The 68902-nt window shown below is 40.8% G+C and overlaps 2 protein-coding genes across 3 annotated transcripts; one reads left to right on the top strand and one right to left on the bottom strand.

Annotated features, from left to right (window-relative positions):
* Positions 1-9213: 9213 nt before the first annotated feature.
* On the bottom strand, positions 9214-42926 carry pgs1 (phosphatidylglycerophosphate synthase 1). Of its 2 annotated transcripts, XM_018097672.2 has the most exons (11): positions 42820-42890; positions 41212-41432; positions 26242-26440; positions 25674-25751; positions 24066-24153; positions 23444-23633; positions 20984-21162; positions 18954-19448; positions 14002-14150; positions 11781-11911; positions 9214-9470 (listed from the first exon to the last, which is right to left on the bottom strand). In XM_018097672.2, the coding sequence occupies exons 3-10, from the start codon at positions 26245-26247 to the stop codon at positions 11792-11794; spliced, it is 1305 nt and encodes a 434-aa protein (XP_017953161.2). In that variant the 5' UTR covers positions 26248-26440; positions 41212-41432; positions 42820-42890; the 3' UTR covers positions 9214-9470; positions 11781-11791.
* An 11585-nt stretch (positions 42927-54511) lies between these two features.
* Positions 54512-57208, top strand: socs3 (suppressor of cytokine signaling 3). The gene is given in 2 exon segments (NM_001005696.1): positions 54512-54683; positions 55576-57208. A coding segment is annotated over 1 exon segment (600 nt). The 5' UTR covers positions 54512-54683; positions 55576-55665; the 3' UTR covers positions 56266-57208.
* Positions 57209-68902: the final 11694 nt, after the last annotated feature.

Raw genomic sequence — 68902 nt, 5'->3', positions numbered from 1 at the left:
ACAAGTGAGGGAATACAGGGGTATGGGAGATAGCTCTCAGTACAAGTGAGGGAATACAGGGGTAGGGGGGATAGCTTTCAGTACAAGTGAGGGAATACAGGGGTAGGGGAGATAGCTCTCAGTACAAGTGAGGGAATACAGGGTTATGGGAGATAGCTCTCAGTACAAGTGAGGGAATACAGGGGTAGGGGAGATAGCTCTCAGTACAAGTGAGGGAATACAGGGGTAGGGGGGATAGCTTTCAGTACAAGTGAGGGAATACAGGGGTAGGGGAGATAGCTCTCAGTACAAGTGAGGGAATACAGGGGTAGGGGGGATAGCTTTCAGTACAAGTGAGGGAATACAGGGGTAGGGGAGATAGCTCTCAGTACAAGTGAGGGAATACAGGGTTATGGGAGATAGCTCTCAGTACAAGTGAGGGAATACAGGGTTATGGGAGATAGCTCTCAGTACAAGTGAGGGAATACAGGGGTATGGGAGATAGCTCTCAGTACAAGTGAGGGAATACAGGGGTAGGGGGGGATAGCTCTCAGTACAAGTGAGGGAATACAGGGTTATGGGAGATAGCTCTCAGTACAAGTGAGGGAATACAGGGGTAGGGGAGATAGCTCTCAGTACAAGTGAGGGAATACAGGGTTATGGGAGATAGCTCTCAGTATAAGTTGATCCAGGGACTGGTCCGATTGCCATCTTGGGAGTCAGGAAGGAATTTTTTCCCCTCTACGGCAAATTAGAGAGGCTTCGGAAGGGGTTTTTTTGCCTTCCTCTGGATCAACTAGCAGTTAGGCAGGATATATATAGGCATTAAGGTTGAACTTTATGGAGGTATGTTTTTTTTTCAACCTAAATTACTATGTTACTATATAGAGTAGAGGCAACATTAGCAGGTGTGCCTAAGGCACAACACTTAGAAATTAACCGCATAGCATACACACGGACATGGAGGTTAATAACTAAAGGTGGCTTATTCAAAAAATTGTGTCCAAACCATTTATCTATTTCCATAGGTAGGGCCCATATATCATTCACAGGTGGATGATATAATTATATATTCTTTATCATTTGTGTATATAGACCAAATGATCCAAAGCATCCGCATGTAAAGTGGCCTGCACAAGTAGGATTCAAATCTGCGTCAAAAATGACCCCTGTACTGCTATCCATACAATAATCCTTCACTGCAATAGTTGTCAGAGAGGCAACAAGCTTCTAAAGTCTATTTTTGCTACTAAAAGATAAAATCTAATTAAGTTTCAAAAGTGCACCATTCCCTACACTCCTCTAATTATCATATCACGTTAGATTGTCTGGTTGTGAGATGTTTCATTGCTGATTCACTATGCCAATTCCCATAATATTGAGTAAGATTAGTGAGGTCAGGCAAAGTGGGTGCAACAGTTGGCACATTCAGATCGCGTGTTGCTTTCTCTGTATGGTTCACTTTCATGGGCGTGGGTAGAACAGACACGTTACACTCACTTTATTTCTAAATGCAGGAAATATGCAATTTCTGTTGTCAGGACTTTAGCAACAGTCTTTTTTCTGCTGTAGGCAAATTTGCTGAAGAAAAAAATGACTATCGAATGGGTGGTGCAGTCCATTAAAAGGGTAAAAGAGAATAATTTCCTCTCATGGGACTCGAAGCGCTTCATAGCAAGTGTGGCAGACATTATAGGTGCACTAAGTATGCTGGGACACCCGGAGATTAAATGACAAAGAGCTGCCACAGGAACTCAAACCAGAGTCTAACATAGGATCCCACATCAAAGGATGATCACGTGACCTTTAGGCCAACTAGCTTAAAGGTGTAATTCTCTATGCAGATAGTGATATTCTGAAAAAAATTGCAGTTGGTTTTTATTTTTTATTTGTTGTGGTTTTTTACATTATTTAGCTTTTTGTTCAGCAGTTTGGAATTTCAGCAGCTATCTGGTTGGTAGGGTCCATTTTACCCTAGCAACCAGGCAGGGGTTGAAATGACTGACTGGAATATAAATAGGAAAGGGTCTGAATAGAAAGTAGTAACAAGGTAACAATAAAATTATAGCTTTACAAAGCAATACTGATTTGGATGATGGGGTCAATGACCCACCATCTGAAAGCTTGAAAAAGGAAGAAGAGAAAGGAACATAATTCAAAAACTGTAAAAAAATAAGAACAGGTGATATCTTTTCCAGGTCTTTGATTGGCTTTGCGTCTTCTATGTTGTTTCAAGAGTCAGAGCCAGTAGTACAGACAGTCGGCTACTGCTTTTAATACAAAATACATTTACAAATAACTTTAAAACTACAGAATCTTTTTAATTAATGATTATCAGACAGTTACTAGGAATGATGGTTTCTTTTTTAATGCAAACAAAAACACAATTTGGGTGGAAGACACCTTTAATTATAGGTACTTTTGTTTAATGTTGCCTTTATATGTGACCCCACTCATCTTTCACCCCCTAAAATAATATCCTGAATGTACAATAGTACCAAAAAATGAGAGTGTATCAAAGTAATAAAAATATAATGTACTGTTTCCCTGCACTGGTAAAACTGGTGTGTTTGTTACAGAAATGCTACTGTAGTTTATATAAAGAAAGCTGCTGTGTAGCTATGGGGGCAGCTATTTAGACAGAAATAGGGCTAAATGGCATAGGTTACATAGCGGATAACAGATAAGCTATGTAAAGCACCACTGTATTCTTCAGAGCCTTAGCTATGTAACCTGTGCCTTTTCTCCTTTTTTAGCTGAAATGGCTGCTCCCCTATGGCTACATAGCAGCTTTGTTTATTATGGATGTAAGACTTTCATAATACCCAGTAAATGAAGAAGAGAATAAGAAACATATTGGTCTAAGGCTTGTGCCACATGGGGTTATATAATATATATAAATGCAGGCTGAGAATGAGCCAATCCGCTGCTCTCCACTCGCTCCAACATCTGCACTCGCAGGCACGCGGTGTGCATTTTTCTGTGAAAATAGCATACTTTCATGTTTTAGTGCTGAAATCCGCTCCGTGTGTCTGAGCCCAGGCCGACACAGTGCCTGTGAGTGCAGACACAAGAACTGAAAGAGGCCAACAGATTGGCTGAAAATCAGTCTCATGTGTCACTAGCCTAAATCCATAGCATAAAGCTTATACTAGGTTTAGATAAGTGGGGAAATAACTGATCGGAACCCTTGAGGATCCCCAGCATTGCCCAATCCAGTGTAAGGGAAGAGTAGTTCTTGGCATAAATGTAAGATGGAGTTGTTCCATCTTGTCGGGTTAGTATCATATTGCAGTAATCACCTGACCACAAATGGTTCATTACAATTTACATATTTTTGGTTAATGTTGCAGAAGAGCCTGAGGGGAAATCAAAAGTGATACAGCTTTTTGCTTTATTCTGCTGTCTGGCTTTTCCCATAAGTCAGCACAGTACTTCATCATTAGTTTGGCAATTCTGAGGAAGGCTGAGGAAAAGCTTATTCACATGGCGTGAAGCAACCAGCAAAAATGTCAGAGTCGGTGTGAAACTGTAAGAGAACAGGATCTAGATGGAATTAGTCAGTGGACATACACCGCATGGTATATATGTGGGTTATAAAAGGAACACCATTACATTCTTGATAAAATAAAATCCAACAAAAAATGCAGAACCCTTCATATTCTTAATAACAATGTCATGAATTTCATGTAATATAGAAATATCTCACGTATGAACTGTTGCCATGTGCAATATAAACATATCTAATATATCCTTATATCTTATATAATCTTAATATATCCTTATATCTAATATATACAGTATACCCTTCTCTCACCTTTGGATAAGCATTATAAGGAGGTCACTTTACTCTAATTATATTGCAATGGAAAGTAAAGGATTCATCCAGATTCACTATAACACACCCCAGATAGGGATACAAATCTATTAGGAATAGAAAGATAAATATTTAAAAATGTCAGTAACAATAAAACAGAAGCCTTTCAGAGCAACAGTTGTATGGGTTGCCGGGGTCAGTGACCCCCATCTGAAAGCTTGAAAAAGTCAGAAGAAGAAATAATTCAGTAACAATAAAAAATAAAAATAGATATTTTAAGTTACCCTGAAGGTAAAAAGGTAAACTACCGATTTGAAGAAAAATTGGTCCACCATGGGGGGGGGGGCAGCAAGGGGGCTGATTGTAAAGATCAAGGATGTGCCCAGACATATGTCGCCTTATGATTCCTGGCAGCAGGAACATTCTGGAAACAGACATTCTGCAAGGACTGCAAATTACTATAGATAGAACTAATAAGTCACATAGTATGCAGGAAAATGAGGTAAGTTACTGACCATAATGAACAAAACAAAATCATAGTTTTTTGAAACAGGAGATAAAACAACATTTGCTCCCTTATCTGTTTTTTCCCTACTTATTTCTAAAGCTTCTAATGGAAAGTCAATGTTTCATGCTACCATATATTCAATACATATCATCTAGTACACTAGTTTTTTTATTCCATTTCACCATTAAAAAAAATATTGATAAAATTATTTCTCCACATCAGTCCTGGAAAAGTCACATCATTTCCTAGGGAATGTTCTGAATGAGAGAGCTCAATGTTCACTATGCTCCTACATGATCATCATATTGTCCGTTATTTAAAGGCTACACCAATAATGGGAATATTTTTCTATCTTTCTTTTATTATTTTTCGAATTTTTAAAACACCAACAAGTACAACAAAGGGAGAAAGCAGTAAGAGAGGACAGGCACGAAACATGAAACAGAGAGCCATCCTTCCATTTAGGGCATTGATCCGATACACCAGGGATCCCCAGCCTTTTTACTCGTGAGCCACAGTCAAATGTAAAAAGACTTGGGGAGCAACACAAGCACCATAAAAGTTCATGGAGGTGCCAAATAAGGGCTGTGATTGGCTATTAGGCAGCCTCTATGCACACTATCAGCTTACAGGGGCTTTATTTGGTAGGAAATCTTGTTTTTATTCAGCCAAAACTTGCCCCCAAGTCAGGAATTCAAAAATAACTCCCTGGTTTGGGGGCACTGAGAGCAACATCCAAGGGATTGGTAAGCAACATGTTGCCCCTGAGCCACTGGTTGGGGATCACTGCAATACATTATCTTAGGATCTTGATGTTGGTAAGGATTTAAGCATGCGCTATTCAGAAATTGTATTTATAGCCCTTATGGGGGGGAAAATGTTACTACTTTGACAGTTCAAATTTGACAAACTCATAAAACTTGTCGGGTGGGATTTACTGAAAGTGTTATGCCAGAGTTTACTTTGTCTTTTTTTAAAAATAGATATGTAAATATTTTGGGGACTTAGTTAAATGCACACAAACAACTTTGTATAGCTGCACCATGGGCTGGCTGGCATGCTAATCTGCACTGTGAATCCTGGCCGAATGGCCTACATTCAAACCACAGGCCTACAACACACATCTCACCTGCCTGGGATCATAGGATTCACAGTGCACACAAACAAGCCAAGGAACACATACATGCTAGGCCCCATCAGCCAATGAATGGGCAGAGTTCCGTCCCATACTACTTCCTGTTACAGTCAGAGCTGCATTATTTCCTGCCAGCTGATCTCTAAGGGAGCACACAGCCCATCGCTAAATGGCGGCTCAAGGGAAAGGATGTAAAAGGGCAATATTTACTGATATATATATATTACAGTTTGGCAGGATTCTTTAATAGGCCACTTAACATAATATAAACTATCTGTTGGTTAAGTATTCATTCTGGGGGTATAGTTTTCCTTTAAAGAAGGTTACCAAACTGGAATATCAGTAAATATTGCCCTTTTACATTACCTACCACCTGACAGGAAATAATACAGCTCTGACTGTAACAGGAAGAAGTGTGGGAGCAAAAGACAGAACTCTGTCCATTCATTGGCTGATGGGGCCTAGCATGTATGTGTGCCTTGGATTGTTTGTGTGCACTGTGAATCATATGATTCCAGGGGGCGGTCCTTAGAAATGGACTTAAAATGGCAAATTTCTATGTAGGATTACTTAATGGCACATACTACTTAAAATAAAAAAAATATTAGTGCAATGCAGTAATTAAGACCTACATCGTTCGGGGGTCTGGATTTCCTAGAGGGAAAAATACCCTTAACTGGTTTCCGGTTAACTACCAATATTGATATACTGAACCATAAATCCTGCCATGTAATTGTTTTGTCACATTTCCAAAGAAAAGACTGAAATATTTTGTGAAACTATTCAGCACATACACTTTAATAAATAGTAAAGCTAGCCTGTACTGTTCATATGATGCCCAGTGCCATTTGTCTCTGGGATCTTTGCTGGGGCCGGGGCTACGTGCAGGCGCAGTAGAGCGAAAAGATCCCTTTAGCAAAATTGCCCCAGGTACTTTTTCTCTGCCTCACCCCAATATTTTTTCTGTAGTGTTCATGTGCTCACTGAGAGGAAGAATATCCCAGGCCGGCGCAGTGAAGGAGCACTGGCCCGGGGTCAAAAATAAGTAACTAAATTTACTGGGGGTTGCCAAAAACTTGGCACCCACCAGTGCAGGGCTGGCCCTATCGTCCAATCGGTCCCCACACCAAAGAAGAAACCAGGAGTTTACTCCCCCCTACCCATAGCCGTCAGAAGAAAGGTGGGGAGGCCATTGCCAGCAGCTAGCTGACTTTAATAGTTTTTTCTCCCAGCGGACCTAGTTCGTAAAAAAGCTGCCCACAGAATGATTTAAACCAGGTTCAATATATTTTATCTTATCTGAGAATAGTTCCTCTTACCCAGGGCTGGGTGGGTGCTGTGCGACTGGACAGTTTGAACCTCTGCACTTACCGTCCTAATGCACAGCCCGCACACACAGCCCTGGGTGAGAGGAACTATTCACAGATAAGATAAAATATACTTAAGCCTTATACAGTACTTACTACTTATGTAAGTAGTATTCTGTGGACGGCCTTTTTTAACTGGAATAGCAAGGAACATGACTGAAAGGGGTTAATGGGAGAAAAAGTAATATGGAGAGGGAAGGAGAGCAGAAGAAAAGCACAGATTCAGATTAGCACATAGAAAGGGACAGAAGATAAGAACCAACCAATCGCACTTAGGTACTAATAAGCTAAACAGGTCTCTTGAGACTCACAGTTTAAAAGTCAATTTCACTTTTTTAGCAAAACTGTAATAACACATAAAACAAGACCCACAAAACCCCCAGAAATGTGTTCCAACTTTAAATAACCTGACAATAACGGGAGTGGTATTTTGGGGGTGTGGTCACAAAAATAGGCGTGGTCAAAAACATTTTTTAATAAAAATGTCTTTTTCAAAAGTTGGAAGGTATGCCTTAAGTTTGCTCATAGGCTGTACACAAAGATACCATAAATCAATGGCAGCATAGGGATTCCCCTGTACTAAGCACAATTCAGCAGGAACAGCCCCCTAAGTTTGCTCATAGCCTGTACAGAGAGATACCATAAAACTACGGCACCATAGGGATTCCCCTGTACTAAGCACAATTCAGCAGGAACAGCCCCCTAAGTTTGCTCATAGCCTGTACAGAGAGATACCATAAAACTATGGCAGCATAGGGATTCCCCTGTACTAAGCACAAAAATGGTTCCAATTGGGCCCAGCAAGACTGTCCCTGCACCAGTGAGTCTACATTTCTTGTCCTTATATCTATATATATAATATATATTGTACAGAATAATAATGATTTGAAGAAGGGGGGCCTTTAGGGTATATTGGCAGTGGATAAGTACCTTCAGTAACAGAATAAATATGGGCAATGCTGAAAGCTAGGGGGGGTAAGATTTTTCAAGATGAGATTAGGATAAGTCAGGGTAGACAGCGGGCAATCCCTGTTACAGAAGATCTGGGTAGGCATCAAACAATAAATGTTTAGTTAAAGGGGTTGTGCACCTTTAAATTAACTTTTAGTATATTGTAGAGAATGATATTTTAAAACAATTTGCAATTGGTCTTCATTTTTTATTATTTGTGGTTTTTGAAGTTTTGAATTTTTTATTCAGAAACTCTTCAGTTTGGAATTTTAGCAGCTCAATGGTTGCTAAGTTCCAAATGACCCTAGTAACCAGCTAGTGGTTTGAATGAGAATATGAGACTGCAATATGAATAGGAGAGAGTCTGAATAAAAAGATAAGTAATAAATAAAAAAAACACCCCCTGGATAGAGTAAGAAGAGGAAAGCAAATAATATGATAAAAAATAAAAAATGAAAAGTTTCTTAGAATTAGCCATTGTATAACATAATTTAACTTAAAGGTGAACCACCCCTTTAACAGGAAAGTAGTTAGGTAGGTTTCAGACAATAAAAAGTGCAATGAAAGGGACCACAGAATATCTTAGATACTCAGAAACTAGTAAGGTCTTTAGCAAACGACTAAGCCTATAGGGGAGGATGAGTCAAGTCCCTTGATGATTGCTGCGGCTGCCCTTATCAAGGTGTAGGTGGCTGCAAATAGAGGAAGCCAATACAAAAGGGAAACATATTCAAACGACATACCCAATATATACAGCACCAAGCCCATGGCCCTCAAGGATTCAAATCCAAATTATGTTAAAAAGTTGAATGTATATTAGCACCTTATATGCATGAGCTGTCGCCATGAACGCAGCACTGCCTGTATTTATTAGTGCTGAACTCATGAGGGGTGGGAGGGGTTAGGCATGTAGGAAATGGCAGAGACAGTGGTCCCTGTACATAATACCAGAGTGTAGCCAGAGCTCGGCCAGAACTGCTCTTTGCTCTGTTTGTCTGGAGGCTCCCAGTCGTTCCTATTCACTTAAATACTTATGTAGTGGTGAACTATAAACTTAAATTTAATGGTCTCTTATAACAAGCCAAACGCTCACCAAATTAGACTACAAGTCCGGGTGCTTATGCCCCGAACCTCTCGCTCTGTAGGTATTCAGTCTTCATATAAGTGCAATTAATATACTATGTACAGTTGTGAACGGTTAGATATACACTCACCGCTTCCTCTCAGTGGCCCGGGTGCAATGCCCCAGACCCGCAGCAAGGGAAAACACAACCTCAAATCAGGTGTAGAAACATCACCGGCATGTACTCAACGGACTCCAGGACAGCGGTTGTAAAACTTCAAAAAGGCTTTATTCAAGGATCCAGACCTTCTCCAGAACTGCTCTTTGCACAAGCTTTTACAATGGTAATGTTAATGGTATAATGCTGCTACTGTACAAAGGAATTACACAATCTCAGAGATTTTGCAACAGTTTTATTTATATGCAAAACAAAAAAAAAAGCATATATATATGCAATGTTAAGCTCAAAATATAACTTAGTCAGGGAAACAGTTCTTGCTAAATCACCATAAAAGGTCCCAGTGGCAGGTCCCAGGACTGCGCAGCAGTTGCACTTCGAATCGAAACACTCTCCTTTGAGATCTTAGCCAGCTTCATCAAGACAGTCTGTGCGTTCAGTGCTAAACCCGTACCTTCCTCTTCTCATGCAGCTTGAACCAGAAGTTCAATAAAAAAAAATTGTTAAAAGCAGTAAATAGTCCATCGATGCAACATTTTACTCAACTTTAAAAACATCTGTTAAAATAAGCTGCTTCTTTGTAAAACATGTTTCTCCTAAACATAATGTACAATAAAGAGGAATTTTTTATTCACTAGGTCTGTTCCTTTATAAAATATCAGGCTGACAAGGTGGCCAGCGGGGGGCTTGTCTCTCTGACTTACTAATGACCAATCATTTCACCCCCAACAGGCTCATTTTTTTTTGTCTTTCATACAGGTAGAACAATATGCCCCATGGGTTAGTCAGCCTGCCAAGTCGTCACAGCTATCCTATACGTTGTTGTGGTGATTATTAGTACAGGTATGGGATCCCTTATCCGTAAACTCCTTATCCAGAAAGTTTCGAATTAAGGAAAGGCCATCTCCTATAGCCTCCATTATAAGCAAATAATTCTAATTTTTAAAAATGATTTCCTTTTTCTCTGTAATTATAAAACAGCACAGGTATGGGACCTATTATCCAGAATGCTCGGGCTCTGGGGGTTTTCCAGATAAGGGATCTTTCCGTAATTTGGATCTCCATAACTTAAGTCTGCTAAAAATCAATTAAATACTGAATAAACCCAATAGGCTTGTTTTGCCTCCAATATGGATTAATTATATCTTAGTTGGGATTAAGTACAAGGTACTGTTTTATTACAGAGAAAAAGGAAACCGTTTTTAAAAATTAGAATTATTTGCTTATAATGGAGTCTATGGGAGATGGCTTTTCTGTAATTTGGAACTTTCTGGATAATGGGTTTCCAGATAAGGGATCCCATACCTGTACCTTGTACTTGATATTAACTAAGATATAATTAATCCATATTGGAGGCAAAACAAGCCCATTGGGGTTATTCAATATTTAAATGATTTTTTTGAGATCTAAATTACGTAAAGATCCCTTAATCGGAAACCCCCAGGTCCTGAGCATTCTGGATAACAGGTCCCATACCTGTAGTTTATTTAATACGCATTACTGTCTTGCCATAACACTGTGTATTGCATGTACTAATTAGAATTCATCTACTGCATTTGATGTGAGTCACTACTAAATAGAATTCAGCACACACCATGTGCCAGACAGGGACTGGAAAAATACAATCATCTAATCATCTTACCAGACTGGGAGCTTTGTTTTCCTGTAATGCAGGGTTATGGAAAACCCACCTTTCTTTTTTTAGAAGAAGAGGCTTGAGACAGTGAGACAGAACCAGAAAGCTAAGAATGGCTGGTTCTGAGAGCCACTGAATGAAACAGTGCTCTTTACCTGGGGGTTTGCACAGTGTGAGTTTTTGAAACTTCTGAGGGTGTTTCTAGAAATCATGCTTCACGCCGACTGATTTCAAACTTCCAATTTCGCATCGATTTCTTTTAAAGGGAAAAGTATAATAAGAGGAAGCATGATGTCACAGCAGTTTCTGCTGAAAGCTTTAACTTCTGCAAATGAGGGGGAGATTTAAAGAAATAGACATTGGGAAGGCACAAGGGCGCTGGGTCTACGTAACTGAAGCTGAATGACTCATACAAATGATGGTTAATGTACATGAAAAAAAAAGAAAAATGTGACGGCTTGCCGAAGTGCTAAGCGCTTCCTTTTCTGGTTATCACATTGTGAAATATTTCATAACTTCACTTCAGAAGAAATACCAGAGAGTTGCAGCTAGATGGCCACAGACACTGAATAGAAATAGTACCCAGAAATGGTGTTACCATGTAACAAAGGATTGTTTGGTCGCTACGAAATTAACTATTACTATGTTTCTATTGCTGTGCTATGAGCTGTTCTGCCTTCTGTAATTAAAGAAAATAAAGGCCATAGCTGCTGAGGCTTTTTGTTTCCATTATGCCGTATTCTGATAAGAGGCAGGCTGCCTACCAGTATATATTGTATGACTATGGCAATTCACTGATTCATTCTCTTCTTATCCTTGTTCCTTGACAAGTACTAAATATTTGGTTTGGTAAGTAAATATATGATTTGATGCTAAATCTTAAGCAGGGGCATTCTGAATACATCTACAGCTCCCAGAATCCTCTATACTAGAACTTTCCCAGCAGAAAAGCAGGATATATGCTCACATTTGAAAGGGGGGGGGTTTAAGAAAAGAGATAAAGTTTGCACAGTCATGCACTGGCACCTTGCCTATTAAATTATTACAGAAATAATCTCCCCATAGGAAGATGTGGGCACGGAAAGTCTAGTAACCACTTTATAAGCCACTACAACGCCTGCAGTATAAGTGCAAGCAGTTACTTACCTTTCAGTGCTTTAGAAGAAATTCTTAATCAAAGGAGTTACCAGTTTCACCCACAGTTTCACATAGCGACTTGGGTGCTGGAACGTAGCAGGGCTCACAGCATTTGACAGGTTATAAAGCTGTTGTTGTTCCTTAAAGATAAATAATGCAGTACAGACAGTGAAAGATCAATCCATATAAGAGTTCTAATAGTCAGTATAAGCTCCATATCTGCAGATATTGCAAGGTACTGTAAATACTAAGTAGCCTTACCCTCTCCCCATGCTAAAGCAATCACTAAATTGAGTGTATTTTTATTAAACTAAATTAAAAGTGTCATATATAGTGGTCCTCTTTTTACTAGATTTTTGGCAAGGTGACTCATTGGTTATGTACTGGACACGTGTCCCTAATGTCCACAAATGGCCAGTTTCTTTAATATACAACAGCAAAAGCATTGGGTGAACAAACATAAAATGTAAAGGTGGCCATACATAGCAATTTCAATCTTTTGTGTAACCATTGGTCGCTCGAAAGATCGCTCCCACCCTCCACTGACATTCAGGGCTGAATCATCAGATATGGAGGTAGAAACAATAGAAATTCTACCTCCTTGGTGTGTGTATGGCTTAAGGCACCTATAACAGTGACGTGAAACTGGGGGGGTAGGATATTGCCAATGGATCACATGACAATTTAAAATTACGCATGAACATTTTAAATAGTAACACACTACTTAGTAGTAGGGATGCACCAAAAGGCTGGATACAGCCCAAATCCCAAACCGAATCCGGGATTCGATGCGTCCCTACTTAGCAGGCAATATTTTTGACAGACTGAAAAAGCAGCCTTGGATGAAAGAAAACAAGCATATGCTGAGCTCAGTTGCAGTGTAGGTTTCTAAGTAAGAGCTTTCACCACAGGTGCTATGGGTACTTTAATACCTAACAAAATCCTCTGAAAGCACTAGTAGAAGCCCTTGCCAAACAATTCACATTTTTACACAACACCGCACAGGCATTTGCAGGCGATTGCCATAGCTGCCAAAGTGGGGAAAAATTTGGGGCACGCTGGAGCTTCTAAATCCACAGGCCACGTATGCATTGCACTAAAACAGGTTCCTCAAGACTTAAAGTTCAGATGCTGAACTTGAAGAAGTAGCACTGGAGACAGAAGGTATTTTTTTTAAATAACCCTGTCATAAGGGAAGCACTAACAATAACTAGCTTGATATTTCCTGGTAAGTGCTCGGTACATTTCTAGTGAAACCAGTTCTTCTTAGATTGGATACCTTTACCATGACAAAAAGACAATGCACAAGGGCTTAAGAGGAAGTTCTACAAATAATATGATGAAGAGCATATTGAGAGCTCAGTGTGCCCACCAGAGCCAAGATTTGCTTGTGGGATTTCCTGTTTCATGATAAGCAGCAGATTTAGAAGAAAACAGAACAAAAACAGAAGCGAGCAGCATTCATTGTTTATGCTTGAATACAGTGCTATAAGTGGATTCATATAAATCCAGAAGCATCTGTTGCACCATCAGTCTTCTCACATACTGGTTTCCTGTCGTATCAGGAATCTCAGCAACCGTAGCATCATACAGGGAGGAAAGTGACATAAATGTGATTAACTATTTCATAATAGCTGACAAGAACCATTTGTTGCAAAACCTCATGGCTAAATGTCAACTCTGTGACTACAACCATCATCATCATTTGCATTTCACTGAACATATGAAAGAAAAAAGCACTTGGGTCTTCTCAAAAGCAATAAGCCCAGACAATGCCAAAATCAATGCAATACTTTGTATCACCAACTGATATAATGACTTTTTTTTTTTTTAAATTATCCCGAGCTAAATTTTAGCCTAAGGTAAAATTTCTGCTTTGTGAAGCGTACATTTTCTTGCCAAAATCTACCACCTGTGCACAGTTACAGGGGCATTCCCCTCCTGTCCATACACATACAGGGCAGTTTGGGCTTGTGCCTGCCTTTATCTGCCAGCAGAAAAAATGCACAGTGTGCCACAGCCCCAATAGGTGTATTTCTTTTAAAGCAAACTTCTGGTTTCACATCAGTCCACAATCTTTTAAGTCAGCTGTAAACTAGAAGTCACAAGGGTGGTTTCTTGCACATCCCTGTTCAGATGCTAAAACCACAACCTGTAAAAAAGTTGCTCTGCTTACACCCAGTAAAGTGTATGTCTAAGCAGACACCTGCCTCTCAAACAGCAATCTCACCTTATGAAGCTGCTGCTGCAGTTCCTTGTTTTCTGTTACAAGAGCTATTTGGGCTTCCAAGTCCCTGTGAACTGATCTATAACCAAAATTTGGAGAACCGACAAGAGTGAGGCAAGGAAGATCTGCACCAGCTGAGTAGAACCACAGACCTGCAAGATACAAGAAATCATTAAAACTTAACTGTACAATAAGATATACACACAGAGACCTGTGCAAAACTGGATATAAGATGCATGCCATATAGTATAACAAATTAGTTAATGAACTGCAAATGTTATAGTTGAACTACAAATACCACCAGCCCCAGACAGCTGTGGCTATTGTTGAAGCATGTAACTAAAGGCCTGCACATCTTTATACAGTATCCTGGTTTTTTTTGACAATTTTATTAGAGTACCATGATGTGTTTTGTGTTCAGAGACACTTAATCATAGGCCTATGATTAAGTGTCTCTGAACATGAAACACGTAAGGTGATTGTTCCTGGTATTCCAATAAAACTACTTTTAATGAAGAATTCTGCCTGAAGATTTGCTCACTGAGTGCCTGCTCTTTAATAAAACACTGATTTCTGCTCCCGAAGGCTCAGTGTGGTGCCCCTCAGCCTCTCTTTCTTTGTGGCGAGTTTAATGTACTTTACATTATATGAAAATGTGTCTTATCCCACCATTGACACAGTACAATACAATACATGTTTTGATTCCCAAAAGTGTTATCAAGTATTATATGAATAAGCAGATGGGAAAGTTAAGGGTAGTGCCCCACAAGGCGGCTTGTCAGCCTGCATATAAGCTATATGCTTGAAAAGTCTTCTTGTTGTGTTTGCACCTGGACGCACTGAATCCGCCTGGGTGCAGCCATACACTGCCGATATCTGCCAACAAATGCAAGACTTTCCATTTGTTGGTGGATATCGGCTGAGTGTGCCTGAACCGGGGCTGATTCAATGCTTCCGGGAGAAGGCTCAATTTTTCAAGCATATGGGCAGATTGTCAGCCTGTGCTTATACATGGCTGACAATCCACCCTGTGGGAAACAAAGCCAGTGTAAGACTGGACCACCAGGATACCAAGAAAACTCCTGGGGGGCCCAGGTGTAAGTGGGCCCTCCTGCTCCTGAGAATTTGGCCTGTTTCATGGTCATTCCCTATTTCTGAATGGGAAGAAAGATGAGAAATAGATGCTAGCATGTAAATAAAAAAGACTAGGAGAATAAAGAAGTTGACTGAGTAAGAGAGGAAAAATAGTTTGGAGAGTGGGCCTGGGGTCTAAGGTTTTCTGGTGGGCCCCTGCTCCCAGTCTGACACTGAACAAACCACCGATTAAAAGGAAAAGGTTGTGGGTGTGGATTCATAGGGGTCCAACTTTTAGAAGGGCCCCTAACGTAAAAAATTTATTATTTAAATAAATGGTTTCCCCTACTGGAGGTGCGGGCTAAAAAACAATAATATTTTGTAAAGAAAGCCTCCCTTGCGAGTGTTATGCCGCCCACACTGAGAAGGAGGCTCCAGGTGTGGGTGCCCATGCTGGGGTACATTCATGCACATAATGAGTGAGTGCCCCAGCTGGCTGTGCTTCAACTTCCCTTTAAAGAACCTCACATTACAGGCACGCGAAAAGGAAGTAATGAGTAATATCTGAAAATGCTAATATGTATTGAAAGATTTATTTTGCCTTTAACCAAGAAAAAGTTAAAGAACTGCAAGGCCAACCACGTGGGTGCCCCACATTATACCAAGCACCCAAACAACATATAAACATAAAAATAAGGCAGCAATTTGAACTGAAATATTACAAATGTGAGCTGACACATAAAAATGTGAACAGGCAATGTGTATAAGTTTAGGAAGAGAGGTGAGGTGCCAATATGTTGGCTTTCTCACAACAGTTTGCTTGTTACCTTATCTATATTGTTGTCTAGGCCCCTATGCTCATATCTTTAGGGCTCTGGCACACGGGGGAGATTAGTCGCCCGCGATAAAACTCCCTGTTCGCGGGCGACTAATCTCCCCGAGTTGCCTACCCCTGCCATCCCACCGGCGAACATGTAAGTCGCCGGCGGGATGGCAGACGCGGCGGCGCGATTTCGCGCAAATCGTCTTTTTCGGCGATTCCCTGAAATCGCCCCGCCGCGTCTGCCATCCCGCCGGCGACTTACATGTTCGCCGGTGGGATGGCAGGGGTAGGCAACTCGGGGAGATTAGTCGCCCGCGAACAGGGAGTTTTATCGCGGGCGACTAATCTCCCCCGTGTGCCAGAGCCCTTAGTCTTCTGTGTCTGCACCCAAAGCCACTGCACTGGCCCATATGCAGACACAAAGATCATATTTGGCGCCGAAATGAAAAAAACTCACATGTTATGGCACTGAAATACACTCCGTGTGTCTGCATCCGGGCAGTGGCTGTGGGTGCAGGCACAGAAGACTAAAGATATGAGTGTATGGTCTGTTTCTCAGCCTGGGCTTATACACAGACTTAGAAGCTACTCAGTGTGGCATTAGCCTAAGATCTTATCTAGGTTGAAATAGATTGGCAGAGAGTTATGGTAACTATATACGTTGGTGTATCAGTCTGCTACCAACTACGGGTTTAAAGTTCCTTGTTCCTATATCCTATAAGCTTTATGTTGTGCCCTTGTTAGTAGTGGACAGTGAGGGATTTTACAGTTTGTGTGTATTCAGGCTTTAACATAATTTTTCAAAGGAGATACTACAGGTATAGGAGTCATTATCCAGAATGCTTGGGACCAATGGTATTCTGGATAAGGGGTCTTTCCATAATTTGGATCTCCATACCTTAAGTCTACTAAAAAATCAATAAAACATGAATTAAACCCAATAAGATTGTTCTGCCCCCAATAAGGATTAATTATCTCTTAGTTGGGATCAATTACAAGGTACTGTTTTATTATTACAGAGAAAAAGGAAAACAAATTTAAAATTCTGAATTATTTCATTAAAATGGAGTCTATGGGAGACAGGCTTTCCATAATTCAGAGCTTTCTGAATAATGGGTTTCCGGATAATGGATCCCATACCTGTACGAACGATTTGGAATTATTTCCTAGTATTCTGCACTAATGTAGCATATATAGAATACTTCATTTGTCATAAAGATACAGCTCTCACTTTGTCTCTTTATATAGGTAATGTGGAATCTAATACTTATGACAAATGAAGATCTGCATTAATACAAGCTGCTACACATTGTTATTTTGACTGGATTTGTGCCTTTAATTGTGAAATGTAGAACAAGGCTTAAAAGACTAGAATTTGCAGAAGGAGAATTACTATCAACTGAAACCTGCACTGTATGAAACTGGCAAAACCTGACAAGCAACTGACCGTAAATACCCATTTGTGCACTCACTGCCGGTAAAGTCCAGCAGATACAGTATATTACACTTGCATTTACGGTTATTTTCTTTGTTTTTGCATTTTTTTTACCCAACATACAAATATTTGAATGTGCAAATGTACATTAGGTAAAAACTAGTTTAGACAAAAATTAAGCTGTTACATGTAAAACTAAGCTGTGCAACTGGGTAGTAGGTGCCTGATCTTTGCTGGACTAATAGGCAGCTTGTGGTGGCACAAAGTGTTTATACTGTTGCACAAGTGCACATTTCTTGACAAATAAACAGGTAAATGGACCAAAAACTACCAAAATAATACTAAAAGACCTAAGAATATAATTTGCAACTAAAGCTTCTAATGAAGTAGGGCTATTCTAATATTTGTATGTAGCCCTATTATCTATTTGATCTAGCATGCTGGGTAACAATTACTGTCCAAGTTGCTTCACAGTGGCCCTCCTCCTACATGTCAAGGACTTAGCATGTATGCAGCAAGCAGCCTTAGGGTGCAAGGTACTTGATACACATGAACAGTAAAAGAGAGGTAATGGTGTAACCTGGAAGTGAAATTAGGATGCTTTTGAGGGTGATGGCACAGGGGGGGCTCAGCCACCTGTGGGAAATCACCTCTTCCATTGGCTACAAAGGGCCCAAAAATCCCTCTTCATTTAGAACTGCAGCAATAGCACCTAATTGCATAACATCTACCCACAATAATTCCTGTAGGTCCGCATGACAAAGATATTGTCCCCCAGGGAAGAGGTCAGTAATGAAACTAACCAACCTAATTTTGTGAGAATATGCAATTGAAGTGTTCCGCAATGCGGGACATTCATGGAACTATCCGGGACAGCGGGATGCACTATAAAAATCGGGACTGTCCCGCGAAAAGCGGGACAGTTGGGGGTTTGGGGCAATGACAAATGGATTATTTTGTCACCTGAATTAAAGTGTAGGTTGTAAAACAACTGAAATGCCAGTTCAAATTGTGAAGAGATTACATTCACATTACATTTGATTTGCCCGTCTGACCCTACCAACAAAGCATACTGGTCGTTATGTTTCCCCCCTGGTGGTATAAAATCATGTACATGATGGGGTTTCATGTAAATTCCTATTAGCTTGCACCTCCTTTGGCCAGCCGTAAGCGTTTAAATTGAGATGGTAGGGTTTACATTTCAGAACCCTTGGACACAGCTCATAAAATCATCTTTCAATAAATGTTAAATGCTAATTTAGTACAAACTGTATAAGACATGACTACCACATCACAACATTGCCAATGTGTGTTTTGATGTTGCAACACACCTTCAGCTAACTTAAGTTCTTACAAGTGTTGTCTCTGCACACCCCCTACCCATGCTTTCCTGCCCTATTCACACATCTAGGAACTGACTGCTGGTTATACACGCCTTTAAAATGAGCACAAATTAAAATGCTAAAACTTGTGTAAAAGTGTTAATATTAGTATTTATACAACAGTGTGTTCCACCATAAGGCAATTCCCATAAAGTTCGTTTTCAGCATATGCTAAGACATTTGCTCCATATATCTAAAGCATGGGTGCATAGGTGTGTCTTGAGTACAAGGCAAGACTTACCTTTAGCATGAAATGTCCAGAGGTCTCGATGGTATTCTCGTAGCTTAACCCTCATCTCCTGACCATGCCTGCAAACTTCACTATAGAACTGATGCTCTATATGTACGTAAGCAGCTGGAATGGCTCCTGCAATACCCTTGGCTCCAAAGAAGCCATTAACCTCAGGGGCAGCTAACAAAATGTTGTAGTCGGCCCTTGTGCCCAGAAGTAGGTCCATATATTCCTGTGTTAGGTTAAAGTAACCAGTGGTTAGATACAGCTGATCTCCTCTTTCGGCCTCTGTTAGCAATGTTTCTGTGACTAGTTCATCTATCTGAATTCCAAAAGGTTTCATTTGCACCAAGGGGTAAACCCAAGTATCTGGAGGTTCCATGTCGGAGGCTGATCTCTCATTCTGAAATTTGGTACTGCGATGTTCATATTGCCGGCGTCTGGCATCTTCTATTACTCCCATGACTTTTTTACTGGCAGCTTCACAATATTTAGTTTTATCACCTGAAAAAGAAAGCACTCGCTAAGTAAGATCATAAACCAAACAGACAATCCCAGTAAATGAATTACAGATAACCAGAATTTTAGTTAAAAAGAAATGGAATTTGGATTGAAGGCCCTAAAGTGCTTGTCTGTAGTCAGGGTCACAAAAGAACCACTCCAGCTGTAATATCCGCTTGCTATAGTCTCAGTAACAGTAAATCCTAAAGAAAATGTCACAAGTAGTGTGTTTTTTTACACAGTGGTTTTGTTTTTTGTTTTTTTAAACTCCATCAGCGATATAATTACACCAAAAATGCACTCACATTAAAATTCATTGGATCAGCAAAATGGCAAACACATGTATTTCTGTAACACGTTAACATGTAAAACGAAGGACACTGCATTTTATGGTGTTGACTGTAACATGCCACTAACTTTCCATGAGTAATGCTATTACAATGGTAACTACAGCGCGCGGCTAAAATACACTGCGCTGTCAAGATGGCACCAGCAATTCTTGCAAGAATGTCACTGCGTCATTACTGCATCATTAGTCCTGCCCTATGACATAACATTTATGGAATGACGCAATGCATCGTGGGAAATGAGAAGTTTCTGACCATCCCATTGGAGTGAGGGACAGTTAAAAGAAAACATGTGGCCAAAATCAACTTGAATCTGCTTGTGTTTATTATGCACTGGCATAATTACGCGCCTGAAGGAGTTTTAAAAAACGCTGTGTAAAAACACAGTCAGGTTCATTTATCATCGCTGGGCAAATTTGCTCACAGGCAGTAACCAATAGAAACCCATCAGTGATAGTTTTTTTCCAGCCAGCTGCAAGAGGAACAATGAATTAAACAATTTGATTGGTTGCCCTGGGTTACTGCCCATGGGCAAATTTGCCCAGTGTTGATAAATGACCCTCACTATGTGTGGCATTAACCTAAAGGCTTCACTTATAACTTACCATACTGTCTTGTCATTAATAACAATTATGAAACATTAGGTCTTTCACTACTAAAGTAAACATGTGAACAATCATCCACAAAAATTTTTGGTTGATAGAGATGTAGAGGCAGTATTAGGAATCCTGCAGTATCTGGGTACATGGGTGCCTGAGAACAACAAATACAGTATAAAGCAATAGCTGCTTATGCTATGCTATCAGTCTGTGGATAGCCAATGTCCTTTGCATTCGGATTTGATTAGTTATGGCAAGTCATAGCAAGTAGAAATGGTTACGAGGGCTTGTGCTTATCATAGCACACATAGTTAGTATCTACCAAGAGCATCCTTATAAGAACATGGGCCAGTTACTTTCCCCAGAGAAGAATGCTGAAGTGGTTTAGGTGTTACCCTGTTTGTGGGTTAACTTCCTGCCAAGGTTTCACAAACTACATGTGATCTCAAGTAAATCACTTTTATCTTTATGTGATTGCTTGGGAGGCTCTGAAAAAACAAGATGTTTATCACCCTGTGAAATAAGAGGGTCTTACTAAATGCACACTTGTTGGGTGTTGGGTCTTGTCAGGTGCAGAAGGGAGGAAGCTCACCTTGGTAAGGATGCTCCATTCCTTCTTCTACCTGAACAGTGTCATCTGGTTGTAACTGCAGAGAAGCCTCTGACACTGCTCCCACAAGATCACTGAAAAAATCTGCTAGTTCGGAGCAGCCCTGGAATAGTACATAGCGGTCCTGCCGGTTTGTGAAATATGAATCGCTTAGGTTTGCTCTGAAAAAGAAACAAAGTTATAAGCACTTACACAGTCTGTACACAAGACAACCCAGATACGGGTGCCATTCATTTTTGTTGCACAATTATTTGAGTACAAATATGAAAAGAGACACTGAGGGGGTTATGTAATAAAAGGCACTTAGTTTGTCCAGGTGCAGTAACCCATAGCAACCAATCAGCAGGAAGCATTTACTGGTCATCTGTTTAAAAGCAATCTTATTGGTTGCTGTTAGTTACTGTTCCTGGGCAAACTTAGTGCCTTTTATTACATGGAGGTGAGCATCTTGACTGGATAGGAATCTAACTAAGCAGTACTCCAGGCAAGCACTGGAAGAAGACCATCTTGCTGCTGTGATAAATGGGTTGTTTACCTTCATGGATGGTTACAGCATGTTACATAGACAGTGAGCTTATCCAACAGACATTTTGTAGGTCTTTTTTCATTTTATGTATCTTTCATTTTATTGTTGATTTTTTTTATAGATAAATTACAGCACTGACATATGGTTATGGTATAAGAGGAAACAGATGCTTGATACAAGATTACTGAAACTTTCTGCTATCAAATTACATTTATAAGAATTATTATATGAAGGGAAGTGAGAGTGCTGGGGAGAGAAACTAGGGTAGGGGTTAAGATACATAAGAAGAGATAAGTCTAGACCAATATATTTCACTGAAGGTGCCAACATAGTTTAATAATTCCACAGATATACAAATCTTTCACCAACGAATTAGGCTACATATGCTACTATTTAATTATAGCCCTTTAGCACTGAAGATCTGCGTCTCCAAAAATGCCCCCAGTAAAATGCCATTATCTCTGCCCTCTGCTGTCATAACCAACTGACAATAAATGTATGTATATGTATATATATATATATATATATATATATATATATATATATATATATACCAAGAGAAGGATACCGCACTCGCAGGACTTACTTGGAAAAAGTTGATTTATTGTTCACAACATAACTGAGTGTTATGTTGTGAACAATAAATCAACTTTTTCCAAGTAAGTCCTGCGAGTGCGGTATCCTTCTCTTGGCATACTTTCTGAATTTATAATACTGCACCCGGGCGTCCAGTGATCTTTAGACGTGAGTGCCGGCTTCTTTAAAGACTATATATATATATATACATACATACACACACACATACACAATATAAGAATTACAATAAAAGAAAATGTATAAACAAGGCTAATTAGTAATTAATTCCAACTCTCATATCATGGAAGTGCAGAACCCAGAACATTCTGCATCAGCATTTATTAAAAGACAAGGGAAGGCTTAATCATGGGGTGGGAGCCAGTATAGTCTAGTATTCAGTGCAACAATTCATAGAAATTCATTTTATTACCTATAAATGCAATTAAGCTGTTCTTAGTGTTATTGATTCTACTTCTGAGGGCACCTCGGAACGCAGTTTAGACAGACCATCATATTATGCCGGTGGATTACAGGCAGTCAATCTAAACAGGAAATCCTGTCTGCCAATGCCTTCTGTCAGTACCAAGTATTCATTATCAGGTAACTCAGATGCAACAAGGGGCTGCACCTTCAGCATGTAGTTTAACAAGTGGATCATGGGACAATGCCATTTAGTATGTCTGGCTTATGTATTTATGTTAAAGGCCCGTGTGTGCCATACTCTGCCTGCCCTATGCTGCCTGTGGGAGGTGAACCTGCCAGGGGTCAGTTCTGGGTGTTTGTTAGCATTTGAATATAGTCATTATATTGTCCCTGAGGTGTGTTGGGGGTTGCTGTGCTATCCACAGGGGAGGCATATGGATTTAAGGGCATAATAAACTTCTTTCACATATAAATGAAGGGTGATATCTCTGCAGTGAGCACCAATCATTTGGCTTTTACCACTAATACTGTGGGTATTAGTGTACCACTAATACTTTGGGTATGGTCTCTTGTGATAACATGTGTGTGGTTTGAAGTGAGTGCGGTTTAAAAAGGGGAGTAATAAATAATTCAAAAGCCACAAATAAAAATTAAAGATCCATTGTAAATTGTCTCAGAATAGTTCAAAAGTGAGCAACCCCTTTAACAGAACAAGCAGATATAGAGAGGGTAACAAATTCAATCTACTAACCAAAGGAATCAGGTAAGCGCTTTAATCGTTTGCGATCTAATAACACTGTACGTTCAACATGGGAGGATAAGAGATATGCATACAAGACTGAAATACACCTATTGTACAGATTTCTCTGCTGTCCATTCTGTGTACACAAAAGCACACTAAGAAAAGCTGCTCTTACCCACTAAGAATGATGTTATCATCAAACAGGTAAATCTTCATATGCTGCAATCCAATAGTCTCATTAAACCTCTCTGGGACAAGGAGACGAAGAAGGCCACGTAGGTGTGGAGTGTGGAAAAGAGAAACCCGTACATTGTCTGGGAACCTATGCAGCAGAGGAAGCAGCATGGTGCGAGAATTCTTTCTACCTGGGTTGATTAAAAAAAAAAAGGAGGTAATTAGGAAGCCAAACTGAGAATTTTTGTAACGTTAACATTAAGGGTAAAGACACATAGAGCTACTAAAAGCAGCTACTTGCTGTGGAAACTAAAGTTGACAATGCTAATCACTTACTGATAATTGTCTCTACGTGTGTTTTAGCAGATGCAATTCTCAGTATATTGTATATGGCAGGGTATTTTTTGCCGTGACAAGTAGCTGCTACTAAGAAGCTTTTTGTTTTTTCACCCTAAAAGTAATCAATAACTAGCTGCATCTTGGGACATAAACAGAATGTTCAGATTGGCAACTAAACAAATTAAGAAGATATTTATCACAGGCTGTGTGTCACCATCCTCTTAAGATGTGACAGTGATTTTCAGAGGGAGGTGTCACAACCTGCTTCAGGGGCCATCACTGACCCCGGGATCCTCTGGTGTAGTCCAGCAGGATGGAGACTTGAAGCTCTGAGGAGTCTGGGCACTTGAGAGTCTCCTCTAGGGTATTCACCTGAAATAAGATTGAGAAGGAGTAAACAGAAGGCCCCATTATTCTTGCATCCAAACAGCATAAATATATATAAAATATATACATATATTTTGTCACAAAAGAAGCAAATAGAAGAAATTAAAACATTCACTCAACACTAACTTCATGCATGATATGCTGTGCAAATTCACATATTTATAAAGCTTTGTTATAACTTTACACTGGTCTGTACCCAACGACAAAAAAAGCAGCTTAAAGGAAAACTATACCCCCAGAATAAATACTTAACCAACAGATAGTTTATGTCATATTAAGTGTCCAATTAAAGAATATTACCAATACAGTAGAACCCAGAATTGATGTCCTTGGATTTACTACCATTTTCTCATGGCCCCCTGGGAAACGGCGTTATACTGTATATATGCCAGCTAAAATTGCCCTTTTATATCTTTTGCCTTAGGACACCATTTTGTGATGGGCTGTGTGCTTTCAGAGATCACCTGACAGGAAATAATGCAGCTCTAACTGTAACAGGAAGTAGTGTGGGAGCAAAAGACTGAACTTTGTTTATTCATTAGCTGATGTGACCTAACATGTATGCGTGCCTTGGTTTGTTTGTGAGTAACCTAAATCATATAATCCCGGGGGCGGTCCCAAGTACTTAAAATGGCAATTTTCTATGTAGGATTACCCAGGGGCACATACTACTTTAAAAGTATATTATTATTATGAAAATGGTTTATTTAAATGAAACAGGGTTTCACATATGAGCTGTTTTATCCAATATCATTTTCTGGAGACCTACATTGTTAGGGGGTATAGATTTGCTTTAAACAAAGTCGAAAACAAAACTGGTGGTGTGTGCCTCAGCTTTTTATACAGGATAAAATGAAAAAACAGCAGCACTCCGGAAATGTTGTAGAAAAAAGTGACTTTACTCAAGTGCACACAGCAACGTTTCGGGCTTAAACCAGCCCTTTATCAGCTTTTTATACAGCCACAACATTTAACTTATGCTTTGGGGCCTGACTACGTCATATATATTTCAATGGGTTACACCAGGTTTAGAGTGCATTGAAGGAAATCCACAAGTCTTGCTCAAAAAGATTAATTTAATGCAAAACCAATGTTTTGTCCATTACACCAGTCTTTCTCAGGTTGTAACAGCCAATACCTTGGCTTTGCATTAAATTAATCTTTTTGGCCAAGGTAGATGTGTAAGCGTAGATTTCCTTCACAGGCATCAGTTGTTATGTTGGCTGCACTGAGGTGCAGTGCTTCAGATACACGAGTGCTGGCATTCTTTTGCATATTTCATCTTTAGACATTAGTTACATTTTTACACCATGTTTTGTGTATAATTTTACATCACTTTATAAATATGTCCCCAAACAGAAGAAATATAACTCTATAATGCCTTTTCAAGCTGGGTTAAGCCTCCATACCCAAAATTCAAGACCTGAAAGTACTGCATTACACATACTGAAGCAGTCCAGTCTCAATAGCACTCCTTAAAGCCTTCCCTCTTAGCATTTCCTTACCAGCTCCTGCTCCAGTGGCCCAATCCCTAGGTATAACGATGCCATTGTAATGCGTTTCTTAGATGTTTTTATTTGTGCCTGGTAGAGGGGAAAAAAAAACGAAAAGTTAAAGTCAGTGTTCTCACTGGTCATTCTAAAAACATTCCTACGAGCTTAGCTATGCGGCCCTATGCTTAACTACTAACCAAGTCACACGGTCACACCACCTATCTGTTCTATTTTATAAATATTCAACATATGTTGGAAAGGCAGCACATGTTTAAACAAAAAAAAAACGAAACAAAATAAAAAGCTACATGCTCAATAGCATTAATAGCTACTTGAAATATAGGAAAATGACTGAAATGGTAATTTGTGGGTTCTGCTGTCCTGAGGAAGAAATGCATTAAAATAGGTGGCAATTCTAATTAATTCACCCCTATGTAAGCATAATGAATAATGAATAATGTCCAATCATTGCTTAAATACCATATCCAAAGGGGCAGTGAGCAGCTCTGCATAATGCTTATCTATCTGCCCCTGACACTGGTTTCAGTCATTGAGGTTCAATCGCTGACCAGATTTTTACCTTCATGACCTCGTAGAATTCAGATGGGGTAGAAAGAACCTTCACATTTGAGCTTGAGATGCCAAATTCTGGAACCAGATTTCCAATCCACTGGAACTGATGAGTCCCATGGGGGCTGAAACAGCCCAGAGCAGGGTATTTTGCAGTAATTTGTGGTGCAGACTGAGCCAGAAGTGGAGCCAGGAGAACCAGTGGAGTCCTAGAGAAAAATAGAAGGGAACAAACTAAATATTTCTAATGGCCAATAGCTGTAATCGAAATGCTTGCCCTATAGGCCTACTGTGTGGATTGTGAGGCACATATGTATGCTGGTAGGAAGGTTTGGCTCATATTCCTTCCTTCTTGTTGATGATTGACCTAATTCCAAAGTTTATGAGAAGTACTGTCCCATGTCCCATTTGAGTACAACCATACTGGATCATATATCGTTGTATCCAGTTGATTACTGAAGGGCACCCTACACAAATCAAAGAGTTTGCAGAGAAAGTGAGAGTCCTACTTTGTGTGCCCTCCGCAAATTTTAAAGTCTTCAGAATTTTTATAATTTTTACCTTGGGAAAAGTGTGTATCATTGTGTACCTGCTGGAGGGAATCTACTAAGGTCACAACTGCATTTAACCAGACTGACAGTCTAGGTATGGCATTTCATGTTTCAGGATAGGCATCCACACCCCCATATCAAGTGACTAACCCTCTGGAATTGTATTGCAATTCAACATTTGATCTGAGAGATCACCTGCCCCTCCCAAACTGAGAGCACTTAGAGGCATTTTCTTTGGTGTATAAGCCACTGTTTGTATAGTTCTTTGGCACTTGAGACAACGAAGGGTGAACACACACGGAGCACTAGTAGCAGCTACTTGTCACGCTTACTAAAATAGGCAATTCTGATAATTTACTGATAATTGTGTCAATGCGTATTTTAGCAGAGGCAATTCTCAGTATTGTCTATGAAGTTTAGTAGTTGTGCTACTAGTAGCTCAGTGTGTTTTCACCCTAAGGGCTCTGGCACACGGCGGTGCGATTTCACGCAAATCGCCGAAAAAGCCTCGCAAGTCTTTTTTGGCGATTTCGGGAAATCGCGCCGCCGCATGTTCCATCCTGCCGGCGACTTACATGTTTGCCGGTGGGATGGCAGGGGAAGGCAACTCGGGGAGATTAGTCGCCCGCGAACAGGGAGTTTTGTCGCGGGCGACTAATCTCCCCGTGTGCCAGAGCCCTAAAGCAAAGGTTTCACCTTTACATGATCCTTTCTTGCTCCAAAAAATAACAGAACTTGCTGAGAACAAATGCAGTGGCTAATCCCTAACAAAAGGGCAGGGGCAAAAATGGTCAATGCCCTAACCAACATCCTCCCTATACTGTGCCAAAATGTTTTACTGTGTATGGATGGGGAAGTTAAATTGAATAAAAACACAACTTTGGAAATAGGATGCATCACCACTGCATGTTTCGGATACTTTAAATATTAATTTCATGTATAAGTTTGATGAATAAGAACTTATATCCACAGCAAGATATCAGTTGTCTATTTAATGGTTATGAGCAATGCAAGATAAACAGAATTGTCATTATTCCCTCAACATTACCTCCTACTCTCTGTCTTAAATCATTTTCCAAAATGCCATATATTAAAGATGACATATGGGAGATTCAAAGAAAACCTGCCATACGGGAAGGGGTATTTGGTGCTGGGAAGTCCCAGACTTTTTATCAGTCACTGTAGCCACTTCCAGAATTTTCACCCATGTTACTGAAACTAACCATACAGAAAGAAGGAACTGACGAAGTGTGTGTCAGAGCAAGACTGGAACAAACGTATCTGGGCAATTCTGGCCTTCTCAGACATGAGGTCAACTGGTCCATTATATGCAACTTTGGAATTTAGATTTTATACGGAGATGTGTATCAGAACTGAGGAGAGACCTAATCTGTACAATAGAAAGTTAGGGAAAGAAAGGTTTGGATTTATTGAATGAGTGGACCTGAATGTCATCAACTTTATTCACGCTTTTGCATGTAGAGAGGACTAAATGTATTAAGCTGCCTTAAACAAACTCTAAGGAATATATACATCACCACTCCACAGGCATTATTTTTTATATATGTAAAGGTCGTCATACACGGGCCGATTCTAGCTGCCGATATCGGTCCCTTAGACTGATTCGGCAGCTTATCGGCCCGTGTATGGGCAGTAACGACAGGCCTACACGATTGACATCTGGCCTGAAATCGTCAAGATCTCGATCGGGCAGGTTTGAAAATGAGTCGGCTCTAGTTGCCAATATCAGTCTTCGGCAAGCGAGCGGATCTTAGCATGTATGGCTACCTTAAGCTCTAGGCCACTGCCAATTAGCAGGGCAATACACTTCTGCAGATCTCCCCCAATTCATGTTTCTGACCAAACTAAACTAATATATGGCTATTAACAACATACATTAATTAATTATATATTTCAAGGCTGAGCCCCTGTTTCCCTACCATCAAAGATTATTTTTTTTGTTAAATTGGAACTAGGTAACTCTACGAATATTTATAATAAGTCCAGTAACTTGTGTTAAAAATGACTAGTGGGCTGGGCCCCCAAGGGGACTATAATAAGTGGCAGGGAAACCTAGTCTGAAAGTCAGGAATGGAAACGTTTTGGGAAAAGGCCTATTTGATGTATTTTATAGGCTTGAAAGCCCAGTTTGAAGGCCATTTTGGCAAGAATCAGGGTGTTATTATTAAAACTACAGCTAAATGAACGATCTGCCAATATACTAGTGACCTTGTTACAAGCTAAAGATGGCCCTGAGCAAAAGTTTGAACTTCAAGTCCAACATTGGTTTAGAGAGTTGCCCTAACCTTTATTAAATTGCTTCTATGAAACAGAGGGTAGACAATAAAATGCTACACTTAGAAAACTGGTCAAACACAGAAATCAACTGAAAAAAAGTCATGCTTTTTGGAGTACTACTTGAAAACAGCTGAACTGGAAAAAGGTGTTTGGGATGTGAACTTCCCCGTTATAAAACTGTACATGCACCACAAAATTTGTATTAAACTAACTGCACACAGAATAAACCTGACCAGTTTTTTCAATTTCTATTCAGCTTTTTATACTGCCATTAAATAGCTGAAAGGGCTAAACTCCACAGGAGATTTTGATCAGATTTCGTGGGTCAGATTTTATCTGATCTTGTCATGCAACAGCACGCAACTCCAAGATGTAATGTAATGTCGGCTGTAGTTGTATGGTGTGTTTTGTTCATGCATCTCCATCTGACAGCCAATTTATTTTAAAGGGATACTGTCATGATGTACATCCGACTTGTAGTTTGTGTTTTGTCAGTCCAACACCATCCTACAAAATCTGCCATGGAGTTCAGCCCTATATCTATCATGTCGAACAGAGATTAAGGCACTTTAGTTCAAACTAATAAAAAAGGCCACTATCTAACCATTTAAGAGATTACTTCTTTTTACAGAAATTGTGTCATTTGTTGAGAAGTCAGTGATAAAATTCAACTATTGTGTAGGGGATGCTTGGCATATTATTTCAAAGGTCCTGATCACAGCAAAAGGAAAAGAGTAAAAAAAAGTACCAGTAACAGTAATTTACCCAATTTCTGGGATCTTGTTTCAACAGTGTGATTCATGACAAAAGGTAATGTGTAACGGTCACTTATACTAAAGGCTAAATTCCCAGAAGCCAGCTGTTTGCAACGCCAGGTCAGTGCAAGAAGGATCTGAGTCACAGCCCTCAGGAACTGCATTCTCCAGGCAGGAACTGCCCTTCAGACACCCCTTGCCTCTGTATGCCTCAATACCCAGAGAATGAAGGAATCAAAAATGCCACATTGTCAACTCCCATGGGTTAAATAAATAATGGCTGTCATTCAATGTACAGGTATAGGACCTGTTATCCAGAATGCTCGGGACCTGGGGCTTTCCGGCTAAGGGATCTTTCCATAATTTGGATCTCCATACCTTAAGTCTACTAAAAAATCATTTAAACATCATTTAAACCCAATAGGATTGTTTGCCTCCAATAAAGATAAATTATATGTTAGTTGGGATCAAGTACAGGTACTGTTTTATTATTACAGAGAAAAAGGAAATCATTTTTAAAAATTAGAATTATTTGCTTTTAATGGAGTCTATGGGAGATTGCCTTCGTAATTTGGAACTTTCTGCATAATGAGTTTCTGGATAAGGGATCCTATACCTGTACAATAGTTCCTAAATGGCCAAAGCACTAGGTGCAAAACAACTAAACAACTGCAGCACATAAAGGGAACTGAGCTGTATGGACATAAATTGAAAACAACTGGACTTATTGCTTTGTTTGAATTAAAGTCATGGCCCAATCAAGATGCAGCAAATACAAACTTGTTGCATTCACTCATAACCAAGCCCTTCACAAAATGCTACGTGTGATATACCTCTTGGGGTTGGACTATAACAATAAAATTAACTCTGCCAAATACTTGAATGTCCTTGTACTAAACAGAAGAAACATGACTTTTAAGCACTAGAAACAATATTTTGTCCAGATGCAAGCAAATTGTTTTATTTATTAACAAATTAGTGTTTAGTTTTGGCCCAAATCTTTTGACATAGCTTAATGATGTGGCTGTCTGGGTTAGTTCTGGCTCCATTCACTTCATAGCTGCTTACAAAGTAACACTGGTTGATATGGATAACTAGACCAGAAGCAACATGTGCCTGTTATTACATTGCCCAAAGCTTGCAAAACCACAATTACAACAAAAGCTCTCACCCCTGAAAAGCTGATTACCAAATAGGCACCACCAAATACTAGAAATCCTCTTGTACTTTCAAGCAATGCTATGTGGTACAATTGCTCAATTAAGCAAAGCAATGCCAGATCATCGGTTGTTTTACGTGTATGGGAGATGGCCGTTCTGTAATTTGAAACTTTCTGGATAACGGGGTTCAGGGTAAGGGATCCCATACCATTTTTTTTTCAGAACTGATTTGACTGTAAAACTTTAAGGGAGACCTAAAACCTAACTAAAGAAATAGGCTAGAAATCTTAGCTTAGTAGGGAAGATCTGTGCCCCCAAAAAAGGCCCCCCATTAGCTCCCCATCTCCCTGACACATAAATGGGCAATATATCAAGAAATGGCAGGAACAAAAGATTGCATGTCTGTTTAAACACCCAGTAGTGATGAGTGTTACAAGAAGTACTGGAAATCACTAGGATCTGATTTGGAACAATATAAACAGAACACTGTACATACAAATACTGGCAGTAAGGGGGAAGGGGAGAAAAAGATTTCCAGAAACTCAGATTAAGGCACGCCTGATAAAAACCTACAGTAAAGAAAGAGAATCAAATGTCTCTAGAGAAACACAGCCTTACAACTCTAAGTACGGTATTCATCTTTGCAAAGCAAAAAATCGTGCACTTTGTCCATTGCCTTCAGGCTCTGTTGTTGGTAGTAAGGCCAGGGCTTACCCAAGGGATTTTTAAACTTGCCCAATAGACACTGTGTAGGGTATTAACTCTGGGCAGTTAGGGCTAAACTCCACGGGAGATTTTCATAATATATCGTGGGTCAGATTTTAGGCCAGATTCAATCCAATGAAAAAAAGATTTATCACGTAGGAACTCATGTATGAGATTCAATTTGAGATGCAATTCAATTCAGAAAACCTTGTGTCATGGTTTATCACATGAACACTCTATTAAAGACTATGGGGAAAAAACTGGAACTGAATAAGGAAAGAAGGTTTTTTCTCCTCAAATTGAATCACATCCATGAGCTTTTACATGATAATGAGTTCACTTTTTCTCACTGAATTGAATCTGATATTGTTATGCAACTGCATCTATATCCGTTAGTTAATGTATTTCAGTGTCTTTCAGGCACCTTTAGATTTTATCTCGTCAGATGAAGACGCAGCATGCATTGTTCCCTTCGACAGGTGCATTGTGTCAGATGGCAAATCTTTCATGTAGTTTACACATTGGATTTTTGTATCAGTTCCATTATATTTTAGCCCATGCAACTGATTTGTTGGTTGTCTCCCGTGGACTTTAGCCTTTACTCTCCCAGTTTCTTGGAACTGTTAAGGAAAAAGCAAAAGGAAAAAGTAATTTGCCTGGGGTGGTGCCAAATGGTGTCTTTATATTGCTACATGCGTCTTTTGTGATTCTGTAAAACACAGGAGCAGTACAGGACTTTCCTATCTCTCCCATTTAACTAAAGACAACACTTGGAATAAGGAATTAGATTGTGGTGCCGTGTTCCTCATACAGTGCCCCAGACAGGTGCCTCTCTTCTTCAAAAACACTTGGAATGAGGAATTAGATTGTAGTGCCATGTTCCTCATACAGTGACCCAGACAGGTGCCTCTCTTCTTCAAAAAACACTTGGAATGAGGAATTAGATTGTAGTGCCGTGTTCCTCATACAGTGCCCCAGACAGGTGCCTCTCTTCTTCAAAAACACTTGGAATGAGGAATTAGATTGTGGTGCCGTGTTCCTCATATAGTGCCCCAGACAGGTGCCTCTCTTCTTCAAAAACACTTGGAATGAGGAATTAGATTGTAGTGCCGTGTTCCTCATACAGTGCCCCAGACAGGTGCCTCTCTTCTTCAAAAAACACTTGGAATGAGGAGTTAGATTGTGGTGCAGTGTTCCTTATACAGTTCCCCAGACAGGTGCCTATCTTCTTCAAAAACACTTGGAATGAGGCATTAGATTGTGGTGCAGTGTTCCTCATACGGTTCCCCAGACAAGTGCCTCTCTTCTTCTTCAAATAAATTATTTTTTGAGGAGCACTACAATCCACTTCATCTTCTCCGCATGCCCTTCTAAGTTTCCAAAAATGTCTTTGGGTGGGTGAATGTAATCACTGGGGGGTGCCTAACAACATGGCATCCACCTGTAATTGTATCTTTCCTTGTTCTTTAAGGTGCCCATGTGGGGTGAGATATCAGAAGAGGGAACAGGGCACAACGGTGCAGTGCCTGCGAAACAGGAACAGAAGAGAGACTGCAACTCGGTCTAACCCTGGGCCAATGAGTAGAACGCTGGTGTTTTTAAATGCTACTTTTGGAAGTGCAATGAAATTGGGCGAAGTGATTTCCAAATAAAATTACTACCTTAGATGCACTTTCATTTTTCAGATAAGTTTAACTGTGGAGAAAATGGAAAGATCCAGAGAAAAGCTGCAGTGGTAAAATGTTCTTGGTGGTACACAATTTTATAGGATTCCCCAGAACCAAGAAGAGCCATAAAAATACATACAGCTGACTATCATTTAATCATTTAATGAATTTGCTGTCCAAGGTAATCATGATTGAGTAACTGATATCCATGTTATGAGCTAAGATGAGCCTTGTTCACAGGATTCTTAAAGTTGCTGCAACTTTTGTAGAAAAGCCATCTTTGGCTAACACCCTTAAACTGTGCATTACAGTATTCTCAGTATAGCAGAACTCCATACCAGGAAAACAGAAAAAAACTGCCAATAGTTTATCTGAACAACTATTATTGCACAATTGGTTATCAGATACTAAAGTTTGATGGGTTAATAGTGGTTTAAACGAGTTATCATGAAATAACCGCAACATACCATGAGTAACAGGGCAGCGCAACACAAAAAAAAAATCTTGGGTAAGACTATTTTGGATTTGAGGAAATGAGAAGTGAGGTATTACTTTTATGGAGATGCAAAAATAGAAGCACTCAATAAATAACTTCGGGGCAACAAGAGGCAGTAACAGAAAGAGCTGTGGATCTAAGGATTTATTGACCTTCAGAGCTTTAAATAAGATAAAAATACAAGCAATAAATTAATTTTCAGGAATCTATCAGACTAAACAGCTAGTACATTTTAACACACACAGGCAATTTATACAATCCGCTTATTTGCAACCAAAAGCCATGACTAGTAATCTATCAGTCTGTGCAAGTCAAAGATGACTGCTTGAAACACTGACCACGGTTGGATGATGACCAGATGCCCTTTTTAGACAAAGAATTTGGATTAGTGCAAGTTAGCCATCTACATGTGTGGCCTGTACGCTAACAGACCAGATAGTTTTAAAAGCATCCGCCTCATAATCTGAATTTCTACGCTTAAATGTTATTGTGCAAAAAAAAAAAAAAAAAAAGGGACTGAAAAAAAAATTAACCAACTTTCTTGTAATTGCGGAGGATTTCTAATTTACAAGAACATGACTAATGCGATATTTGGCAAGAGGAGCCCTTTTGCACAAGGAAATAGTGCAAACAATAGACCAGAACACAGTGGGGAACAGCCAAAATTCAACTGTGCAGATGTAATCATGTCCTTCTAAACTCCCAATAAGATTTCGTTAAAGAGGTAAAAAAAAAATGTCTAACTTAGATCTACGTAACTCCCCAAAATGAGCTCAGCTACTCCAGTCTGCATGAAGCCGTAAGACATTGCCTCATTGTGTACACAGTAGTGTAGAGGGTAGTATTTTAGCTTGTGGGTAGAGTTACTCATTATTTATAGACTCTCCTCCTCTATACACATTAACTTTACATCTATCCCATGGAGTAAGATAGGAAAACAGCTGCTAATGACGACAACTAATGTGAATCATACACTCATTCAATTTTATGGCCATTTTTGTTAAAGGAGACATATTGGATAAATGGAAAAAAACTAATTTTGTAGGCAATTATGAATAATATATGAGGCTGGTTTTACTTTGGGCTAAAATTGAATACTGTCTACAAAAATGGCCCCTTTATTGGAGCATCCTATAGTTCCTCTCAGGTATCTGTCCATGTTTTAAATGAGGGTGGGGGAGGGGAGAGCCAATCACAGCCCTGCACTCACACAAGTAAAAACAGGCTTTAGTTCCCTATCAGGTCAGCTTAGCTGCTGATTGGTTCCTATCCTAAAGTGCAGTGTGCTGCAGGCCCCCCTGCACATCCAGAGAATTCAGCCAGCAGGAAGTGGAACAAGTGGGCAGGACTAGTGGGGTTTTGGTGGAATTTCTCAATAAATCATCCCGAAACACAACTTTTTTTAAGCACAATCCTTCTATATTTAGAGGAGTATAATTCACTGGTACATTCTTATTTTAATATGATATGTCTCCTTAATCAACTAATCAAGCTGCATCAGTGTACAGATTGCACTACTACATTGTAGTGAACTCCAAGATGTCCCTTTTGGCAAATCAGGAGTTGTTTTGCATGAGACTATATAGGGGGTCTTCAAAATACATGCACAACAGACCGCATATTTATAAAGTGCCAACATATCCTGCTGCGCTGCACAAACATGTAATCCCTGGATTATTTCACTTAGTGCTAATTCCCAGAATCAGTCCAACTAAACCAGAGTCTCAGCAGTGGGGTGGGAAAGCAAAATCATTTGGGCTCGTGGTGGGTGACTGCTCACCACACGCAGGATATGAGGGCTGCTGCAGCCATTCTGAATCAAGTCATGCTTCATTTCTGGGAAATGTTACTAAACAACAAAATACTCACTTCTTCTGAAGGGAAATAAGTAAATAAAGAATGAGACTGACCGAGTTACCCTGTCATCCCCAAAACAGAATGAAAGGCAATAAATGGGTAAGAATAGATGGCCGCCAGATATATTTTTTTCAAGATTTGTCACCCACAACCAGTATGCAAAAAATAGTATCTCCTGAGAATTACCAGCAGGGCTTTTTATAGCACTAGCAGGAATTGAAGGGGAGATGGGGACACATTATGAGAATCTGTTTCATGTGTAAAGCATGAGGCAAAGTTTTCCACTAGGGGTAACTCAGATCTCAATGTCAAAGCACCACAGCCTGTAATGATTTCTCATAGCTTTGCAACATTTGCCCCTTATGGGACCACATATACCCTCTATTTCTTACATTCATACACCTCATATACACATTCATATACCTCAATTTTACACGCACACACACACACACATATTATATACTGGTATCTGACCCCTTATCCAGAAACCCATTATCCAGAAATTTCCGAATTACGGAAAGGTCATCTCCCATAGACTTCATTTTAATCAAAGAATTCACTTTTGAAAATGATTTCCTTTTTCTCTGTAATAATAAAACAGTACCTGTACTTGATCCCAATTAAGGTATAATTAATCCTTATTGGAGCCGAAACAATCCTATTGGGTTTATTTAATGTTTAAATCATTTTTTTTAATAGACTTTAAGGTAGGAGATCCGAATTATGGAACCCCTTATCCGGAAAACCCCAGGTCCTGAGCTTTCTGGATAATGGGTCCCATACCTGTATATATTCACCAAAGAGAAGTGGCACTGCTGCAAACTCTGGGTGCAAAAGCACTTAGCCCGCTGGTACAGGCTGACATACAAAAATCCACCAAAAAAGTCCTACACTCTGAACACATTATTGTTAGAAACACATAGAAAAAAAGGCAACGTTTCAGAGCGTCCCACTCCTTTATCAAGCCACCTTCTGCATATTTGACAGTCAGAAAAGAGAAAACAAAAAAATTTTTCTTACAGAGCTAATGCCTGTAGCCATACAAATGTTCTTTCTGCTATTTAAAGCTTGCATTTTGAAAGGCTATTACAGTAAGTAACAACATGGAAAAAACATGATGAAAGGACTCATGTGATCAAGACAATGTGAGCCAGAGCTCAACTGTATGTTCCAGACTGACACTGCACACTGGTACGGTTACAGGGGACAGATTCCAATTAAAGTGCCAGCAGCGACTCAGCTTCATGGATGATGAGCACACACCACTAATTTAAGATTTACTGGCTTGTCTCAGTCTCAGTCTCAGTAAGGCACAGGGATGCTGTAAGAATTTCCCACACAACCCTAGAAGGAATAAATATTTCCTGTCTGTACGCATCTGACTTAAGTTGGCCGATTTCAGCCCAGATATTAGTCGGACAGGCCCGTCATTAGTGCCCATACACAGCCTGATGAGCTACCGAGTCGGACTAAGGGACCGATATCGGCAGCTAGAGTCGGCCCATGTATGGTCACCTTTACCTATGAATTGCAGTTTGATCCTTTAGGTTGTTGCCCACTACCTCTTCTTTCTCCAATACACTGTACATGTACATAACTGTGCCCCCCTCTCCCTAGGGCACAGATGCCAGTGCAGACACTTTCTAGGGATCCACCAAATTCAATATTTCTGAGCCAAATACTGAATTCCAAACCTAATTTGCAAATCTGCATTTAGGAAAAAAAACTAACTGCATATAAATGGTTGCATTCAGTTGTTCATTGCTTTAAAGTTATTTTACTAAGGGTTCCAGATATGGTACATCCTTACTTATAACATTCGGGGAATTAATCTAACAAGCCTATATCCAGAGGGTCCATTAAAAGAGGCCAATTCCCCATAGAGCTAATGTACTTTGTAACTGGTAGAGCATCCCAATGTCTGACACCTAACATAGAAATATCATATAGCAGAAGTTTTCCAAACTGCTGGCCCCTAAAGGTCACCCGACACAGGGGAGTAATTATCAAAGGGTAAAATTTAAGTTTGCCACAGTCTGAGAGGGGAACTCTACAGTTTTTATTTCACTGAGACTATTACCCTCTGGTAATTTCATCAGACATGTATGATATCTACTCTTACATATGTGTGTAGGCTGCTGCTAACGGCTGCCCCAACTGCTGTCAAGTCCCATTACCATGTAGTTTGGACTGTTTCCCAAAATCCCCAACCCTAGAGTACGTTATGGTCAGGACTACAAGAGCAAGCAAACATTTGTTTAGTCAAAAACCTTATCATCTACATTAGTAAAAACCTGAGGTCAGCCTCCCACAACAGGTAAGAATCACATTAAAATATTCTGATCAACAATATACAGAAATATACCTTATGCTAAACTGCATAACTACAGTATAATATATTAAAGGAGAAGGTAAAAACTAAGTAAGCTTTATCAGAAAGGTCTATGTAAATACAGCCATAAGCACTCACAGAAACACTGCACTGATTCCTCTATCAAAAGAAACACAGGATTCCTTTTCTTATTTTGTCTACACATGTTCTTCTGTCTACACATGTTCTTCTGTCAGACTTTCTGTTCTCAGAAAATTCTTAAGGGCATCGGCACGAGTCTGCTCAGTTTGCTCCTCTTTCCCTCTCCCCTTCCCTTCTCCTCCTTGCCCTCCCATCAGAAATCGCTCCCCCTTCCAACTCTGTGTAATCTGAGCTACCAGCAGCCAGATCTGCTGAACAGAAGCTACTGAGACCAAGCTTAAATGGCAGCTGCTATCTAAAACAAACAGAGAGAGGTTTTAGGGCTGTTTACTCAGGTATGGCTTACTGCAGAATAAATACAGCATTCTAGCTTGCAATTATGTGGCTAATCAATGCAAAAATGACTTTCCTTCTCCCTTAATTGCATCCACTAATCCACCTAATTCCTTCATATGGCATATTCCATATTTCACCTGTAACTTTTCCATTACTAAAACACATTGCCTTTTCAAAATTAAGTGAACCTGATGGCAACGCACAGATAGGAAGTAGAAACAAAAAGTTGTATAACCAAATTTATTAGGTGAGACTTTTCAGCATCAAGTTGTCCACACCTAGGGATAGGCTTTGTGCCAAATTATTTTTATAACTTGTATCTGTACACCCCAATATTGTGCTTTTATGCTGCTTCACGGCCCCTTCTGGAAGGTTACGGTAGTGTTACAATTGTATAAGGAAAAAACAATTCTAAAAAGAAAATAAATCTTGATCTGTTTTGCAAAATATAATGGATTTGGCTTCAGTCAGAACACCCAACTCAACCTTTCTGGCTGTTTATCTTCTGTTTCTAAAGTTAGCCTGCATTTCTGAGAATTTAGAATTATTTCAAGAAAGTATGATTTCTTAACTTTCACTTTGTAGACGCCTTAACTAAAAATGACACCTGTGAGGGTGGTTAGGTAGACAAAAGAGGTGATCTCAAGAGCAAGCCTTCTCCTATTAGCACAAACCTGTATGAGCCTATCATAGCTAGAATCCAATAGACCAGTGCTGTCCAACTGGCGGCCCGCGGGCCGCATGCGGCCCGCGACCCCCCTCTGTGTGGCCCTCCACCTGTCTGGCTGCTTTGATGGCTTACTCTTGTGTAAGCTTTAAATGGTATCAGTACTGTGATTAACTGGCCCCCTGCATGGTTCTCACCTCAGATTCAGGCTGTAATCAGGCTGTATTGTTTAAATATGTAATCCCCTGTGTTGTTCACACCTTTTAGTTTCTGCATTGTTCACCCCCTGCAGTGTTCACACCTCAGGCTCAGGCTGTAATCACCCACATTGTTCCCCTGTTCACACCTCAGGAGCAGTAGAAACCCACAAATAATCCCTGCATACCACAAAAAGAACATATACTGAGGTGGTACTGCAATTAAAAGGTTTTTTAATATATAGTTATTGTGCAGACTGTAGGAGCAGTGCCAGCATTGTGTCACTGTAGGCTGCCTGTGTGTTCCATACAGGCAGCATAGGGCAAGCAGAGTATGGCACACACAGGCAGGGTAGGGAAGGCAGAGTATGGCACACACCAGCCAAGAATGGCACACACAGTGAAAGTATGGCACACGCAGGCAGGGTAGGGAAGGCAGAGTATGGCACACACAGACAGAGTAGGGCAAGCAGAGTATGGCACACACAGGCCAAGTTTGGCACAAACCAGCCAAGAATGGCACACACAGTGAAAGTATGGCACACAGAGGCAGGGTAGGGAAGGCAGAGTATGGCACACACAGGCAGGGTATGGCAGGCAGAGTATGGCACACACAGGCCAAGTATGGCACAAACCAGCCAAGAATGGCACACACAGTGAAAGTATGGCACACAGGCAGGGTAGGGCAGGCAGAGTATGGCACACACAGGCAGGGTAGGGAAGGCAGAGTATGGCACACACAAAGGCAGGGTAGGGTAGGCAGAGTATGGCACACAGGCAGAGTATGGCAGGTTTTTGCTGTACTACAACCATTAATATGGGTATGGTCATGTGATAACATGGGTGTGGTTTCAAGTGGGTGCGGTTTCAAAAAGGGGAGTGGTCAAAACTGGCTTCCATTATCGGCCCTCCACCACGTAGGTCGGAAAAATTCCGGCCCTCGGTACAACAGAAGTTGGACAGCACTGCAATAGACTATTGCTCCTTGTATACCACAGTTAAGGTGGCCATATGTGTGAAGATCCGCTCGCTTGGCGAGGTTGCCAAGCCAGCGGATCTTCTCCCGATATCCCCACCTACGGGTGGGCGATATCGGGGAAAATGTAGGCTAATTTGATCACTTGGCCCAATTATATTGGTGGCAATGGGGAAGTCGGTTCGATCCGATCCAACAAAATCTTTTAACCTGCCCGATCGATATCTGGCCAATTTCAGGCCAGATATCGATCGGACATGCCCCCACGTTCCTGCCCCTACCCTGGCCGATAAGCTGCCGAATTGGTCCAAGGGACCGATATCGGCAGCTACAATCGGCCGGTGTATGACCACCTTTAGTATGGCAACAGATTCTCTTTTCAGATGTTACACTCTGACTCCCCCAAATGATTAAATGGTCAGTTATAACCCTTGAAATAAATGGCATACATAATTACCCCTATAAGCACCCTCAAACAGCATGCCCTTGGTGTACAATACATAATTACCCCAGTATGCACCCTCATGTTGTACGATTGCAACTACCAATACAATATTGGAACCTTGACTTTGATTTTATTGTTAGAATATGTTACGCTTTCCTAAGTTTTAAATAACAAGAATAAAAAATTGAGCTTTATTACAGTTCTAGCTTCCATTCCTAATAAAACTAAGAGAATTGACAGTGGAGAGATTTACATACAAAGGCCAGTTTCCATGAAATCTGAACAGTCAGCCAATGGGCCCTCTAAATTCATTCACATGTGATCTGGTTAACTTTATTCATCCAATTTATCAGTCTGCTGGCTTGGATGCCAATCTGGAAGGGAACTAGTCACTCACCTCAAACACACACCAATAACACATGAAAAGTGAATTTTTCAGTCCAACCATTTGCATTCTGGTCCATTAATTAGGAACTAAATGTACACCGCAATGGCCCAGTGTATTTCTGTGTAAGTCCATTCGTCTTCTCTTTATTCCAGTCTGGGCAGGGGCATGCACAGTAGAATGAAAGCCAAATTAGGCGCAAAACGCGGGCTTTCTTCACTCAACTGAGCAAGCTGGAGCCGCAAGAAATAAAGACAGAAGAGGATGGAAGGTCAACTCTGTTCTAGTGCAGTTTTCTGCTAAAAGGAGCACTGCCCCAGGGTATCAGGAAAGTGATTATAATCACTGTGTGGCGCCTAATATTTTGGAACCTCCCATGATTACGCCTTTAGGGCAACTAATCTCCCCAAAATGCCATCCCACCGGCTAGAATGTAAATCGCCAGTGGGATGGCATACGTGGCGGCACGATTTGCCAATGTCGCCGAAGTTTTCTCTCAAGGCAACTTCGGCGAATCGCGCTGCTGCATATGCCATCCCACCGGCGATTTACATTCTAGCCGGTGGGATGGCATTTCGAGGAGATTTGACGCACAGCGAATAATCTCCCTGTGTGTCACAGCCCTTAGGGTGAAGACAAACGGAGCTACTAGTAGCAGTTAAGGCCCCCATACACGGGCCGACTATAGCTGCCGATATCGGTCCCTTGGACCGATTCGGCAGCTAATCGTATAGTGTATGGGCACCTTTACTTGTAGTGGCTACTAAAATAGACAATGCTAATCATTTACTGATAACAGTCTCAACATGTGTTTTGGCAGAGGCATTTCTCAGTATTGTCTATAGCAGGGTATTTTTTGGCATTTAGTAGCCGTGAAAAGGTAGCTGCTACTAGTAGCTCTGTGTGTCTTCACCCTTAGTTCTCCTTTAAAATCAGGCAACTGCCTCATAACTCTGAAATGAAGGGGCTGACAAAAAAATAACACTAGCCAAGGCAAAGAGTATCTCAGACTCATCTCATATACAAAGTAACCAGGTGAAACAGACTCAAAGCCACAAGGTCACAGCTTTAACCAAAGTCACCATAAATAAAAGACCCTGTCTACAATACTAAGAATATCCAACAGGCATATGAACCAGCAGTGCATTCACTTCCAACACTGGCAGATATAACAGGTGCCATATAACAGAAGAGCTTGGCACTTCTGCTGTTTGTTATTAGTAGGGATAGAAATACTTGCCCCTGTAGCTCTGCACACACAGCAGAAGCAGCGATGCGGCCTGAAGCAAAGCCCTCAGCTTTACATGGATCTATTATTAAATAAAAAGTCACGTGTAACAATCATTTTATAAACATTATGGCTTTCAAACCTGCAGCATTACAGAGAGTCACCTACATTACACTATGGGGTTTGCAGTTTCGCACCTACAAATCCCAATGTGGGCTGAAGCCTTCCTGGTCTGCCAAAGCCACGTCTAATCTACTTCTGGTGCGACTGTATAGTGTGTGTACTGTGTGAGCGCAAACAAGGTTACAAAGCGGCTGAATGCGTCCCTAGTAACAAAGCTCTACCAGTGACGCAGCGACATGCACTTTATTGCGTTAACTCGGCTCCTATACCTGCCCCTGCGGTCCCTGTTGCGATTGCAAAACCGAGCGAGCAGAGCCACCAACCCGGGACCCCCCAGCCGTCTCCAAAGGGCTGCCGGCGCCGCCATCTTATCCGGAACTGAGCCGCTCAGCTCCGCCCACTGTTAAAGGGAAACTTTATTTCTATTCATTATAATGGACACTGAGGTGAATGAGCAACTGTCGGCGCTGGGCACCCCAGGGAGACTAGGCACGGAGTGGCTAAACAACATTCATCATTCCCACACACACGACCTCCCTGCAAAACTGTGCCCCCACCTAGGAATAGCAGGAGAGCTGCTCTTATTTCCAAAGCTGGGGTGGGAGAAATCCAGAGCTGCCTTAATACAGTGCTGTTTCCACACAGAAGGACAGTTATGAAGAAAATGGATAATGGGCATATTAACCCCAGGCTTCCCTGTATAAAGGATATTTTAATACCAGAGATGACAGAATAATCACTACAGAGAATGGATAATGAGCATATTAACTCCAGGCATGCCATTATAGTCACTTAATTAAATAGATAAAAGGCATATTAATTGCAGACATGCTAGTATGATCACTGAATAAAACGGATAACAGCAATATTAATCCGAGACGTGCTGGTATACTCACTATACAAAATGGATAAATGAAATATTAACCTCAGATGTGCCAGTATAATTACTACTACAGCATACTAACCCCAGACATGCCATTAAGATCACTGTAGAAATGGACAACAAGCCCTCCATTAACCTTAGATAAACCAGTAAGATCACTGCAGAAATGGGACCTCCATTACTCCAGATTACTGCAATGAGCAAACCATTCATTCCAGACATGGCAGTAAGACTGATGCTGAGGCACATAGATTTAAAAAGCATTACTTTACCTGCACAAGTAGAATACCAAGACCAAGTCTCATGTTGCACTGGCGTTCGCCCCCTTTGTCTGGATTAAACTTCTGTAAAAAAAATCCATGATGGTTGTGCATTCCACAGTGGAACATCTTGGATTTTTCTCTTCAGATGCAGGAAGCAGAGAGCTGCCCAAGAAGAACAGAAGAGCATCCAGGCATCATGGGACATTCACAGTACAATCTGGGACAGCAGGATATGCGCTCAAAACCTAAACTGTCCTGTGAATAGCTGAACAGTTTGGAGGTATGCTGCTGGCCCTTTTCCCGGTCATCACCATGTGCTTGTTTGGAGGGGTGAGGTTGCCGGCCGGGTTGCCTAGGGCCCAGGCCATCTTGGTCCAGCACTGAATAGTGAGGAGTCTGAGGGCCACATCTGAAACCTGGTCCTCCAGCTGGACATCTGTGCCCTAGTAAATAATAAGCGGGCAGCTTATCAGTAATTGGTTGTATACTGTAGTCATGCATGGGTGGGTTCAGGTTGAAACCTTGTTACCTAGAGTTCAGGTCAGATACGGGTTGGTGCGCACTGCAGTAGCTCTATGTATCCTGCTGCTTCAGCAAGGCCTTGGGCCAGGTCAGGCCTGAGTTTAGAAGGTGTGGGTTAGGTAGATTAATTATTCCTTTGGCCACAGGCTGTACCATGGTTCTGATCCAATCAGCCTGGCACTGGGCCCTCTTGGAACTAAGGCTTCAGTAGCCAGATTGCCCTCATAGTTGTGTGTATATAGCTAGGGTTTCAACCTGGCCAGTAAAAATCATGCTTGATGCCAATGTTCTAAAATCAGAGGAAGGCTGGTATTTTCTTGTCTTTACAGAAAAGGTGTTATCCCTATATACAGAAAGTTAGTTGGTGACAGAGAGGCTGCCCGGTAACTACCTAGGATGCCTTTCCTGCCCTTTCCACATGCATCCTGCACAGAAAGGAATCCCAGTAACAACCCTCAATCCCACACATGTTCAGCAATCCCCCTACATATACTGTACATTAAGCACTAGTGTGGGTGGGAGGGGCAGGAGCCCAGGGAATTTGTTGTTGTCGTAACCCAGACTTATTCCGAACAGTCAGCTAATAGGGACTTTTTAGTCCTGTGTATTTTACAGCATCATCCCTTAGCACATTGCACAACACATGGTAGGTCTAGCCAGTCTTCCACTCTTAACTTCTTCATGAACCAGACTTAAGTCAGCTATCTGGGCTATATCAAGGTTCAAAATCCTGCATAGTTAACCGGATCGCACCAGGCCCAATGCACAAGAAATGTTCACTTTTAGCCTGTCACACATTAAATATCTCACCCATTACTATTAGCATTTTCAGCTTCTAGAAGGGCCCTGACCCCCCAACAACCAACTTCAAACTAGAAAGGCTGTCCAAAGTGGAATGTTCTAATAGTTCTAAATGTTCTAAAGTGGAATTTGCTCTAATCCAACTCACAGTCTGCTTCTGTTACATAGTTACATAGTTACATAGGGTTGAAAAAAGACCAGTGTCCATCAAGTTCAACCCATCCAAGTAAACCCAGCACACCCAACCCACACCTACCAATCTATACACTCACATACATAAACTTAATGTTGTAAACATTAAGATAACGCATATAAATTGTTCCTGAAGCATAATATAACATCTTAGGGCTGATATATAATATATTTGTTCCAAACTTGCACTTTATTTAAGCAGACATTCCCATAATATAAAAAGCACTTGTTAGAGACTTGTTAAGAGTGGAACAAATTGATTTTCACTAAGGAGACAAGAACAAAATAGCTGCAAGCTAGGGCATGGCCATGATGAGGAACAGAAGGAATGAAGTGTTTCCAATCAGGGCAAGAATGTCCTACAGTACATTAGGTTGGTGTGACGTTAGGCAACTCCCTCCAAATTAGGTTTGGATAGCGTATAAAGGCAGAATCGCTAAGTTACACCCATGCCTTTTTTCATCTAAAGAAGAATGCAAGTACTCAAATGCCAATTTATGAAAACACCACAGCAATATCAAATATGTTATTACAGAATTAGAATTTGCTAAAGGGTCCCTTTAGGGTATTGTCTGATGAAGGTGTGATCAAAGTTTGACTGGTTAGTTGGTTCTAAACTGTATCACAGTATATAGTAAGAGGAAAGTAAATTGAGCAGTCAGGAGTAGTGGCTGCATAATGCAACTCAACAAGTATGCCGCATTAAACGAATGTACCGCCTAAAAAATTGTCTCCCCTCTACTGGTGGTGCAGGCTAACAGAAGGATACATAGGGGTACATAAAGGACAACCATTGAAAGCTTTGTGTGTCTTTGGACACATTCCAGGTTATGACCATTTATGATTTTTATCAAGGTTGCAAAGCTAAATTTCTTTCTGGTATTTGGCTACTGGCATGGAGGGCCAAATCAGCAACACAAGCATCATAAAAGTTCATGGAGATGCCAAATAAGGGCTGTGATTGGCTATTAGGCAGCCTCTATGCACACTATCAGCTTACAGGGGGCTTTATTTGTAGTAAACCTTGTCTTTATTCAGCCAAAACTAGCCACAAAGTCAGGAATTCAAAAATAACTACCTGGTTTGGCCCTGAGAGCAACATCCAAGGGGTTGGGGAGCAACATGTTGCCCCCGAGCCACTGGTTGGGGATCACTGCCTTGGACCTTGGGCCTGCAAGCCTATTAACTGAAATGTACATTGGCCAGGGATACTATGATTCCAGCACAGCATAGCTATCCCCCAGAGATCCTCTGTGCACAGTGGAGTAAAGATCCAACACTTCAAAAAAGTTTATATTTTCACTCTACTGTGGGCTATTTGGTATAGCAAAGAGGATTGCATCAAGATCTGCAGAGATGGTGGTGCAGTGCTCAAAGGATATCCTCATGGGCTGGTGCACTTTTCAGCAAATATATGTGCTGGCCGAGAGTCTTAGGCCCAGTGAATTTTCCTTGACTTGCCTTTTAACCTTGTGACAGTGCTTAAATATTTTTCATTTTCCCGTCTATCAGTGTGACTTGCTCTGTACTGGCAATAACATAGTGGCCTGCTGTTTCCTTTAGTGCTGAGCAGGTTAATAACGCTGAGTGTCATTTGCATAGTGAAAGTGGCCTACTGTCACCTCCCCTCCCAGTGGCGTCACAATGTGGCACAGAGCCAAAATGAGATCTGGGACACTAAGGGAAATCCCTTAAGGGCATACATAGAATTTTTTAGCTCAAAAACTACCGGGCACAGTAAAGAGAATCGAACGGTGCTTTCAATAGAAATGTGACCACTCTTTACCACTGAAAAGCCCCATTTCTTCCCACTTTATCTGTCACTCATATACACATTATACAGGTACAAGTACATTTAAAGCTCATTTAAAGGAGAACTAAAGCCTAAAAAAGAATATGGCTACAAATTCTGTATTTAATATAGTGTATTTGTAGCAGTTCAGACATTCAGCAGCTGTGTAAGAGCAGCAACTGACACCATCAGAGGTGCTCGTAATAGCTTCCATGCTCAGTGTTTTCTGGGGTGCTCACTTGCACCTCTCCCCCACCCCTCACACTTACCCTACCCACATAACCCCCTTCCCACTTCAGAATCCACTCCACTCTCCAGTGCATTTGCAGGCAGCATGTCTGAGATATGTGTAAGTTTGTCAAGCACTCATTTATTTTCCCAGTCCGTGCCATTGTTATAGAAACTTAAAGACTGCATCCTATTGTACTTAAAGTGGCCGTCCACGAGCCGATAAAAGCTGCTGATGGACCAAGTCAGCAGCTTATTGGCCCATGTATGGGGCCCTCATGACTAGTGTCTAGCTGAAAATCGAGCAGGTTTAAATATCCCATCAGGGCAAGGAGCGAATTAGCTCTTTAATGCGCCCACATGGGCCTACATCCCATCAATGTTATTCAGATTAATCCAATATCGCCCACCTAAAGGTGGACAGACTGGGGAAAGATCCGCTTGTTTGGGAACCTCGCCAAACAAGCAGATTTTTTAGTGTATGGCTAGAGAAATGGCAGTTCTTAAATGTGGCAAAAATACATGTATAAATAGGACCCTTTATAGGAATTACTTTTGCTTTAGTCACTGAGCTTTTATAGGAAAATGAAAGTCATCTTTTCACATAAATAAGATATATTTCCCCTTTACCAATGCCTAATCTGATAACAGGGTGAAAAGTGAAGACACATACTCAGAGCAATCTGATCAGTGCAAATGTCAATATCAGCTTTATTGCAGAGCTGTTAAGTGGAATTGACAACCAAGGACCTTCTGGGATTATCACATGCCTGCATAAATCAAATACGTGCCATGAAACACTTATGGCAGTGGCAGACATAGCACTTTGCAGACCTGTTTCTTCTTTTTATAAACTATATACTTCCCATGATAGTTGATTGGAATAACTGGGCTTAAGGGCACACGTAAATATTTATTGGCAAAAAATGTGGGTGTCTGAGATTTTGATGATAGTTCCTTGTGAAGCATAAGAAACACAATTCCTATTAAAAAAAAAATCCTATTATAAAAAATTATATTAGTACTAATTGTGTGTATAAAAAAAATGAGAAAAGGCCACCAGTTATGTTTTAAGCATTTAAATGCAGCACAGCTTGGCTACTGAGTAATCAGCTTAGGTTCATAATTTCATCAAACCACACTTCTGTCTGGTTTGCATGGTTCTGTTGCAGTACCCCCAGGAGAAATAAGGGGTTCTTTATATTGTGGAAGGCAAGATGAAAAAGTGTAAAGAATGGGTGCAATCCTATCTGCTATGTCTTTGCACCTTGCACCCTCCTCACCATGCTAAATGATTTACTGCAAGTCTTCATTCTCTCTGCACTCTGTTTTAGAGCACAAAAACCTGTGGCCACCGTCACGACTGCCTGTGTTCGGCAACATGGCCCCTTAGAGCTCTTGTTTTTTTCCACTGGGGTCTTAGTAATTAACCCCTGTAGTATCTTTAATGCTTTGGTCTCCATTAATGCTCAACAGGTACAAAGTGGACAGCATGCACGTGGGGTATCAATATAATTGTTATAGGAGATGTTACCAAATGGTACAAGAATCACTAACCCTCAATTTATAATAAGTGGTTATCCTAAAGAACACAATGAAAGTACATAAATGGAGTATATAATAGGAATATGTAAGATCGTTTAGAATCAAACCCATTATGACACTCCATTAGGCCTTTTCATTTGAAACAGCCCTCTGTCAGCCTCACCTCAATACATTATTACCATTAACACTGTTCCCCTCTGAGAGATGCTGGTGACAGCCTTTTGTGATGTGTACTGGTCTCTATGGGCTTAAAGACCACAGAATGCCCAGCGAGTCCAACTGCATACCAGCAGTATAATGGTATAACAGTGGGCATAAGGAGTTATTACAGAGGTGGTCTATTTTGTTTTTTGGATTTCAGGCTGCTATGCTCACAGTTGCACACATGGCCAAAAAGAAGATTTCTGACAGCAGCCTTGATGCTATACATCTACATAGAAGCCCCCCAGTCTGTCACTTCCACACAAGATCAGGAATCTGCCAGAAGAACATTGAAACATATGATCTGTATTCTGAATAAATTCAGCGTGCCTTAGAATATTATGTTAATCTTATCTTATATTGTTAGTGTAAGGCAGGGGAAAGGGGGTCTCTCACTGTGTTAATGTATGAGAGTCAGATGCGGGTTCCTCTCCACTCCGTTGTGCCACAGTTTTTCCACTTATTAGGAGAGGAGCATTTTTCCTTGCTAATATAAAGTTTATTTGAGGCCACGCAGCCTGCCCCGTCTCAGCACACTGAGCTCTATTTACATGCTCTGACTAACTCGGCGCATAGGAAATATGGGTCTTTTATTTTTCAGGAAAACCTCTTTTCTATTCCACAAAGTGCTGCCAAGTATGAGCAGGGAGAGGGCTGGAGCGAGCATGCAGTTAGCACTCTTTTATTGCTGGATCGTGCAGCTAATCAGCCTGCCTTGAGGCCATGCTTTGCATTTCACCTGAAGAGGCAGCAGCTGTGTTTTCAGAACAGGACTTCCCAGAAGCAGAGCGTATATTTGTATAGTTACAGTACAGAGAAGCAAGAGCAGGCAAAATGAATAGGTTTAACACATCCCCTGCCTGCAGGAATTAAATTGAAACATTTCTTCTGCCTAACAAATACAGAAACATCAACATTTAGATCAGAAAAAATAGCTATTATGTTTTAATGTATTCCTTTAATACAGACTGCAAGTACAGTGAAACCTGTGGCCCCTTACACAAACTGCCTGCTGCTTTAATGCAAATAAGCCTGAACTAGTAAATGCCAGAGGTGTTTCTGATACTATAGACAATTACTTTTTTATTAGGCCTGTGACAGGGCCTTAAGCTGGCCATACACGGGCAGAGCGGATCTTCACCCAATATCCCCACCTATGGGGCAGTCGGTTCAGGGACCGCATCAACGAGCCGATGCGGTCCCCAATCCGACTGGATTTTCTAACCTGCCCGATCGATATCTGGCCAATTTCAGATATCGGTCGGCCAGGCCCCTCAGTTCTGTCCAAGGGACCGATACCGGCAGCTATAATCGGCCTGTGTATGGGGACCTTTAGTGGCACAGTGGCACAATGGTTAGCACAGGGGCCCAGGTTTGATTCCATGGCACTGGAAGTATTGTATGTTCTCCCTGTACAAGCTACTTCATTTCCAATACTGTAAGGGCTAAACTACATGGGAAATTTTGATCCAATTTTGTGGTTTTATTTGACCCACAAAATCTTGTCATGCCACAGCACAAATTTTGTAGGATGCAATAAAGTCTGATCTCTGCAGTTGTAATGCAAATTTTATCTTGTTAGATGAGGATGCTGCGACGGGCATGTCACGTCGATGGCAATCCTTTCATGTAGTTTACACATCATGTTTTTATATCAGTCCCATTATAATTTGTTCCATGCGACTACATCTGTCAATGCCACACCATGCTACAAAATCTCCCATGTAGTTAAGCTGTGGATCAGCTGCCTCAGAGTGCTACGTAAACTAGCTAAAATTAGTTTCAATTATTTTCTTTTTAAGATAATCAGGTCTTAGAGTTTTTGCGACTTTATATGTCACTCAAGGGATGAGGATAAGTTTGAGAGGTGTATGATGAAGTGTAGACTAATAGCAAGCAGGAAGGGCTGCATAAAAACATGACCTATCCATGGATTCTTGTACCCTATGTAAATTTGTAGTATGTTCTTGAAACAATGACTACTGGCACACTAAGCACATTATACGAAGTAAGAACTTGCACTCAGGTGCAGTGTGTACAGGCAACACATACATTGTATATGTATGCAGTGGATACTGGCACCATAAATACGTTATATAAACTGATAAGTGGTTATGTGCACCCAAGTATATTATTTATAGTACTGTGCACTGGGTACAGCACCCCATCTAGATTAAACAGTGAGAAGCAGGCAGCACTCCCTACCCACCCCCTTCCCTTTCGTCGCCGCCACGTTTTTTTCGTATTTTGCGCGATTTTTTCATATTGAGCAATTGTAAACGGCGGAAAAACCAATACGTTTTTTTCGCGACGGCAACGAAAGAGTCGCGACAATTCGCGAAAAAGTCGTGATGGGGACGAATAAGACGTGAAGGCAACGAAAAAGTTGCGACGGCGACTAAAAAAAAATCGCAAAAATACAGATCATTACGGAAAAAACGCATTCTGACGCTTTTCGGACGTTCATGGATTAGTAAATGTGCCCCCTAGTGTCTAAGGTAGCTATCTCCAATTAGCATTAGAGTTTGCATCAGCACTTTTACCTACAACTTGGAGAAGGCAGAGGACACTTCAACCTTAAGGCTTACTGGTTACATTGCCAAATGTCAAGGTCCAATCAAGCACCCTTTATATTTTTGTATAACTCTGGCCTTTAACCACCTTTGTGTGCTACAGAGGAGTGTCATTGAGGAAAGGCATGGATACCACTCATCTTGCGTTAACATAAGGCATAATAGATCCTTTCAGCGTTACCAGCAAATACAACAGACCTACAAAAGTGATGTTGTTTTAAGGGATAACTTAGATGTTACTGTTACTATGTCTGTTTTACTATCTGTTATTACGTCAATAAGAGAGATCTGTGGCAACACCCCTCACACAGGGTCTCACATGGTCTGTGGTAGACTCAGGTGAGACCACTCTGACCAGCTGGCTGCCCATACCGAGCACAAATCATCTCTCATAAACTTCTTAGAAAGTGTATCTGCTTACTAAATACATGGAACTTATACCACTGTTCTCTTTCACATGACATCAGGGTTCCAGCACCAGCCAATAAGAACTAGACTGGATAATAAGAATGGTGTCTAGGGGAAGCAAAATGTGCAGTGTGCAGATGAAAGTAGGACACCAAGGGGGCCATTTACAAGGCCATGGATACATGATTTATGAAGTTTTCAGCCAGTAGAGTAACTAAGGGTAGGAGGCAGCGTTTGAGAATGGGGGATGGCATAACAATCTAAGGGGTAATACACAGCTATATTGTATGCATCTGGCTTTTCTCCTCTCTATTACATCAATTATATTTTATTTGAGAAAAAGGATATAGCTTTTTCATTAAACTGCTTATTAACGCTTATTATAAACTGAACAAATACATTTCTATTCCGTTTTATCCAGATACTAAGACCAACCTAAATAACCCTATAACTGGCCTGACTACTGGCACAAGCCCAGCGCTCCAGCTGCAACACTGACATCACTTGGGTGTGGGGCTGATTCCCAAATAAAAGAAAGGGGGGAAAACATGAATATTACTAAATGTCTTAATAAATCACTACAGTTTATATTTTCCACATTATAAAAAACATCACTGCTGCCACCATAATTCCAATTCACCTGTTACTACTGTGATAAAGTAGGAAAAACAGCAAGAGGTACATAGTGAAAGTGCCCATTTGGGACTCTTGTAGGCCTAATTTACAGCACAATTAGTGGTTTAAAAGATCAATGAATACATACAATTAGAACAGAACACTTGTGTTTTTTTTCCATTAGCACCACACTGAAAGTACTCATTAGTGAGGAATAAACTTATGTAATAAGGTAACGTCTTTTATGTGTATTTTCTTTTCTCCAGAGACAATGGCAGGCAGCAGAGTTTTGATATATAGAAACCCCACTGCTCACACATGGGTGTGGATTTATGGAGGTGTAGGTTTAATTCAATGCTTATTTAGGCTGCATAACAACTTAGACTGTTTGTGTATGTAGTTGTCTGTTGCTGCAACTGAACTATAAAAATTACGTAAATGATTAAAAATAGGTATGCAGGGTGCTGTTCACACAATTTACTTTGAGTTTTATATCTTATTAAAAACCATAACTATTAGGGAAGTGGGGTGAGTGTATCAAGACCTGGAGGGGCCCTTTTGGATGCCCACAACACAACAAGTCCCATATTGCTGTGGTACCAAGTTTCTGGCATGGCGGGTCAGTAGGGCAGTATTCCTATAGTTATATCAAACTGACAGATTAAGTAACTAACTGAACTACACTGCTATACAAGCCTCGGTCAGATGCAAATGTAAAAAAATAACTTTTTAAATGTGTATAACATGCATGGAAAAGGGATGTATAGAGATGAATGGGAATTGCTCTTTGGATCAGAGTAACAGCATGCTGCACGTTTCCAATCTTAAAAACTGGACAGCATAGTGACAGACTCTTGCTACCTAGCAACAACTGAATTTATTTTTATATTATGGCCAGAGCTGTGCCGCTTGCTACCCTCCAGCTCCCAGCATTGCAGGCCGCAGGACCTCAAGCTTATAATCTTAAGGTGGCCATACACGTTAAGATCCGCTCGCTTGGCGAGGTTGCCAAGCGAGCAGATCTTCTCCCGATATCCCCACCGATGGGGATCGAATTAGAATGCCAGCAATAGGTGCAGTGGGTTCAGGGACCACATCAACGAGACGTTGCGACTAAATTTTTTAACCTGCCCGATCAATATCTGCCCGATTTCGGGCCAGATGTCGGTCGGGCAGGCCCGTCGTTTGTGCCCCTACACGGGCCAATAAGCTACAGAATCAGTCTAAGGGACCGATATCGGCAGCTAAAATCGGCCCCTGTATGGCCACCTTTACCAATGTGTGGTGCTTTTTAATACACCAGTCTAATGAAGAGAAATATATGACAGGAAATCTGCACTTACATTTTTACATATGGCAATAAACTAGCTGAAACTGCGTGTGACTTAAAATTCACATAATTCCCTTTCTGCCTCAATACAGTGTAAAAGTACAGTATTTGGCAAAGTGCTAGCAGGAAAAGCCAGATCTTTAAAAGAAGCCAAAACCCCCGTTCTTTCTGTAGATACGTTCCCTAAACTTTCCCATAAGTATTTCTGAATTAGTGTGTAACGCCTGATTTCCACATAGATTTTTATTTCATAATGGTTGAAACAATGCCAGAAGTTGTTTTTGTTTTGTTTTTGTTTCAAGGGCCCGTAGTTTAGGGCCACACATGGTTAGAGTCAGTGCCTGTGTGTGTCCTGCAGATTCTTGGAAGAAAACCCAGTAACAGACAGGAGAAGCCAGATCTCTGAGCCCTGCCAGGAATAGGGAGTCAAGAGTTGGAAGTTTGCCGTCACAACTCTGTGTATCATACACAGCTTTAACATTACAGGAAGAGCCTCTTCCAGGAATAGGCCAGTGGGAGGGGGGGGGGCAGGCGGGGGAAAGGAGGAGCTGCTCACCATATAAGAAGGGGTGTGTGTGCGCTCATGGGGCTTCAGAACTGATGTGGAACTTGTGAGACAGCAATAGTATACACTTTTTAACACAGCTTGGACTATCCCAGGACTATCACAGGGGTCTGAAAGTGACCAAAGCAGCTGGGACATATTCGTTATCTGCCTTTGAATATCTTTATTGTGAATCTGCTCCCTCAATAGCCGTGGGAACTGCCTATTTCATTCAGGTAAGGTATTGATTATGGACCCATAGGGGCTTCGGGATGGGGAGGGTATTTCATTTGTTACATTTTATAGCTACGTAGTGGCAGAAAATGGATTATTTGGTGCGTTGCCATCCCAGCAGTATTAAAAAAAAGTTAATTAATCAATATGTATGTATATTAATATGTATATTGTTGTAAATAGACATACAGAAGAATAGAAATACTGCAATTTGTAGTGATCCTGTTTTATTGTTGTTAATAGACAAACTTATAGCCTTCTGATATGAACTCTTAATTCAAGTGTGCCCAAGTCTTAACCCTGTAGTATTGTGTACTGTAACTCCCAGCACCTTTAACGTGACAGGGCAGTGGGAGCTGTAGTTAAACTATAACACTGGGCATTTGCTATCCCTGCACAATAGATGCTAAATAGGTGAATTACAAATCCACAGTACAAGACATTTATACCATGTCCTGTGCGGGTGACCCCTAATTGATATGCTGTAAGTTAGGCTGCATGCGTTGGTTTGCATATATGGCTTGGTCATGTGATTTACCGTTTGCGAGGTTGTACACTATTGATTCTTTGCAGCAAATCCCATAACCTACTATTAACCCTTTAGGCAGACACAGTTGCACAGGCACTTTCCTGTATCAGCTCAAGCCCCAAGCCACACTTAGTCCATTTACTGCAAATCCCAAACAATGAAGCAGCAGCTGTCATTAATTCATACTTCCAAGAAACAGCACAGCCCACATTCCAGCCAGGGGGCCCCTTCCAAGACGGCAATCACGCACTGCCTGCAAAATTCCACCATCCCTAAAACTCTACACAATTGATTAAATGTTCATGCACAGTTTTTTTTTTAGTGAACGTAATACTCATATTTTTTCTTTTCTTTTCCCTTGGCAGTTTATTGCTGTGCAGTAGAACTGAACCTGTTCCTTTAATAACACACGTCAAAGGACTCAAACTCCATTATAAAAACTGGCTCCAACCGTCATGGTCACGCAGAGCAAGTTCCCGAGCATGAGCCGGGCACTGGACTCTAGTCTACGACTTAAGACCTTCTCTTCCCGCAGCGAGTACAACCTTGTGCTGACTGCAGTGCGCAAACTCCAAGAGAGTGGTTTTTACTGGAGCACTGTAACAGGCAGCCAGGCAAACTTACTACTGAGCACAGAACCAGCGGGAACATTTCTTATCCGTGACAGCTCTGATCGGCGACACTTTTTCACCCTCAGTGTCAAAACTGAGTCGGGTACCAAGAACCTTCGCATTCAGTGTGAGCCTTGTGGATTCTCTTTGCAGACTGACCCACGCAGTGCCCAGCCAGTACCACGTTTTGACTGTGTCTTAAAGTTGCTGTGCCATTATATGCCAGCCAAGGACTCAGGCAGTGGCTCCAAACGGGCATATTACATTTATTCTGGAGGGGAGCGGGTCCCTTTGCTTCTGTCACGGCCACTATCAACCAGTGTGTCTTCTCTGCAGCACTTATGTAGGAAGGCTGTAAATGGTACCATAGAAGGGGGTGAGGGGCGAGAGCAGCTGCCGTTGCCCATAAAAGACTTTCTGCAGGAATATGACTCCCCTGTGTAGCCAAAGAAAAGGATCAACAGGAATTAAAACTCAAATGAGTAGAATGCATGGTTGCCACACAGAGTGCCCAGTGCCTAGGAAGAAGAGAGCACAGAGAACAGAGGCACAGAGCACCCATGGAGATCAGTAAAGCAAGGCAATAAAAAGATTATGACAAAGTGGACCTAAAGAAACAACATTTGCCTGCAAAGGACATTTTGTTCAGTATTAAAAAGCCTGAGACAAAAAAAGTGCTTAATACTTAAGTGATGAACACAAAATGCCAAGTACTGTTTTAGAGACTGAGCATCTGCAATAAGAACTGTCTAAATAAACACAGTATGTGACCATCAGACACTTCCCCTCTACCTCTCAAATGACCCTGCTCGCCGGGCGCAGAGGGAAGTGGTGGAAAGGATGGTGGCTGCTCTAAGGACCTTGGTTCTGGTTCCCTCCCCGGCAAACACTACCAGAACCCAGGGCCTGTTTTGCACTGAAAGTTGGAGGATGTATTTATTACAATGTCACCTACACAGCCTTAATCAGATCTTCTGGAGGGCAGTATCTGTCACACTGCAGGGCATTACCAGTACATGTAGCGCTATACAGATGGCAGCTTCCATGTATTATCTCCAGGAGAGACTGAACTCATGCACAAGCATTGGGCCGATATACACTTGCCTGCACATTACATTCTTATCGGCAGAAATACAAAAATACTTGCACCCTGGACAATGAATGGTGACGTCACCATGAAGTTTTGTTTTTTTTTTGCACAAGAAACGTGTGCCATTGCTGGGTGAGACCGCAGAGGGCACTGTACATGATCCTAACCTCAATCATGTTTACATGACGACCACCAATAATGGGCAACATCCCCAGGACAAAATTTGCACATATTTATATTTAACACAAAGAAATCCATTTCAGTAACTTATAATAAAAAATAATTTTTGTAATGAAATAAGTCTATTTGTTTAGTCACTGTAAGTGTGCATGTGTGTGTTTGTGTTGCATTGCCACAATCACAATGGAAGCCACCGGTACATAATAGGGGTAATAGATACACAGGGATGCTAAATGCATGGCCATCCAGCTGTGCCAAACTACTTTAGGCCATTTCATAAAATGATATTGGGTGCAACCCATACAGTAATATATAAGGACATTCATTATGATGCCCGAAAACATTCCTTCTCTGCATACTTGTATTTTTACAGTAGGAGCTGCCATATAACATATCAGTAGCAACTGCATCCCCTAGCTGTCACATGACAGAAAGTTCAGTTGCTATCGGTGTCTGTGAGACATTCCATAGGACAAGCCACTCCTTTCTTGTACTCCGTCAAAGCTGCCCTAAATAAACACAAGGGAAGTTGTATACAGCACAAAAGAAAAGCTATAAAAGCACAATTAATCTCATACTCAGAAGAAAGTATTTTTAGATCCACTGTCTGGCGGTATATGGTATGAAAGAGTTTTCTCTTTAATCATAATCAGGTTCCCCTTTAACCTCATTTTTTTCCCTATTATCTTCTGTTGTTGAGATGCAGCACACAAAGGTTTCCAGTGTAGGCCGCAGAATGCTGACACACGCAGAGTTAACAGGCGTGTCTCCATAGTTTATGGGAAACTATCCTTTCCTGTTTTAGGATTATGAATGGCGCCTGTGCGTCACTCTCCAGATAATGATATTCCTGGTAGCGCCGCCCTCCATACATTTCCTCATTTCCAAGGTAACGGCAGCAAAGAGGAAACAAACAGGTTCCTGGACAGGGGTGCCAGGAAAGGAAACTGCACAGCCGGTGCTAATGGGAACCTCAGTACCTGTAGGAACATGTCCATCAGTTTCAAAGTTATGGCTGTGCTGCTGCACCTCCCTAAGGGGCTTCTCCTAGAAAGTCTGGGGTCACACAACATCAATAGACACAGCTAACCTTTATAAGCCACTACTGTACAGTTCTACCATATGTTATTGGTACCTGTTCTTGTAGTTACATGACTTTTTGTTTTGAAATCTCTAAGTAAATTCAAGATAACCCCTCCCCATATTGATCAGAAAAGGCTTGATTGCCCCTGACTGCCGTGTATGCTGGGAGTTGTAGGAAAACTACAGCTGAAGATTTTTCATCTAAACAAATGAAACTTGTGGCCCTCCAGTTGTTAAAGGGATTCTGTCATAATTTTTTATGGTGTACTTTTTATTTCTAAATTACACTGTTTACATAGCAAAAAATTAACTCTACCATTTAAAATGTTAGTCTTGAACCAACAAATGTGTATGTCCAAGAACGTTTCACTTAGCTGCTAGGAATGCTGGAGAGATGCAGCTCAACTACAACTGTAGACCCCATAGCATGCCTATACTACAACTATGTTGCATGCCTGAGTGATATTCTGCCCAACTTACATGTAGTTAAGCAACTAACAAAAATATTTAATAATCATTTATATATATAATAAGGTATTGCTGAACTACATCTCTCGACATTCTTTGCATCTACAACTGCTTTACATCCAAAAAAGGCAAATACACTGCATTATAAAAAAAATAACAGACATAATAGTTTTTAAGGTAATAAATGCTTAGGGAAGCTGTGTATTTCCTTGGTGTCGAATATCCCCCACACACACTAGCAAGACTTGTAACCCCAACAAGATCATCTGTATAAGATCATGAGTTATGTAGCCTCATACCAAGCAAGCAAGATCCCGTCTACCCCTCCCATCCCCATGTAGGGATCCCGAGATGTGTCACCTTCCCAGAAGTCTCCATATTAAACAGGGAGGGGTGCATTACAACACCTCTCTTCTCGTCAGCTGGATCACGTTTGTGTTCCCCGTTGTTGTGGTTACGCACATCCCTTGCCCACTTTCCTAGCTGCTGGTGAAACATTTCCACATCAGATTCCAGACCTCTGCACTCATCCCAGTCTCCAAAACCAGCTGTGGGGAGTGAACAGAGAGAGGGGAGAACAGTTAGCATGAATGCAGGAGCCAACCTGCTATGGGAGTTATACAGGGAATCCCTTTCTTCTAGCCAAGCCTAAGAAGGCCACGCCAGCTTGGCACCAGCCTGCATTCTGTTCCTCACCATCACACTGATTTTCCCTATAAACAACATGCCACACATGTATACAAAGCATCATGACAAGGGCCCTCCACCCAAAACCTGTTTTTTGCATAATAAAAAAGAATGTGATTATAAGCAATTTTTCAGATATAGTTACTGTAGGTATATGACCTGTTATCCAGAATTCTTGGGACCAAGGGTATTTCAGATAAGGGGTTTTTCTATAATTTAGATCTTCATACCTTAAGTCTACAAAAAAATGAATAAAACATGAATTAAACCCAATAGGATTATTTTGCATTCAGTAAGGATTAATTATTATTTTTACAGAGAAAAAGGAAATCAATTTTAATAATCTGAATTATTTGATCAAAATGGAGTCTATGGGAGACAGGCTTTCCGTAATTCAGAGCTTTCTGGATATCGGGTTTCCAGAGAAGGGATCCCTTACCTGTACAAATTTTCAACTGTTTTTACAAAGGGGAAATAAGCATAAGGGCCAATATTTGTTGTCCTGTATAGCCGAGACACAGCAGCAAGGTGGGTGTTGCAAAACTGATTTTATGGATCTGAACCTAAGGGCTGTGGCAGATGGGGAGACTAGTCGCCCATGACAAATCTCCCTTGTCACGGGTGATTAGTCTCCCCGAAATACCATCCCACTGGCAAGTATGTAAATCGCTGGTGGGATGGCATACGCGGCGCCGCGATTTCCCCGAAATTTCCTCTCAAGGCAACTTCCACGATTTCGGGAAAATCGTGGCGCTGCGTATGCCGGTGGGATGGTATTTCTGGTAAACTAATCGCCCGCAACAAGGGAGATTTGTCGTGGGCGACAGCCCTAATAGTGTGGAAACTCTGATATACAGTAGAGTCTACTGGGTGTAGTAGAGTCTACTGTGCCTCTCCAATAGAACAATGTACCTTGTGATCATTAAAAGGTTGAAATGGATTAGAACATTGCTTTCCATCTTATTACATGTACTAGGCCGATTATTTCTCATACAGTATGTTTAAGGGCTGAATGAAACAAAACGATTTTGTCATAATTATCAAAATGGCCACATACTGTCCAGTTGGACGGCTCTGGCTTAGATGGACCAATCTGTATTGCAGCTATCACTCATGTATAGTAGGAAGGCAAATACAGTCATCCTTAGTTATACAGTGACGTTAGGGGCAGATTTATAAAGCTTTAAAAATGATTTATAGCATAAACTAATGTTATAAGTGGGGTTCAATCAATGACCACCATACTTCACCAAATCATCCTGTAAATATTTTTTACACCTCTCTTTTATCTGGTTTATAGTTTGGTTACTTTCATAAAAGGGTTAAAGATATATGAATGAATTTATTAGTCATATAGCTCCAAAAATATCTAGGAAGGCAAATATCTCTGGATCTTCTTGAATATATAGATAGCAATTTGGCTTTTTTCCCAACTCTCAACCTAACTGCCCACCCATGGGGCCCTTGGGTGACTTATAATATCCTTATAACAGAGGGTACATTATTTATTATAATACATCTGTGACAGGAATTACATCACTAAGCACCAATAATAACTGATGACTTCACTAAGCACCATTTATAAGAATATAATTTACAGGATATTCATGCTTCTTGTGTATTATAAGGATATATTACAGGATATTTACGTCCCTAAGTATTGTAAAAAAAAACTGTACCCCCTACTAGTTATTTTAACATATTCTGTATGCCTTTGTACAGGAGTTACTGTTAAGGTACATTATGGGCAAAGAAGCAATTTGTGTCCTTTCTTGCACTTTGTTCTCATTGTAAATGAGCCTTTTACTCTGTTCTCTAAAGCAGAAAGTCTATAAAGTGTTTTCAGTGTGTGATTGTGCCTTTAAAAATAAATGTACATGCTATGAATACAAACCAACTTCCTGAAATGTAATCTACTTTATGACTACTTTCTGTAAATCTATATAAATGACCTGACTGCCGTTGACGGGAAGAAAGCTTATTGTTATCTGGAAGGAACTAATAATTTATGTTATCCACAGAGAGATACCTAGGTCCTATCATTTGTGAATCCAGCTGCCTGCATGTCCCCAGAGACACTCTGTTGCTAGGAAGATGCTGGCAATGTAATATACATTGGCAGTGTTTGCTCTGCAGAGGCAGCTTGTTAAATATGCAATTTGCAACTTGACCAGGTCGCCTACTGGAATACACAAGGAAGATCGGCAATGCCCTCTAACAGCAAACCACCTTATAAACAATTAATAAAAACATAGTCTGCAGTTCTATATATTTATCTATTTCTTCACATCTTATACCTATGTAACTTAAAGATGGCCATACAAGGGCAGATTTAAGCTGCCAATTTGGTCTCTTCAGACCAAGGTGGCAGCTTATCTGCCTGTGTATGTGGCCCCCTGATGGGCCTGAAAATTGGCCAGGTATCAGTCAGGCAGGGTTGAAAATTCCACTGGACAAGGAGCATGTTGGCACATTAATGTTATCTGTAGATTTCTGCCCCAGTGGATGATTAGATTTTTAGCCTAGGGATCAGCCCAATGATGGCCAAATCTGGCTCATATCTGCTTGTTTAATGACTGGTATGCCCACCTTAGGCTAAGGTCCCACAGAGTAGTTCAGTCACCCGCAATAGATCTCTGGTCGAAAGGCCATCACATCAGTTTTCCAAAGTCACAGGCAGTTTCCTCCTGCAGGCAACTTTTTGCCTCACGCAATAGCAGAAATCTATCGTGGACAACTGAACCACACCATGGATCCTTAGCCTTAAGCACTGAAGAAGCCAAATTTGCACGGACATAGGCAGTTTGGTTGATTTTGATCTTGCTCCCTAACCAGCTGAGTCTATAGATCCCCATGGAAAGATCTTAAATGTCATTTGGCAACACATCTGGATCACTCTATCCAAAACAAAAATCTTCATACGAGCTACTGTTTAAACAAGCAGATCAATGCCACTGTACCTTACTATCTTAATTGCCTAAGGTGCAACATGATTTGGTCCCTTGTCCTTTAGCTTTGTTTAGCATTACGCCTACAGAGCAGGAAGAACTTAGTTCAAATCTAGAAGCTTTTTTTTACAGGGTTTCTTAAAGAACACAAATAATGGGCTTGTAAAGGCCGCCTGAAAGCTTCTGTGACTTGACCCATATACAGCCCAGTCCTTGACAAAACTAGCTCTCACTAATAAAATGCATGACAATGCCAATGCAATGCAACAATGCTGCCCACAGCTTTATGGGTTCACATTATTGTAGTTATGCAAGACAAGGTCATCTTTGGGTCTCTGCCCTTCTAATAATAGCTTAGCAGTCATGCAGAACACTGTACATATGCCATCACTAAAACAGAATTGTCCACTCCTCCAAAGGTACCAAGCCATTAATTACATCACATTCCTGATATAATACCATCCACCCCATACCAAAAGTGCTAAAAGACTAACAAGGAGCAATCCCTATAAAGCTGTGGCTAGTCTAGATTAAGAGATTACCTAACCAAAATGCACCTACCGTAAGAATCTATATAAACTAAGACTATTGAACTCCCAGCCCCTAAGGCCTCATAAGCAACAAAACCATATCACTTTCCTCCAATTTAAAGTGTGCAGATGGGGACCAGTTAAATTATTCACCTAAAAAACTGGAAGCAGGAAAAGTTCCCTCTATTAACCTAACACTGCACCACCGCTTGTAACCCTTACTCTTAGGGCTTTACTTAAACTAGCCTATGCCTGGTAAGTAGGCTGGCCCAGCTGCCCTTCCTCTGAGGCTGCACTGAAATACAGGACTCACTGGAAAACAACATGTATTGTGAAGGTACACAGGCTCAAACACTAGGAATAGCAGAACAACATGGCTGGACTGAGAGGGCTGATATGCAAGTAATTGTATTAATTGTGGAAGTTTATAGAGTGTATATGCAGCTGGACACAGCATTAAAATTAGATAGTCTGTTTGGGTTTGTTAATGGGAAACTATCAAGAAAACAAAACTTACTATAAGATTTATATCTTGGAAATAAGAAATTCTGTGCTTTCATGTAACAGCTCCTTGCTGGTGTCTAAGGCATCCCCTGTACTATCCTGGGTAATCCCCTGTGTAGTACAGAACTGGTTTCTATATTGTGTATACACCCAGCTTTAAGAGGCACAGGGATGCCTAGGAAACAAGAACAAGATGGTGATGTGGCTCTCAGTTCCCCAATCTGGTGCATTTTTTAAAGAAGTGGAAGCCAGTCCAGGATAAAAAGAGACAAGGATAGTTCCATGACTTCAGATGTAGATGTTTATTTTGACTGCAATGAAATGGAAGAGTGATATACAATTTAGTACGAAGACTTTGTATATTCAATTTTGAGCAACAAAAAAGAGGCACGTCATCCAGTCTGAAAATCTTAATGGGAAATTTGTGATATGTGGTAGGATGTCAAGTGTGGGAGACGGAGTGGCTAAGTACATCTATGCAACAAGCAGCACACGTCATGGAGCAACAGGAGCGGCAGCCAGAGCAATGCCATTTAAAACAAACAAATGAATAAACTAAAAAAAATGTGATCAACTGCTATGTCATAAGCGGATGAGGGAACACAAGTAATCTGAAAAAAATCCAGTTTATTTGCACTGTGCTGCACGCACATCCTTAGCAATTTACTTACACAGCAATGATACTTTCCAAAGTCTATTCATGAGCTTGGAAACATACTGGCCACTAAGGCACATCAACACTTTGGAAAGATTTTTCAAGGATAAGAGACAATGAGCCCCCAGTAAATTCTTCAATTCCTGTTCCAAAACCTGGCCAGGAAGTCTCAGAATCCTTTGTTGGCACTTTCTGAGTTACTATAAAGTTATCTGGGAATAAATAAATGCCCACTGAGTAAATGCAGAATGCAGGAAAATTACTGAGAGATGAATTAAAATCCAATTACTAAAGGTTACTGCCTACAGCTTCTTCATAGACTCCTTAGCTTCTAGTTTTCTGCATGAATCACAAGTGTAGCTTGGGCAAAGTAGGAAGGAAAATTCCAAGGTGTGCCAAAGCCACAGGAAAATCCCTCACCTCATGTGCACTTACAGTAACTGCAGGAACACTACACGGAGATGCTTTTCATAGGTATGGAAAACGTTCATGCGGTGTTTCAATCAACAAAAAAAGTAATTTACAGCTCATATTAATAAGGAAGTAACACTACCCCAAAAGCTGGCACGCACATTAAAGAGTACAAACGCCATTTCTTTATGAACTGTAATAAAAAAAGGCTATACAGGAAGTACATGATGAGTGTAATGGTACCTGGTCTATAACAGATAACAAGGGCCATTATCTACTAGAGGATGTGGATTTACAACTGTATTAAAGTGGCATAGGTTCCTAAAACTGTAGGGTTTGTTGGTACAGTGGTTGGAAGGGGATCAAACTGAAGGCCACTTTGATTGAGATTTAGTGGGGATGATTGCTTAGTACTATAGATTTTCCTGGAAAAACTGGGTTGAACAATTACAGTTCTCCTAGATAATCTTGCTGTGCTGGATAATCAATACTTTGGTGTTTATATAAATGATCTGTAGGTGTCACTTTGTTCAAAACATAGGCTGATTACACATAGTATTTTCTATAATGCTATAAGTGTTAGAGTAGAAGTTCCTGTTTGATCTGTAATGGCTGACTGAATCACCTTTACAAGTTACTTATTTCTTGCCTACCAAAACATAACAAATACCATAATGTCTTCCTTTACACGTGAGACTTTTCAAAGCAATAAAGAGTCCTAGTCCAATGTTGAGCCACAAAAGTGGGCACAAACACCAAAAGTTTTGTTATAAGTTAAGAAATTATTTCCTGTATCCACAAGCTACAAAAATAACTAAATAGGTCACCACCAAAGCATATTGGGTAGCAAAAGAGCACACTGATTAGTGCCATGTATAATGGTTTATTGCAAAAATAGGCAAATATGTTAAATTATGGTAACCTACAGTAACCACTCAGTTTATTGTTTCTGGATCAAAAATTCATTGTCAACTATTCACCTCTTCCTTGATACGGCTAGTTAGATGAAAAAAAAAAAAAACAATTCTGCAAATAATTGTAGCATGAGGTGAGAGAATTACTTTCATGATAAATATGGTGCAGTATTTACCTAATCAACATATGGCATTTAGCCTGGAAACTTAATACACAACATGGTAATATCTGCCTGTCCAACATCTCATTCCCAAACCAAGGGCATTAATATGATTCTGGTCTTCATTTTCCTGCTAAAATTGCCTCTACTTTCCTGGAAAGAATGTTGTTGGTGGAATTTTTTTCCATTCAATCACAACCACTATTTTGAAGGTAGAGCACTGATGTTGGCAGTTCACAGTTAGTTTTATTTAATTATTTAATTAGTCGGGTTAAAGTGAGTGCTCTGTTTGGGCCGGCCAGTCCTTAAGAATTGTCCTTGCACTGATATTGCTTAAAAAGACAATGTCAGCAGATAGTGTGTCAGCTGACAACATGCCATTTTAGACAGAGTGAATATTTTTGGTAAAAACTGTAGGGATACTTTTGGCCACACAGATTATTATTTCAGGTCCTTTTCCTATGAAAATAATGATGCATGATCCCATGGACTGCAGTGACAATCCCTGGATTCTAACTTTAGGAATTTTAAAGTTTAGGCTTACTTTCTCAAATCAAATTTGTTTCATAGGATGATATCAGACAGATTGTGATATTTATGCTAACATCCTGTCTACAGTCTACTACGGTAACTGCAGTTCTAGTCAGGCCTGCTAAACCCCTTTCCAAATATAAATATTTTACTCTGTGTTTTTACACATTATCCAAAACATAAAACATTTTCATCTTTGTAAAAAGTTTTTAGTTTTTTTGTGATATATAATCAACATGACATGCATCTTTAGAGGTCATGAAAAGCAGTGACCCCAACCAAAAAGGAGCAGTCAAACTTATTTTCATTTCACACCTAAAGACTGACCCTTTGTAAGTAGAAGATATAACATTCCCTGTTAAGGTTTTGCTTGCAGGAAATCCTTATAAAAACAGGCAGGCAAATGAGATTGAGCTTTCTGAGAATTTAATTCAAATTAGTTGCACCATTTCCTTTTCCTTATTATTGCCATTTGAACTAACACAAATGTTGAATAAGTTCCTGAAGACTTGCCAGATCGGTATGAGGAGATCGTCTCCCATTTACTTAACCTGAATCATATAATTTGCAAGGGGGTGAGATAAAAAGTTTACTTCAAAAAGTTTAAGGGGAGTATGGTACACCACCTCACATTTGGTGTAGTCAGCAGGATGGAGTCATTGTGGAGCGGATATATGAGGTTGCACGGAGTGCAAGGCAGTATGCGCACATGAACCTTGACACTGTGGGCAAAAGTATAAAAATGACCAAGAGACCCTGTAGGTGGAGCACAACAGTCCTTGTTTGGGGCACTGGTATGGAGAAGTGCTGTGTCCTGCTCATTTACAACTTGGGGCTGCCTGAGAAGTACAGTGGGGCAGCGTGCCATGTGTAGAGTTGGAAACATGCCCATAAACACCCTTAGAAGCAGTGGGCCTGGGCCAGGGGGTAGTGAAGAGAACCAAGTGGAAGACCCTGCTCGTGTGAGTGACATGGTGGCTGCCATCTTGGGTGGGTGTAGTGCACTGGAGCTCCAGAGTTGCAAGCACACCCACATGAAAGAGCTGCAGTGACCCAGCTGGATGGAGGATGGATGAAGTTGTTATTGGTGCAGACGTCCTGGGGAGGGAGTGCCCTGGCAAGAGGCCAATGGGCCAATGCATTTTCTGAGGGGCCGCTACACCGCAGTTGATCAGGAATATGAAGACTGGCTGTACAGGAACATTATCATTAAAGAGAAAATGGCCCCGAATTGCTTGATCAATAAGGACACAGAGAGGTGCCACCAGGATTTGGCCTACATAAAGATGGCCAAGGAATGGTGGTGGGGCCTCACTGTCCTGCAGTCCGCTGTAATGAGTTGTGCAAGGGGCAAAGAGACTCTATACTTTTCAGTGGATGTGACCCTGCCTGGTGGCACCAAAGTAGAGAAGCCCTATTCCAGACACTACTTTTCTTACAAGAACGCAAAGGAACAATTTATCTGGCTGGTCTGAAGTGTCCTTGTTCTGTGATGACTCTAGGAACCGAAGAGAGAACCACTGGTCCTGTGGGCCTTTGCCTTTTTGGCCTATCACTACACCTGCGGCTGGTAGTGGCAGTACCTGGACTCCATGCAAGGAGCCATTTTGTGTCCCAGGGCACATTTAAATGAAAACATTGTAATCATTTCTAGACTTTTCATTTCTCAAATATGACCATGCTTACCAAACATTTACAAGGAACTAAGGCTAATGCCACATAAGTATGTATTTTGAAGCCAAAATCTGCTCCGCGTGCCTGCACCCAAGCCGATGCAGGCACAGGGAAAGGCTGATGCCAGCATAGGGGCTGATTCATGGCCTTCATTAATCAGCCCCATATAGAATTAGCCTAACCTTTTATAAGAAAATAAGAGTAGCAGAGTTGTGTTGACAATGAAGGTACAAAAATGTAGTGCTGTTTGGAATGTATTATCCCTCACTTTTTGGGGTTTGGCTATACTGTCTTATATATCTAATTTCAGTGGCACCTTGGTGGGATGCTGGGAAAATACTAGAAAGCCTTAGTGATAATTCACAGGGCATTCATATAACATTAATAGAGTACAGAAAACCATGCAGTCATGGTTCCCTCTATTGGCCAAAGCATTTTTAATTAAAGTTATCCTCGTAGCCTACAATAGGCTGGTATGAAATCTGAAAGAACAACATTTAGGGGCATAAAAATTCACCTACTTTGTAAGTTAGGTTGAAAAAAGACATGACCATCAAGTTCAACCTCATATGCCTATATATAACCTGCCTAACTGCTAGTTGATCTAGAGCAAGGCAAAAAACCCTGAAGACTCTCCAATTTGTCGCAGCGGTGAAAAATTCCTTCCTGACTCCAAGATGGCAATCGGACGTTGTGTCTGCTGGATGGACCTATTGGTAAATAAAACATTAGAGAGATTATTATATGATACCTTTATCTTATATATTTATAAATAGTTATCATATCACCCCTTAAGTGCCTCTTCTCCAGGGTAAACAATCCCAACTTGGCCAGGCTTTCTTTAAAACTGAGACTTTCCATACCCTTTACCAGCTTAGTTGCCCTTCTCTGCACCCTCTCTAACTGCATGACCTTACATTTATCGACATCCAATTTCATCTGCCACTTAGCTGCCCAGATCGCCAGTTTGTCAAGAACCTACTGCAGGGATGCCACATCTGGGATGGAATTAATTAGGCTGCAGAGTTTTGTGTCCTCTGCAAACACTGATACATTACTTATAATACCCTCCCCTAAGTCATTAATGAACAAGTTAAATAAAAGTGGACCCAACACAGAACCCTGAGGGTCCCCACTAAGAACCTTACTCCATTAATAACCACCCTCTGTACCCGATCCTGTAGCCAGTTCCCTATCCATGTTCAAACGACTTCACTAAGACCAATAGACTTTAATTTGGAAAGC

This window comes from Xenopus tropicalis, chromosome 10 (assembly GCF_000004195.4).
Source record: "Xenopus tropicalis strain Nigerian chromosome 10, UCB_Xtro_10.0, whole genome shotgun sequence".
Classification (NCBI taxonomy): domain Eukaryota; kingdom Metazoa; phylum Chordata; class Amphibia; order Anura; family Pipidae; genus Xenopus; species Xenopus tropicalis.
Note: the sequence above shows the minus strand (reverse complement) of the source record. Positions and strands in the feature narration are given on the sequence as shown.

Coding starts and splice junctions, on each gene's coding strand:
- pgs1 (XM_018097672.2), bottom strand. Junction 23,634..24,065: donor CTACACCAGAGGATCCCGGG/GTCAGTGATGGC, acceptor TAATCAACCCAG/GTAGAAAGAATTCTCGCACC. Junction 14,151..18,953: donor CTGGACATTTCATGCTAAAG/GTAAGTCTTGCC, acceptor TGTATCTTGCAG/GTCTGTGGTTCTACTCAGCT.